The 72089-nt window shown below is 49.1% G+C and overlaps 1 protein-coding gene across 1 annotated transcript; it reads right to left on the bottom strand.

Moving 5' to 3' along the window:
* Positions 1 to 35986: 35986 nt before the first annotated feature.
* Positions 35987 to 37039, bottom strand: LOC149401441 (uncharacterized). Its single transcript, XM_089610718.1, has 2 exons — positions 36747 to 37039; positions 35987 to 36077 (listed from the first exon to the last, which is right to left on the bottom strand). Exons 1-2 carry the CDS (start codon positions 37037 to 37039, stop codon positions 35987 to 35989), a joined length of 384 nt encoding a protein of 127 aa, XP_089466844.1.
* Positions 37040 to 72089: the final 35050 nt, after the last annotated feature.

The following is a 72089-nucleotide window of genomic DNA, read 5'->3' as shown; positions in this document are numbered from 1 at the left end:
AGAAATCGAAATTTAATGATTCTTGAATCAAATTAAAGCTCTGTCTGTCCTCTGTCCAATGCCACCGGTTTCGGCTCAAAAGGACATCGGAGCCGCCAGTTATGGCGATTTTACTCCGAGGTGCGCGGCTGTCTGAAACTCCAGTTTTTTAAAAATCCGGATTTTCAAACCCCACTACCATGAGTTATAGAACTCTAATGAGAAAATTTTCTTGAGCAAAAATGTTTTTCATATGATTATAAACATGATGTGTAAAGATTAAAAGTTTTGATTTTTGAAAGATTAATTGAAATTGAATTTTTACAAAACTAGTTTGAATTTTGAAAAACCGTTTTCACTTTCAAACTTGAAAATATTTTGTCATCCAAATCAAATAAGTTTTCAAAATGTTTTCAAAACTATATCTATATCACATATGTTCAAAATCTATATGCTCTTGAAAATTTGAGTGGGAGGTCTCCTTGTAGACAAGCCGAAAAATAAAAGATGTGTAATCTCAAACTTTCAAGTGTTCGAGTGAGTTGAAGTTCACACTTCCCTCACGCACTTTCCCGAAATAGAAAATAGGAAAAGATCGAGTATGTCCCTTGTGCCTTTATGCACTAATACTGCTCTGAACATGTCGATCTAGGATTCTCTTCTAGTTGTCCGCTCTGTCGCTCTCTAACTAGGAAATTTGTTTCCGAACTTATAAGAGTCGATGAACCAACTCCAAAAACTAAGTGGGAGGGTTATATTCGTTGTTTGTAACCCGCGATCCCCAACACTAGTGAAAGATGCAATAACGTGGGACTAAGAGCCGCTCTTGCGACCCTCACTTAAATGTGAGTACTCCAAGGCGTTATTGCTTCGATCATTGCTCAATGAGCTACGTCCGAGAGTGATGCAATGATGGCAAGGCCTCCCCTTGGGGGATTGTTTTTCAAAGCTGATCTTTTGGACTAAGTGGTTGGTTGCACACTTAGGCTCAATCCCTAGTATCCTTCCTTAAGGCTCTGCGAAAGGATATGAGTGATCAAACCAATTTACAAGGTGGCTAGTCAAAATGATGTACTGACATCTTGGCTTAGCATTAATGATGTGTCATTTACTTATAAAAGGAGATTTTTTGCGGCCTTCTCTTGAGGGAGTAAATTATCGTTTGGTTTATAACACCTTTGGGTTTTACAAAAGTCTTAATAAAACTTAAATCCTAAACCAAAGACTAATCATAAACTTGTTTCAACTTAAATAGGCAATATGTCTCTCAACCCACTCTCAATCTTTCTTTCCTCGATCAAACTCGAAAACGAAAACTGCGTAGATTCGAAACGTAACCTCGACATAATACCTACCGTTAACAAGCACAAATGGGTACTCACCACCCCGTGTCCTCCTCTGACGAATGATGATTCAACTCTAGAGGACAATGACGCCTTAGCGGCCTGGCTTCGATCCGATGAGATTGTGAGGTGCTATATCTTAGCATCTATGAACAATATGCTGAAAAAGCAACATCGTGACATCGAGACTGCCGCCGACATGCTCTACAATCTCCTTGAGAGTTTTGGAGGGCAAAGGCGTCAAGCAAGGCAAAAAGCAGTCCGACAGTTTATGAACTGTCATATGAAGGCTAGGACTCCTGTTAGAGACTTCATGATACTGATCATTAGTTTTCTAAATAAAATGGAAATCCTAGGATCTGAGACTGATGGGAAGAATCTCATAGATATGATCTTAGAAACTCTCCCCGCATCTCTTGATACCTCCAACATGAACTACTCCATAAACAAGCTAGTGTACACTGTTACCAAGCTTATGGAGGAACTTCACACTGCTGTAGGTCTCACTAAGAGAAAGAGGAATCAAGGAGAGGCACATGCTACTGAGCAAAAGGCCTCCACCTCTGGAACTGTGAAGAGACCTTACAAGGCCGATAAAAAGAACTGTCCCGCCTATCTCAAAGCAAAGGAACACTGTATTGTACTAGTTACCGAAGCATGCTTAGTAGCTGATAATGTATCATCGTGGATTATTGACTCCGCTGCTACTAACCATATTTGTTGTTCCTTGAATGGTTTCAAGAAAACCAAAAGCTTAGAGGAAGGCGAGTTCTGTTTCAAATGGGGTGATGGGAGCCTGGTGTCTGCGAAGGCTGTGGGATCCGTGACGCTGTCTTTTGAAGACCGCACCTTAAACTTGAATAATGTTTATTTTGTTCCTACCTTTGGGAAGAACTTAATATCCGTTGCTCAACTTTTCGAGCAAGATTATTATTTAAAGTTTATAAAGAATGGAATTCGTATTTCTTTTTCTAATTCTTTCGTCACTGATGCATGTATGAAGAATGGTCTTTTTTACATCTATCCCACTCAACCTTCTCTCTTAGACACCGAAATAGATAACGATCTAATTAGGGAGCCAAAGAGGATCAAACTTTCTGAATCCTCCGATCTAACAAAATCAACATACCTCTGGCACTTAAGACTTGGTCATATCAGTCTAGATAGGATTAAGAGACTTGTGAGGGATGGTCCACTCCAAGCCTCTGCAATAGGTTCACTACCTACTTGTGAATCCTGCATAGAAGGAAAAATGACTAAGCGACCTTTCTCCGATAAGGGTCGAAGAGCCACTGAGTTGCTGGAACTAATACATTCTGATGTATGTGGTCCACTCAACCAACAGGCACGTGGAGGATACGAATACTTCGTTACCTTCACTGATGATTACTCAAGATATGGGTTTGTCTATTTGCTTAAACACAAATCCGAGACCTTTAACGTATTTAAGGTCTTTAGGGCTTTAGTGGAAAAGCAAACTGGCAAAGTGATCAAAACCCTTCGATCTGATCGAGGTGGTGAGTATATGTCTGGAGAGTTCGATGACTTTCTTAAAGAAGAAGGTATCGCTTCTCAGCTTACCGCGCCTGGCACACCTCAACAAAACGGAGTGTCAGAGAGAAGAAACCGAACTCTTATGGAGATGGTTAGATCAATGATGAGTTACTCATCACTCCCGCTTTCCTTTTGGGGATATGCCCTCGAAACAGCCGCTTATATTCTGAACCAAGTTCCGTCCAAAACGGTTCCTGGTACTCCTTATGAACGATGGACTGGCCGTAAAGTGAATCTTGGCCGCATCCGAATTTGGGGTTGCCCTGCACACGTGCTAAGGCAAAAGACTAGCAAGTTGGCTAGTAGGTCAGAATTGTGCCTGTTTGTAGGATATCCGAAGGAAACCAAAGGTTTTACTTTCTATAGTCCCGAGGACGATAAGACTTTCGTTAGCACGAATGCTCGTTTCCTCGAGGAGGACTTTATGAAGGATGCGAAACCTAGAAGCAAAATTGTGCTTGAAGAAAAGTTGGGTGAGGAAGCTTCTACCTCATCTGTAAGAACTGTTCTTACCCCAACTGAAACACAACCTAACTCATCAGAATCTCGTCAAGTAGTACTTCGACGTAGTGGGAGGGCTACTCAAAAGCCTGACAGGTACATGTCTTATGGAGACTCTCTTGTAGCCGTCTCTGACATGGATGATCCTGTTTCCTATAGCCAAGCAATGGCTTGTTCTGAATCAAACCTTTGGCTTGACGCCATGAAAGTTGAGATGCACTCGATGTATGTCAACAAAGTCTGGAAACTTGTAGACCTTCCTGAAGGGATTAAACCCGTAGGGTGTAAGTGGATATACAAGAAGAAAAGGGGTCCTGATGGGAACGTTGAGACGTTCAAAGCACGACTTGTGGCGAAGGGTTATACCCAACAAGAAGGGATTGACTATGAAGAAACCTTCTCGCCAGTCGCGATGCTTAAATCCATCCGCATACTCCTATCCATAGCTGCAGCTCTCGACTATGAGATCTGGCAAATGGATGTCAAGACAGCCTTTCTGAATGGCAATCTTGACGAGCGCATTTACATGGCTCAACCAGACGGTTTCGTGGATAAAGGTCAAGAGACCAAGGTTTGTGAGTTGCTTAAATCCATTTATGGACTAAAGCAAGCATCTAGGTCATGGAACATTAGATTCGATGAAACTGTAAAGAGCTTCGGCTTTGAACAGTCAATAGATGAGCCTTGTGTTTACAAGTTAATACACGAAGGCAAAGTTGTGTTTCTGGTACTATATGTCGATGATATACTACTCATTGGTAATGACGTGGGTAAGTTATCTGAGGTTAAGGTCTGGCTAGCAAAGCAATTCGATATGAAGGATCTAGGAGAAGCCGCATACATTCTGGGAATCCAAATCTTTCGAGATAGGAAAAACCGGACCCTGTCGCTCTCTCAAGCATCTTATATTGATAAGGTGATGGATCGCTTCTCGATGCAAGACTGCAAGAGGGGTCAAACACCCTTTAGGCATGGAGTTTCACTCTCTAAGGACCAGTCTCCCAAGACTGCACAAGAGATTGAAGACATGAGGAAAATTCCTTACGCCTCTGCCGTAGGAAGCCTCATGTATGCTATGCTTTGCACCCGACCTGATGTATGTTTCGCCGTTGGCGTAGTTAGTCGTTTCCAATCCAACCCTGGACCCGAGCACTGGATTGCTGTTAAGCATGTTCTTAAGTATCTTCGAAGAACTAGGAACTTGATGCTTACATACTCAGGTACTGACCTGACTATGACGGGATATACCGACTCCGATTTTCAAGCGGATAAGGATTCCAGGAAATCCACTTCGGGATCTGTGTTCATCCTTAATGGTGGAGCTGTTGTGTGGAGAAGTATTAAGCAATCTTGCATTGCTGACTCCACAATGGAAGCAGAATATGTGGCTGCTTGTGAAGCATCCAAAGAGGCTGTATGGCTTAGAAAGTTCCTTAAGTATTTGGAAGTTGTTCCAAACGTCGACGAGCCCATGACCCTTTATTGTGATAATAGTGGGGCTGTCGCTAACTCAAAGGAACCTAGAAGCCATAAGCGCTCTAAGCATATTGAGAGGAAATACCATTTGATTCGAGAGATCGTGCAGCGCGGAGACGTGGAAGTGAAGAAGATCTCAACGGTGGACAACCTCGCAGATCCATTCACCAAGGCCCTAGCGAACAAGGTCTTCGACCAACATCGTGAGGGATTAGGCATGAAGGACTACACACACCTTCTTTGAGTCAAGTGGGAGTTTGTTGTCAATAGTGCCCACAAGAAGAGTTGTAGTCTTTATTTTGAACATTTGATGTAATAAAGTCTCATGAAGACTCTTGCTTGTAATTGCCTATTCATTCATTAATAAAGTTGAAACGTTCATTCAATCTTCCTTGTCTGAAGCTTTATGATAAAACCATAGTCTTTTAGTCCATAAACAAACTTAACAACTTACGAAGAGACAAATGTAGATTTGCATGAACAAACTCTTCGTAGTTTGCTTAAAACGATATATTCGCAATCTTAGGGTCAAAGGACTATTGACCTCAGTATGATTGTTAGAAGAATCTATGATGTCTGGTTATGAGGCATTGAGAGTTAGGAACTCTATAGTTCTTCTAGGTATCTTCCGAAGGTACTGAATTGACCAGTGCACTTCTAGAGACAAGATAAGAACAAACCATTTAACCTCTTATGTCTCGAAGTCACTATGTATGAATTGCATCATGCTTACCTTAATCCTGAAATGAGACATGCCATTTCACACCTTAGTATTCTCATTTGAGAAAGTCAAAGTTCGGACTCACTATGTGATTCCGAACAAGGCCTATTGGTGAAGTACTAAGTTGTGAGTCTGTCATGAGTAACTTTGTGAAGTTCTCATAGATATGGAATTCATGTACAAGATTGCTGAAATGCAATGTATGTCACCTCATGCTTTGTTCCTTGGAGTGTGAATAAATGAACTGGCCAGTGTCCAAATTGAGTCTTGACTCTTTTGGATGAAACAATGTGACTTGTTAGCTCCTCGTCAATACATTGTTTCTAACTTATTCACAAGCGACAAAGGAGTTGAGGAAATAACAGCTAGAAGGGTAAAATGGTAATTTAGTAAATCCCGACTAGCTGATGACATTCATGAAGGGTAAACATAGATAATATTCAGTGGATCCGCTCATCATAATTAGGTCGAATTCTTGAGTAGAAAATAAATTCATTTGAACCGAGAGATTTTCAGTGTCAGCTCTTTAGTGGAGTCAGTTGGCATTAAGCTAAACTTGGAAAAGGTTTGTGAACTTTTGAGTCCAAGTGTTTAGCTAAAGCTTTGTTCATTTGGGTCCATGAGGTCACTGTCACGAATCACATCGATAGGAATAGTTAAACTGGAAGCTAAGCCAAAACAAGAACGAAAATAGTTAAAAGGGTATTTTTGTCTTTTGAGACATAAGGATGAAATGGATGTCAATAAATTTTGACAAGTTCATTTGATGACTTAATGTCACTCGGCCATAATATGATTAATTGGGCCTTGTGAATTAATTTCATTTCATAAGAATTTTATTGAAAACTCTTAATGGGCCTTTTTCATGTTCTCATGAATAAATGAAGAAGCTTCTAGAAGCTCCTTCTAGAAGTGAAATGGGCGCCCATAATACCCAAGGAAAGAGAGTTTATTTTGTGCATAAATGTATTTAGATACTTGCCAAAAGAAAAAGAGGAAACAAATTTCCCACACATGCAATGGGAAATTCGGCCAAGTGAGAAAAGGGAAAGCCAAGGAACAAAAAAAAGGAAACAAATCCTTGCCTCTAGGAGGCAGCCTTGGGCGCCCAACAAGGAATGGGAAATGAAGGATTTTTGCTCATGAATATGTGATATTCTATAGAAGAGGAAACTACCTTATTGAAGGTGAGACCTCTCCTATAAATAGGAGCCCCATTTCCTCACAATTCATTCATCCAAGTTTAAGAGATTTGAGAGACTCTCTCTCTAGAACTTGGCCGAAGTCCTCTTCTCTCTCTCTCTAGTTTATTTTCGGTTTTCTCCTGTCTTGGCACCTAGGTCCTCACTCGACCTAGTCTTTAGCTCTGCGACTTCGAGACTCGTTCTCAAGTCGTAGTGTTTAAAAGTGCCCACTCACTGATTCCTTCTTTTCGAGTGATTTAGTGATAGAAACTTTCGTGGTTGCTCGAGGAGCCGAGGAAAGAAAGAGAGACGTGCTGCGAGGGGAGACGAGCGTTGCAACTTTCCAAAAGCTTCTACAAGGTTCAAGCTTCAAGAAAGGTTAGTAACTTTAATAGCTCATATTGGTTTTTATTTACATGTACATGCTCTTGTCTAGGTTAGTAAAAACTAGTTTTACTTAAAAAGAAAATTTTTAAAATTCCGCCGCTTAACGAAGCGTTAAACTTTTTCTTAAACCCTAGATCGATTCCAACACATGAGTCGACTGATAAGTCCTCGTGCCGATCTACACATGACTCCTTGAGTTGAGTTGATTCCTCGAATAGAGTTCCGAGTCCACGATTCGACTGATAAGTCCTCGTGCCGACTCTACACATAACTCCTCGAGTTGAGTTCCGAGTCCATGAGTCAACTGGTAATTCCTCGTGCCGACTCTACACATGACTTCTCCAGTTGCGTTCACTCCTCGAGTCGAGTTCACTCCTCGAGTTGAGTTTCGAGTCGACTGATAAGTCCTCGTGCCGACTCTACACATAAATCCTCGAGTTGAGTTCACTCCTCGAATTGAGTTTCGAGTCCACGAGTCGACTGATAAGTCCTCGTGCTAACTCTATACACGACTCTTAGAGTTGAGTTCACTCCTCGAGTAGAGTTCACTCCTCGAGTTGAGTTCCGAGTCCACGAGTCGACTGATAAGTCCTTGTGCCGACTTTACACACAAATCCTCGAGTGAGGTCACTCCTCGAGTTGAGTTCCGAGTCCATGAGTCGACTAATAAGTCCTTGTGCCGACTCTACACATAAATCTTCGAGTTGAGGTCACTCCTCGAGTTGAGTTTCGAGTCCACAAGTTGACTGGTAATTCGTCGTGCCGACTCTACACATGACTCCTCGAGTTGAGTTCACTCCTCGAGTCGAGTTCACTCCTCGAGTTGAGTTTAGAGTCCACTAGTCGACTGATAAATCATCGTGCCGACTCTTCACATGACTCCTCGAGCTGAGTTGACTCCTCGAGTGGCGTTCCGAGTCCACGAGTCGACTGATAAGTCCTCGTGATGACTCTACACATAACTCCTCGAGTTGAGGTCACTCCTCGAGTTGTGTTACGTTTCCACGAGTCGACTGGTAATTCCTCGTGCCGACTCTACACATGACTCCTCGAGTAGAGTTCACTCCTCGAGTTGAGTTTCGAGTCCACAAGTCGACTGATAAGTCCTTGTGCCGAATCTACACATAAATCCTCGAGTTGAGATCACTCCTCGAGTTGTGTTTCGAGTCCACTAGTCGACTGATAAGTCCTCGTGGTGACTCTACACCTAAATCCTCGAGTTGAGGTTACTCCTAGAGTTGAGTTCTAGGTCCACGGGTCGACTGGTAATTCCTCGTGCCGACTCTACACGTAAATCCTCGAGTTGAGGTTACTCCTCGAGTTGAGTTCTGAGTCCACGAGTCGACCGGTAATTCCTTGTGCTGACTCTACACATGACTCCTCTAGTTGAGTTCACTCCTCGAGTCGAGTTCACTCCTCGAGTTGAGTTTAGAGTCCACGAGTCGACTAATAAGTCCTCGTGCCGACTCAACACATGACTCCTCGAGTTGAGTTGATTCCTCGAGTAGAGTTTCGAGTCCACGATTCGACTGATAAGTCCTTGTGCCGATTCTAGACATAACTCCTAGAGTTGAGTTTCGTGTCCACGAGTCGACTGGTAATTCCTCGTGCCGACTCTACACATAACTCCTCGAGTAGAGTTCACTCCTCGAGTTGAGTTTCGAGTCCACGAGTCGACTGATAAGTCCTCGTGCCGACTCTACACATAAATCCTCGAGTTGAGTTTCGAGTCCACTAGTCGACTCTTAAGTCCTCGTGCCGACTCTACACACAAATCCTCGAGTTGAGGTTACTCCTCGAGTTGAGTTCCGAGTCCACGACTCGACTGGTAATTCCTCGTGCCGACTCTACACATGACTCCTCGAGTTGAGTTCACTCCTCGAGTCGAGTTCACTCCTTGAGGTGAGTTTAGAGTCCACGAGTCGACTAATAAGTCCTCGTGCCGACTCTACACATGACTCCTCGAGTTGAGTTCCGAGTCCACGAGTCGACTGATAAGTCCTCGTGCCGACTCTACACATAACTCCTCGAGTTGAGTTCCGAGTCCACGAGTCGACTGGTAATTACTTCTGCCGATTCTACACATGACTCCTCGAGTTGAGTTCACTCCTTTAGTCGAGTTTACTCCTCGAGTTGAGTTTCGAGTCCACGAGTCGACTAATAAGTCGTCATGCCGACTCTACACATAAATCCTCGAGTTGAGTTCACTCCTCGAGTTGAGTTTCGAGTGCACGAGTCGACTGATAAGTCCTCGTGCCGACTCTATACATGACTCCTCGGGTTGAGTTCATTCCTCGAGTCGAGTTCACTCATCGAGTTGAGTTCCGAGTCCACGAGTCGACTGATAAGTCCTCGTGCTGATTCTACACATACCACCTCGAGTTGAGTTCACTCCTCGAGTTGAGTTCCAAGTCCACGAGTCGACTGATAAGTCCACATGCCGACTCAACACATAAATGCTCGAGTTGAGGTCACTCCTTGAGTTGAGTTCCGAGTCCACGAGTCGACTGGTAATTCCTCGTGCCGATTCTACACATGACTCCTCGAGTTGAGTTCACTCCTCGAGTCGAGTTCACTCTTCGAGTTGAGTTTAGAGTCCACGAGTCGACTGATAAGTCCTCGTGCCTACTCTACACATGAGTCCTCGAGTTGAGTTGACTCTTCGAGTAAAGTTCCGAGTCCACGAGTCGACTGATAAGTCCTCGTGCCGACTCTACACATAACTCCTCGAGTTGAGGTTATTCCTCGAGTTGAGTTTCAAGTCCACGAGTCGACTGGTAATTCCTCGTGCCGACTCTACACATGACTCCTTGAGTAGAGTTTACTCCTCGAGTTGAGTTTTGAATCCATGAGTCGACTGATAACTCCTCATGCTGACTCCACACATAAATCCTTGAGTTGAGGTCACTCCTCGAGTTGAGTTTCGATTCCACGAGTCAACTGATAAGTCCTCGTGCCGACTCTACCCATAAATCCTCGAGTTGAGGTTACTCCTCGAGTTAAGCTCCGAGTCCACGAGTCGACTGGTAATTCCTCTTGCCGACTCTACACATGACTCCTCGAGTTGAGTTCACTCCTCGAGTCCAGTTAACTCCTCGAGTTGAGTATAGAGTCCACGAGTCGACTGATAAGTCCTCGTGCCGACTCTACACATGACTCCTCGAGTTGAGTTGAATCCTCGAGTTGAGTTACGAGTCCACGATTCGACTTATAAGTCCTCGTGCCGACTCTAGACATAACTCCTCGAGTTGAGGTCACTCCTCGAGTTGAGTTGCGAGTCCACGAGTCGACTGGTAATTCCTCGTGCCTACTCTACACATGACTCCTCGAGTAGAGTTCACTCTGTTGGAATTGATCTAGGGTTTAAGAAAAAGTTTAACGCTTCGTTAAGCGGCGGAATTTTAAAAATTTTCTTTTTCAAGTAAAACAGTTTTTACTAACCTAGACAAAGAGCAAGCACATGTAAATAAAAACTAATATGAGAATAGAAGTTTACTAACCTTTTTAGACGCTTGAATGTTGAGAAGCTTTTGTAAAAGGTTGCAACATTCGTCTCCCCTCGCAGCACGTCTCTCTTCCTTTCCTCGGCAACTCGAGCAACCACGATTGTTTCTATCACTAAATCACTCAAGCTAAAAAGGAATAGTGTGTGGGCACTTTTAAACACTACGACTTAAGAACGAGTCTTGAAGTCGCAGAGCTAAACACTAGGTTAAATGAGGACCTAGGTGCCAAAACAAAAACCGAAAATTAACTAGAGAGAGAGAGAGAGGATCGGCCAAGTTCTAGAGAGAGAGTCTCTCAAATCTCTTAAACTTGGATGAATGAAATGTGTGGAATGAGGCTCCTATTTATAGGAGAGGTCTCACCTTCAATAAGGTAGTTTCCTCTTCTATAGAATATCACATATTCATGAGCCAATTTCCTCTTTTCATTTATGAGGCACACGGCCATCAAGGCTTCTAGAAGCCTTGGATTTGTTTCCTCTTTTGCTTCTCTTATGCCTTGGCCGAATTTCATTATGGCATGCATAGGAAATTTGTTTCCTCTTTTTCTTTTGGCAAGTATCTTGATACATTTATGCACAAAATATTCTCTCTTTCTCTTGGGTATTTGGGCGCCTATCATGCTCTCGAGAAGGAGCTTCTAGAAGCTTCTTCATTTGTTCATGACAACATGAGAAAGGCCCATTAAGAATTTTCAATAAAATTCTTATGAAATGAAATCAATTCACAAGGCCCAATTAATCTAATTTGGCCGAGTGACATTAAGTCATCAAATGACCTTGTCAAAAAATTTATTGACATTCATTTCATCCTATGTCTCAAAAGACAAAAATACCCTTTTGACAATTTTCGTTCTTGTTTTGACTTAGCTTCCAGTTTAACTATTCCTACTCGATGTGATTCGTGACAGTGACCTCATGGATCCAAATGAACAAAGCTTGAGCTAAATACTTGGACTCAAAAGTTCACAAACCTTTTCGAAGTTTAGCTTAATGTCAACTGACTGCGCTAAAGAGTTGACACTGAAAATCTCTCGGTTCAAATGAATTTATTTTCTACTCAAGAATTCAACCTAATTGTAATTAGTGGATCCACATAATATTATCAGTGTTTACCCTTCATGAATATCATCAGCTAGTCGGGATTTACGAAATTACCATTTTACCCTTATAGCTGTTATTTCCTCAACTCCTTTGTCGCTTGTGAATAAGTTAAAAACAATGTATTGACGAGGAGCTAACAAGTCACATTGTTTCATCCAAAGGAGTCAAGACTCAATTTGGACACTTGTCAGTTCATTTATTCACACTCCAAGGAACAAAGCATGAGGTGATATACATTGCATTTCAGCAATCTTGTACATGAATTCCATATCTATGAGAACTTCACAAAGTTACTCATGACATTCTCACAACTTAGTACTTCACCAATAGGCCTTGTTCGGAATCACATAGTGAGTCCGAAATCTGACTTTCTCAAATGAGAATACGTAAGGTTTGAAATGGCATGTCTCATTTCAGGATTAAGGTAAGCACGATGCAATTCATACGTAGTGACTTCGAGACATAAGAGGTTAAATGGTTTGTTCTTATCTTGTCTCTAGAAGTGCACTGGTCAATTCAGTACCTTCGGAAGATACCTAGAAGAACTATAGAGTCTCCAACTCTCAATGCCCCATAACCAGACATCATATATTCTCCTAACAATCGTACTGAGGTCAAGAGTCCTTTGACCCTTAGATTGCGAATATATAGTTTTAAGCAAACTACAAAGAGTTTGTTCATGCAAATCTATATTTGTCTCTTCGTAAATCGTTTAGTTTGTTTATGGACTAAAGACTAATGTTTTATCATAAAGCTTCAAACAGATAAGGAATAATGAATGAAATTTCAACTTTTTAGTAATGAATAAGCAATTACAAGCAAGAGTCTTCATGAGACTTTATTACATCAAATGTACAATATAAAGACTACAACTCTTCTTGTGGGCACCATTGACAATACACTCCTCGAGTCGAGTTCACTCCTCGAGTCGAGTTTCGAGTCCACGAGTCGACTGATAAGTCCTCGTGCTGACTCTACACATAAATCCTCGAGTTGAGGTCACTCCTCGAGTTGAGTTTCGAGTCCACGAGTCTACTGATAAGTCCTCGTGCCGACTCTACACATGACTCCTCGAGTTGAGTTTCGAGTCCACGAGTGGACTGATAAGTCCTCGTGCCGACTCTACACACAAATCCTCGAGTTGAGTCCACTCCTCGAGTTAAGTTTTGAGTCCACGAGTCAACTGATAAGTCCTCGTGCCGACTCTACACATAAATCCTCGAGTTGAGGTCACTCCTCGACTTGAGTTTCGAGTCCACGAGTCGACTGATAAGTCCTCGTGCCGACTCTACACATGATTCCTCGAGTTGAGTTCTGAGTCCATGAGTCGACTGATAAGTCCTCGTGCCGACTCTACACACAAATCCTTGAGTTGAGGACACTCCTCGAGTTGCGTTTCGAGTCCACGAGTCGACTGATAAGTCCTTGTGCTGAGTCTACACATGACTTCTCGAGTTGAGTTCAGTCCTCGAGTTGAGTTTCGAGTCCACGAGTCGACTGATAAGTCCTCGTGCCGACTCTACACATGATTCCTCGAGTTGAGTTCCGAGTCCACGAGTTGGCTGATATTTCCTCGTGCCGACTCTACACACAAATCCTCGAGTTGAGGTCACTCTTCGAGTTGAGTTTCGAATCTACGAGTCGACTGATAAGTCCTTGTGCCGACTCTACACATGACTCCTCAAGTTGAGTTCAGTCCTCGGGTTGTGTTTCGAGTCCACGAGTCGACTGATAAGTTGTCATGCCGACTCTACACATGACTCCTCTAGTTGAGTTCAGTCCTCGAGTTGAGTTTCGAGTTTACGAGTCGACTGATAAGTCCTCGTACCGACTGTACACATGACTCGTCGAGTTGAGTTCACTCCTCGAGTTGAGCTCCAAGTCCATGAGTCGACTAATAAGTCCTCGTGCCAACCGTACACATTACTCCTTGAGTTGAGTTCACTCCTCGAGTTTTGTTCTGAGTCCACGAGTCGACTGATAATCCTTGTGCCGACTCTATACATGACTCATCCAGTTGACGTCGTTCCTCGGGTCGAGTCCCAATCGATGAGTCGACTGACTAGTCCTCGTGCCGACTCAACACATAAGTCCTCGAGTTGAGTTCTCTCCGCGAGGCTAGTCCTGATCCATGAGTCGACTGACTAATCCTCGTGTCGACTTCGCGCATAACTCCTCGAGCTGAGTTCACTCCTCGAGTCAAGTCCTAAGTCCGCGAGTCGACTAACTAGTCCTCGTGTCAACTCTATAGACAAATCCTCGAGATGAGTTCACTCCTCGAGTCGAGCTTCGATTCGTGAGTCGACTAATGAGTCCTCGTGTCGTCTCTGTGCACAACTCCTTAAGTTGAGTCACAAGCCCATGAGTTGACTTACAAGTCCTCGTTTTAAAGATGCACGACTTCTCGAGTCGCCGATCAACGATAGACTCACAAGCCTCAATGATAAATCTACATGCTCTACTACAAGCAACAAGAAAGCTGTCCCTAACGACGTGCTTAAGCCGCCCCTAACGGTGCACCAAAATTCACTCTGCAACGCTCTCGTGAGCGCCAGAATGGGCCAATTAAGTCCCCAAATGTGACACGCGTGCCGTGGCGCCACGCTCACAAGGGCACAAGACTCGACCCCAGAGACTCAACCCGAAAATGCGACCAGCGCACTAAGGTGCCACACTCGCCAGGGGATCAAGTCTACACCTAACCCCGCCTGTCACATGACACGCGCACCCAAGGGTGCCATGCTCATAAGGTGGTATGGTCGCGCTCGCCGCCTAGCTCGTGCGCCAATAGGCAGCGAGTCACATATGGGTTTCAAAGGCCAGCACCCGCCGGACGAAACTGGTCTAGCCAGCGTCCACAGAAAACTTGGTAACACAATGTGGCACCGAGGCCCCCCAAGGCCCAAGCCGTGCAAATCGATTAGGCCTTCAATGGTAAGTCGAGAAAATAAGCCACGCACCGCAAAGACGTGCAAATCGATTACGCCTTCATTGGTAAGTTGAGAAAATAAGCCACGCACCTCAAAGACGTGCAAATCGATTACGCCTTCATTGGTAAGTCGAGAAAATAGGCCGCGCACCGATATGACGTGCAAATCGATTACGCCTTCGTCGGCAAATCGAGAAAATAAGACGCGCCTCAACAAAACCGTGCGAATCGATTACGATAGTATATCGAGAACATAAGACACGTAGAACGAAAGACAACCAAGGACGTCCCTCACGACGCACAAAAGTCGTCCCTTGTGACGCACAAAAGCCGTCCCTCGCGACGCACCAAAGCTGTCCCTCGTGATGTGCTAAAGCCTCTCTACGACACACTCACAAACTCGAGAGTGTTCGTCCCAAGCCCGCGCGTTGATGCAACTATTGAGTTTTCACTCGACCCACGCTCGACCAAAAACTCGGGGGGTTAATGTTACCGGCTCATCCCGACCCGGAGAGACGACAACGATCGCGATAGCGGCCATCCTTGGACCTCCCCTCGGCGTACAGCCAGACCTGGGGCGTCACTCGGCCATTGGCAGGCCAAGGGCCGTTACTCGGCGAATGGCCGGCCCTAGGGCGTCACTCGGCCATTGTCCGGCCCAGGGCCGTCACTCGGCCATTGGCCGGCCCTGGGCCGTCACTCGGCCAATGGCCGGCCCTGGGGCGTCACTCGGCCGTTGGCCGGCCCAAGGCCGTCACTCGGCCATTGGCCGGCCCTAGGGTGTCACTCGGCCAATGGCCGGCCCTTGGCCGTCGCTCAGCCAATGGCCGGCCCTGGGCCGTCGCTCGGCCAATGGCCGGTCCAGGACCGGCACTCGGCCATTGGCCAGGCCTGGGACGTCACTCGGCCGACTCTGGGCCGTCGTTCGGCCATTTGCCGGGCCTCGGAAGTCGCTCGGCCGGCCCTAGGCCGTCACTCGGCCAATGGCCGGTCCAGGGCCGGCAGTCGGCCAAGGGACCTCCAAAAAAGTCCCGAGGTCGCCTATAAATACAGAGGCATGTCTTCTCCAAAAGGTAATCCAAATTTAACTACTGAAACGCTGCTGAACTCATAACTCACTCGTTTCTCTCAAGTCTCGGCTCTCTAAACACCTAACCTCTTTTACCCACCTCAATCCTACTAATGTTGAGCGTCGGAGAGGTAAACAGAGATACCCCCTTTGTTTCCCCTTGGTAGTTCACACATTCTTTACTGCTTTTCAGTTGTTGAGACGAGGCAAACATCATCTACAGCTAAGGGACGGCTTGAGATACCAAGTCCGACACGCTTTAGCCCGAACGCGACCACTTGTTCCGGCCTTGGGTCGAACCGTTTGGGGCTCCTAAATCGTTGTCCGAAAATGAGCAACAACAACAAACATAAAACGAAATTAGTAAATAAAGAAACTAACAAGACAATATAACTAGTCACAAAATTACTCGAAATTTTCTCAAACTTAAAAACACGTTTTTCATTATGAAAAATTAAATACTTTTAGAACTGATTCTAATGTGTTTTAAAAACATCCCAAGGTCAAAGAAAATCAACATGATTTTTAATTTAAAGGCATGAGCAATAAATTAAAAAAAATCTAAGAAAACAATTCTAACTTGTCACAAAATTAGTAAAATTTCGAAAACGATTTTCAAGCTCATAATTTTAATTACATGTACATACATGACTTTGACCATAGCTCTGATACCATGTGTTGAAAATGATCTAGGGTTAAAAAAAGATTTAACGCTTCGAGCAAGCGGCGGAATTTTAAAAATTTTCTTTAAAACAAGTAAAATGTTTTTACTAACCTAGACAAAGAGCAATTACATATAAATTAAAACTATTAATGAGCATTATTTGTTTACTAACCTTTGAGAAGCTTGAACGTTGAGAAGCCTTAGGAAGGTTGAAAAGTACGTCTCCCCACGCAGCTCGTATCTCTTCTTTACTCGAGAACTCTAGCAACCACGAAATTTTCAATCACAAGAATCACTCGAGAAAGAAAGGAATTAGTGTGTGGGCACTTTTAAATACGACGACTCAGGAACAAGACTAAGAGTCGAAGAGCTGAAATACTAGGTCAAATGTGGACCTAGGTGCCAAAACAAAAACGAAAGAAAACTAGAGAGAGAGGAGAGAGGGGGCGGCCAATGGTTCTAGAGAGAGAAGCTCTCAATCTTTAAAACTTTAGAATGAATAAAATGAGAGGAATGAGGCCTCTATTTATAGGGGAGGGATTACCTTCAATAAGGTAGTTTCCTCTTCTATAGAATATCACATCTTCTTGAGCAAAATTTGCTCTTCTCCCTATTGAGTCACACGGCCAAATACAATCCAAGCAAGTCCTTGGATTTTTTTCCTCTTTTATTTTGCTTCTCCTTGACTTATGTATGCCGCCCATATTCATTTCCTCTTAGAGGGAATTTGTTTCCTCTTTTTCTTTTGGCAAGTATGTCGATACATTAATGCACAAAATAATCTCTCTTTTTTTTTCTTTGGGTTGACACTGAGAATCTCTCGGTTCCAATGAATTTATTTTCTACTCAAGAATTCAATTAAATTGTGATGAGTGGATCCACTGAATATTATCTATGTTTACCCTTTATGAATATCATCAGCTAGTCGGGATTTAAAAAATTATCATTTACCATTCTAGCAGTAATTTCCTCAACTCCTTTGTCGCTTGTGAATAAGTCAGAAACAATGTATTGACGTGGAGCTAACAAGTCACGTTGTTTCATCCAAAAGAGTCATGACTAAATTTGGACACTGGCCAGTTCATTTATTCACATTCCAAGGCACAAAGCATGAGGTGATAGACATTGCATTTCTGCAATCTTGTACATGAATTCCATATCTATGAGATCTTCACAAAGTTACTCATGACATCTTCATAACTTAGTACTTCACCAATAGGTCCTGTTAAGAATCACATAGTGAATCCGAACTCTGACTTTCTCAAATGAGAATGTTGTCGCTCGAAAAAGAACAACGATTAGATACCTCGGGCGGTTTGATCCAAGGCCGGACCAAGTGACCGCACCCGGGCTAAAAGTGGGAGCTCGTAGACAGAGATGCACCCTCCAGACCCTGAGGTGTGTTTTGGGGGGTGTGACCGTGCTAAAGGTTGGCTGCCTACGTACCCTTTAGTCGGGATCAGGTCAGAACGTAGTTCAATTTGTGTACTGAGGGCTATCTTGGGCTCGAAGGCTTGAGAATCCAAGGCTTTAGAGTAGGACCCGGCTCGTAGCTTCTAGTGAAGACTTTAGAGGGTTCGCTTACCTCGTAGCTCGGAGTTCTAGCTCAATGGCAAAGAAGCTAGAGAGCAGTGTGTACTGCGGAGGCTCGGGTCGCAGAAAAGGAGTGAGCTCGCTCTCGTGGAGGGGGGTCCTTGTATTTCTGAGCCGAGGGAGGAGGAGCGCGCGCTCTTGGAATGTCACAAGAGCACGAAGGAGAGAGTTCTCAAGAGAGGAGAAGTGTTGTTGGAATGAAAGTTGTGGGGGTGAATCAGCGTGTGTTTTCCCTCCCCAAGGGGCGGGGGGTATATAGTATTTGGAGGAGGCCTTGGGCTGGCCCCTTGAGGCCCATCGGGTGGCCGGGAACAGGGTGCGCGAGGCATCACGTCCAGGAGGGCGCAGGGCGCGCGGGACGTGTCGCCTGGACGGGCGCGGGACTTGGCCTGGCGCGGCGTGCCCGGCAGCAGGCGTGCCCGGCCGAGGCGTTGGGATTGCTCGGCCGGGGCAGCAAGGATGCTCGGCCGGGGCAGCAGGGCCACCCGGCCGAGGCGGCACGGACACCCGGCCAAGGCAGTAGGGGCACTCGGCCGGGGCTGCAGGGATGCTCGGCCGGGGCAGCAGGGGCATCCGTCGAGGAGGCAGGGACACCCGGCCGAGGCAGCAGGGGCGCTCTGCCGGGGCAGCAGGAGCGCTCGGCCGAGGCAGCAGGGGCGCTTGGCCGGGGTAGCAGGAGCGCCCGGCCGAGGCGTGCGCGGGCCGGGAGCCCGGGTCGCGGGAGTGCACGTGGGCCGGGACGGCCGGGGCGCAGGGATGCGCGCAGGCCGGGAGGCCGGGGCGCGGGAGCGCGCACGGGTCGGGACGGCCGGGGCGCAGAGACGCGCGCGGGCCGGGACAGCCGGGGCATAGGGTGCGCGCGAGCCAGGCGCGCCAGGGCGCGCTGAGGCCCATTGGGCCGGGGGCCCCAGGGCCGGGGGCGCAGGAGCGCGCGCAGGCCGGGAGGCGGGGGCGCGGGAGCGCGCGCGGGCCGGGACGGCCGGGGCGCAGGGTCTGCGCGAGCCAGGCGCTCTAGGGCGCGCTGAGGCCCATTGGGCAGGGGGGCTCAGGGCCGGGCCGTGGGTGCGTTAGGGCGCTCGGGCCTGGTGGGCCGGGGGCCGTTGGGCTTTTAGCCGGCCTTGAATCGTTTTTGAATTTCTGGTGTCCCGAAAACGACCGATAACATTAGCCCCCCAAGTTTACGGCTTACGGGACGTAAGCCGTGAACTTTTAGAAAAGAAAAGGGTGTTGAGGTAATTTAACCTTCGATCACGTATGACCGTACGCACGCATATCTTTTTTTCTCTCTCTTTTTTTTTTGGTGACCGGGCCGGCCGGGCAGCAAGACCCGCTCGCGGCCTGGCGCTGGGGGACTGGCGCGCGCGCGAGGCCGGCCCGCGGGCCGGGCCTTGTGGCGCGCACGCAGGGGGGGAAGGAGCAGGATTTGCTCCTTCCTCTCCTATAAATAGGAGAGCTCCCCTCCCTTTCTGTTCACACTGGCAGTCTGTGGGTAATTGGAAAATTCCTTTGAGTTTGAAATTCCCCCTGGGCAGCCGACTTTTTTTTTCTTTTTTAATGGTGAGTGAGCTTGTTTCCCACGTTGATGATCCCGAGGTCGACCCTTCCTGCCCTCTCCCAAATTTTGGGGGGCGGCCAAGGGTCACTTTGAGGAATTCGATGGGTTCCCCGTCTTTGTCGAGGAAGACTCTAGCGCGGCCGACAAATGGCTCGCGGAGTTGGATACTGACGCCGCAGCGATAGCCGAGCTGGTGGGGCCCGGGACCGGCCTACCTACTAGGTCTGGCCCCGAAGGGGAGGACGAAGGGTCTAAGGACCTGTGTTCATCATGGTTGGTGATCAACCTGGTCTCCCGCGAGGCGTCCTTTGACGCCCCCTTGCTCAAGCAGCGAGGTGAAGCGGTAGTGGGTGCTGAGCTCCCCCGGGCGTCTAACTTGGACGCCTCGGGTGCTGAGCTTGCGATAGTGCCGTCCGAATCTTTCTTGGACGAGATTTATTCCAACGATCCCCTAGGGTTGGGCTCAGAAGGCCCTGAAGAGGACTTGGAGGCTCCTCACGCGAGGGGGAAGGAGAAACGCAACGGGAAAGTGTTGGCGACGGCCTGGTCGGCATTCGAGTTCGCTGAGGCCTCGGGCTACACTTATGCCAGGTCACTGGAGAGGACTCGTATGTACGGAGTAGGTGACTCTGTCGCCCCCATCAGCTTGGACTGCAGGGGGATCCATGCTGCGAGCACGCTCACTTCCCGAATCTTCAGCACGCTTTGGGAGACGTATAACATCCCTCCCTCGGTGGGATTGCTTAGACATGCCCCCGAGGACAGGCCCTCTCGTCCCAGGGACGGGTACGCGGCCGTGACGATCAGGAGTCTTGTCTGCGGGTTGCGTCTCCCGTTCCCCACGATCGTCCAACAGATCCTGACCCGACTAAAGGTCTACGCATGTCAAATGAGCCCGGCATTTTACCACCCGTTGGCTACATGATTCATGGAGTGGCACTGCCAGACGCAGCGCGCCATGACCATGGACGATTTCTGTATGGCCCGTGCTCTGGGCAACGTGAGGCTGGTCGAGGATTGTGACCCGCCTAGCCACTGGGCGTCGGTGTGGGTCACCTCGAATGCCTTTGGCGAGGCGCCCCTTCGCTTTGGTCGTTTGGCCGACTTTCCAGCGGATGAGGGGGCAGCGGAGCTCCCCTTTGTGAGAGAAATATCGGGGATGTCGGAAGCCCGCAAGGCTGGCGAGCGGTTCCGTTCCCCCGAGCTGATGGCGCTCACCGGGTGGTTCCCGCCCTTTGCCCCGGGCACCGAGGAGGCGCGATGGAAGAGTAGGCCCCCGAGTCCCATGGCTCAACTAGTCGCTCCTGCTTCTCGAGGTAACTTTACAGTTTTTGTGCAAATTTTTCGTTTGACAGGAACCTGACCTTTGTTGCTAAGCCTTGTATAGCTCCTAAGAGGCGGGCTAGGAGGCTGGCCCTCGCTTCTCGGGATCCCGAGTCGATGGCGGAGATTTGCTCTAGGGTCGCTGACCGCAACGCGAAGGGAGAGCGTGTCGAGGCTACCGCTGTAGCCGAACCAGAGCCCCGCGCTTCCTTTAAGAGGGTTTCGACATCGGCGCCTCCTGAAGAGCGTTCCGAGCCCAGAGGGCGAACTCGGCGGTGGAGCTGGAGGCGATAGAGGCTCGAGGGGATTGCTTCCGCCACCTCGAGGGATCCCCACTGTCCTGGTGGAAGGGCGTGGTATCAAAGAACGATATTGCCTTCTTCCAGGCGGGGGTTACCGACGCTCAGAGGGTCAGTATTTCTATTTATTCTGTTGTAAGCGTAGGTTTTAGTTTTAACCCTTGCTTCTCTGTCGTCGCAGGCGGACGCAAGGGCCGTGCGAAGCGACAGGATTTTGCACGACTTCATTCGACGCTTGGGGGCATCCCAGAAAGAGCTTGCTCGGACGAAGGCCAGGCTGGCTCAGGTCGAGCGAGGTTCGCACCCAGGGGCGGAGACCGAGACGCTTCGAGACCAGCTTCGAGAGGCTAAGGTGGAGCTTCGAATCGCACGGGATCAGCGTGACAGAGCCCAAATGTCAATGGCCAAGATGGCGGTGGAGCTTACCGAAGAACGGCGAGCTTATGAGGTGGCGACCCGATCAGCGGAGATTTTTCGCACTCAGGTTACCGACCTTCGGAGGCAGATGGATGCTCGATCCGATGCTTTGGAGACGTCGCACCGCCAGCTTACTTCGAGCGAGGCGGCGCATGTTCGGTGAGGGTAAGACTAAAAGCATGGCATAAAGACCCAGGTGAAACGCCGTGCATCGTCATCCAAGTTTCGTAATGTTGGATGTGATACGTGGGGTCTGTTTTCCTATTGTACGGAGGGAGATTTAGGAGTTTGAAGTTTCCCGTGCATACCTCAGCAAGGATTTGGGCAGTGAAGGGCGAGGAATGTTCTTATACGACCCCGTATGTATCACCGGCCAAGCCCCCTTCACGCAGGTCACGCACCTCATTACGAAGATTGTGAATCATGGTGACGACGTCGAGGCCAGTGTTGGGGGTCACTCCTTGTTCATGAGGAGTCACCTGTCGCCTTTCATTCGACCCTTGAGCCGTGCGAGGGTCCCCATTGATCGGGGCCGCATGGTTGTGACCCTTGCGAGCACTTAGCCTCTCCCGTAGGTCTTCGCCACGGTCGTTCCGTTGGGCGGTAAGGCGATCTCTAAGGTCTGGCCCGGCGGTATGGGGGCGTGAGCTTCGAGCCACACGCCTCACCCGTCGAGTCGTTAGACCTTCCCTGACATTGCCTCTTTGACCGAGTCGGTCATGGGCTGAACGTCGGGAGGTCTCTTCCTGGGAGGAGATCGGTATTGCCTTTGTTTTTACGGACCGGCTTCGATCTCAACAGGGAGTTCCCCGTCTTTGGTGAGAGAAGTTTCGACGTCCGCCGAAATTTCCAAGCCTTCATAGTCGGGGTCATAGTCATTTCCCTCGTCCATGAGGTCCTCGGACTCCCCGTGGGGGGTGCCTTGCGCAGGCGCCTTGCCCGACAGTTGGCGGTGGTACCTTGTGTTAGCTATTTTTAGTTGACGGATTTTTTTCTCCATCTCAAGGATGCGGTCGTCCCGGCTGTCCTGAAGTGGAGGGGACGAGGGAGTGTGACTCTCGTCGTTGAGATACTCCTCCTCGCCTTGCGCTCGGGAGCGCAGGAAGTATTTCTTCACCGCGGTTGCGTTTTCGGGGTTATTCACGCCCTCAGAACGAACGGGTGGTTGACCACTCATGTCTTTCTCGAGTCGAGAAGAAAGGGGTCGAGCTGTAGAAGGGATTTCAGGCTGTGTAAATCGGGAACCGCCCTTCTTCCAGCGCCAAAATATTGTCGCACGAAAAAGAACAACGATTAGATACCTCGGGCGGTTCGATCCAAGGCCGGACCAAGTGACCGCGCCCGGGCCAAAAGTGGGAGCTCGTAGACCGAGCTGCACCCTCCATCCCTGAGGTGTGTTTTGGGGGGTGTGACCGTGCCAAAGGTTGGCTGCCTATGTACCCTTTAGTCGGGATCAGGTCAGAACGTAGTTCAATTTGTTTACTGAGGGCTATCTTGGGCTCGGAGGCTTGAGAATCCAAGGCTTTAGAGTAGGACCCGGCTCGTAACTTCTAGTAAAGACTTTAGAGGGGTCGCTTGCCTCGTAGCTCAGAGTTCTAGCTCAATGGCCAAGAAGCTAGAGAGCAGTGTGTACTGCGGAGGCTCGGGTCGCAGAAAAGGAGCGCGCTCCCTCTCGTGGAGGGGAGTCCTTGTATTTCTGAGCCGAGGGAGGACGAGCGCGCGCTCATGGAATGTCACAAGAGCACGAGAGAGAGAGTTCTCAAGAGAGGAGAAGTGTTGTTGGAATGAAAGTTGTGCGTCTGAATCAGCGTGTGTTTTCCCTCCCCTAGGGGGGGGGGGTATTTATAGTATTTGGATGAGGCCTTGGGCCGGCCCCTTGAGGCCCATCGCGTGGCCGGGAGCGGGGCGCACGAGGCATCACGTCCAGGAGGGCGTAGGGCGCGCGGGACGTGTCGCCTGGACGGGCGCGGGGCGCACCGGGCGCGGGACTTGGCCGGGCGCGGCGTGCCCGGCAGCAGGCATGCCCGACCGAGGCGTTGGGATTGCTCGACCGGGGCGGCAAGGACGCTCAGCCAGGGCAGCAGGGCCACCCGGCCGAGGCGGCAGGGACACCTGGCCGAGGCAGCAGGGGCACTCGACCGGGGCAGCAGGGATGCTCGGCCGGGGCGGCAGGGGCATCCGGCCGAGGCGGGAGGGACACCCGGCCGAGGCAGCAGGGGCGCTCGACCAGGGCAGCAGGAGCGCCCGGCCGAGGCACCAAGGGCGCTCGGCCGGTGCAACAGGAGCGCCCGAACGAGGCAGCAGGGGCGCTCGGCCGGGGTGCCGGGGCGTGCGCGGGCCGGGAGGCCGGGGCGCGCGGGAGCGTGCGTGGGCCGGGAGGCCGGGGCGCGCGGGAGCATGCGTGGGCCGGGAGGCCGGGGCGCAGGGGCGCGCGCGGGCCGGGACGGCCGGGGCGCGGGAGCAGGCGCTGGCCGGGACGGCCGGGTCGCGGGAGCGCGCGCGGGCCAGGAGGCCGGGGCGCGGGAGCGCGCGCGGGCCGGGACGGCCGGGGCGCGGGGACGCGCGCGGGCCGGGACGGCAGGGGCGCAGGGTGCGCGCGAGCCAGGGCGGGGGTGCAGGAGCGCGCGCGGGCCGGGTCGCGGGAGCACGCGCGGGTCGGGAGGCCGGGGCGCGGGAGCGGGTGCGGGCCGGGACGGCCGGGGCGCGGGGGCGCAGTGTGCGCGCGAGCCAAGCGCGCTAGGGCACGCTGAGGCCCATTGGGCCGGGGCCTCAGGGCCGGGGGCGCAAGTGCACGTGTGCCGGCCGTGCCGGGCCGTGGGTGCGTCAGGGCGCTCGGGCCTGGTGGGCCGGGGCCCGTTGGGCTTCCGGCCGACCTTGAATCGTTTTTGAATTTCTAGTGTCCCGAAAACGACCGGTAACAGAGAATACGTAAGCTATGAAATGGCATGTCTAATTTCAGGATTGAGATAAGCGTGATGCAATTCATACGTAGTGACTTTGAGACATAAGAGGTTAAATGGTTTGCGCTCATCTTGTCTCTAGAAGTGCACTGATCAATTCAGTACCTTCAGAAGACCCCTAGAAGGAATATAGAGTCTCAAACTCTCAATGTCCCATAACCAGACATCATAGATTTTCCTAACAATCGTATTGAGATCAATAGTCCTTTGATCCTTAGGTTGCGAATATATTGTTTTAAGCAAACCATGAAGAGTTTGTTCATGCAAATCTACATTTGTCTCTTCATATGCTGTTAGGTTTGTTACTGGACTAAAGACTAAGGTTTTATCATAAAGCTTCATACAAGGAAGAATGAATGAACGTTTCAACTTTTATTAATAAATACGCAATTACAAGCAAGAGTCTTCGTCATAATTTATTACATCAAATGTACATAAGTAAAAACTACAACTCTTCTTGTGGGCACCATTGATAACACATACACCAGACCTTATATCTTTTAAAGATCATAAGTCTACCTATTCTCGGTGTATGACCCTTTTGGTGCTAAAACAAGTTCCACCTAAGCATGTATTACTCTTTCACCACTAAACCACTAACCATAGTGTGAATTATTGAATCATGTTTGTTAAGAACTTCTATTGACTTATTTCAATTACTTGGTTATTTATAGTTTGCCTTAACATTCGCGTTCATATCCAATATACACGGGACTTTAAGGAATTACTATATTTAATAACTAAGTGTCTCTTTATTTCTTGAAACCTTAGTGCTTAACACTTTGACGTTTCTCAAAAATTTACTTTTGTCAAAGAATCTGATTAATTAGATCTTTTAATAGCCTCGACTATCGAGCTCACTCCTTATATTGAATAAGTATGTGTTGTCGCACGAAAATGAACAACTATTAAAAACCTCGGGCGGTTCGATCCAACGCTGGACCAAGTGATCGCACCCGGGCCAAGAGTGTGAACTCGATAGTCTCGAGCTAGGGTTTCTCCGATCAACCCGCCTCTCGGGAGAGGAAACGGGTGAGGAGGAGGAGTGACCGTGCCTTGGGTGTCGGCTGCCTACGTACCCGTATGTGGGATCAGGTCATAACGTAGTTCAAGCGTGTGTGACGCAGTATGAGGCACGGAGCCTTGGTGGAGAAGCGCACTCGACGAAGGAGATGGGGCGCGAGGAGTCCTCGGCAGCGTCTCAGAACCTCGGAGATCGCGTACGCGTCTAGCGTGTTAGACGCGCGAGGGGAACTCTAGTCGAGAACCTTAGAGGCGTGCTTGAGCACCGGAGAACGTTCGGTCAGAGGGAGCAACGTCCGGGAAGTCCCCGTGAGTGCTTCGGAACCTCTGAGAACGGGGGAGAGAGAAGAGAGACTGCTTCAGGCCAAAAATGGCATCAAGAGAAGCAGAGAAGAGTAAGAAATCGAGCGTGTCGATAGGAGATGAAGAGATCGATTTCCCCTCAGTGGGAGGGGGTTTATATAGGTGTTTGAGGACCCCAAAGAGGTCCTTTGGCATCCATGTGGGACTAGGAACGCGCGCGACATCAATTGGAGGCGCACGGAGCTCGCGGCGCACAAAGTGCGGCGCACAACGCGCGGCGCACGGCGCAGGGGGCGCGATGCGCGGCGCTGGATGTGCGGCGCGGGGTGCACGGCGCGCGGTCTGCCTGGCGTGGCGCGCGTTCTTCTCGGCGCGGCGCGCAGCTTGCTGTGCCTAACTGGCCGGCGCGACGTGCTACGCGGCGGTTTCGCCGAGGGGCGCGTGGTGCATGGTCCGTCTTGTCGGCATCTTGAGTGGGCCTTAGGGGTCTTCGGATACAACGCTTGCCATGCGAAATATGAAGGTCTCTTCTTGATGAGAGTGACTCAACTCGAGGCTAGACTCGAGGAGACTGACTCAAGGCTTGACTCGAGGAGCGAAGCTCGACTCGAGGAGACTGACTCAAGGCTCGACTCGAGGAGCGAAGCTCGACTCGAGGAGACTGACCCAAGGCTCGACTCAAGGAGCGAAGCTCGACTCGAGGAGACTGAATCAAGTCTCAACTCGAGGAGCGAAGCTCAACTCGGGGAGCCGACTCAAGTCTCAACTCGAGGGGCTAGGCTCGACTCAAGGAGTCAAGAGTTTGGGCGAGGTCTTGAAGACTTGCCGCTCTTCAGGACCTCCGGACTGACCATCGGCCCTTTGAGCGACGTGCCTTCTTGGCGTCTCGGATTTTCCGAAAACGACCGACAACATTAGCCCCCCAAGTTCATTGCTCGGGAGGCCCCGTGCGGTGAACTTTTAGTTGTTTTCGCCGGGTGTTTGAGGAAAATAGACTTCCCAGAGCTTCATTGTTGCGAAGCCTTTGTGATTATAAAGAATATTCTCACAATTGCTAGTGCTCTCTCTCTCGACACGAGTGTGTGATCGACACGTGGAGGAGGATCCAAGCGGATATGAGACGTAGCTCGACGTGGGCGAGGCAGACGTATTTGCGTCCGTCGCTCTAGCCCCGGAGCATAGGGGACATGCATGGGCAAGCGGGGCACGCATTTGTGTAGAGGCGGCCCGGCGTGTCACGGCTTGTTGATCTTTTGGTGAAGTCACGCCCAAGTCTTTCTTCGATGGAGCTTTGTTTTGACGATATCATCATCCCGGAGTCCATGGGACTTGACGGTGACTAGCAGGGCGAAGATTGTGTAATCGTGACCTATTGGGGGAAGATCATGGCGTCCATCTCGGCAAGCTTGGAAGGTGACTGCACTTTTGCGTTCCGCAATGGCGTGCTCATTCCGAGGTCCCGGAGACGGAGGCTGATGATGTGGGCCGATGCTCTGAGAAGACGGAGTGGTACCTGGCGGAAGGCTCTGCCGCACCGGAGGGCTTCGACTGCTCGGGGGTCAACACTCAAAGTTTGACCGCGCACCAAGCATAAGTCGGTCTCACGGGGCATCCGCCATCCCAGCCCTGGCGATGCTTCTCCGTATGCGCTCGGGAGATCGGCTCTTATTCCCCAGACGTGAGTGCGGGTCTCTGCTTTGGCAAACCTGTTCTTCGCGTCGCTCCAGGTGCTTGCTCGAGGAGCGGGACTTGACTCGAGGAGACTGACTCAAGGCTCGATTCGAGGAGCGAAGCTCGACTCGAGGAGACTAACTCAAGGCTCGACTCGAGGAGCGAAGCTCAACTCGGGGAGCCGACGCAAGTCTCAACTCAAGGGGCTAGGCTCGACTCGGGGAGCCGACTCAAGTCTCAATTCGAGGGGCTAGGCTCGACTCAAGGAGATTGGTTGGACTTTAAGGAATATGACTCTACTCGAGGAGCGATGCTCGACTCGAGGAGTATGACTCGATTCGAGGAGCAAGACTCAACTCGGGGAGAATGACTTGATGAGTGATGCTCGACTTGAGGGGGATGACTCGAGGAGAGTGACTCGACTCGAGGAGCATGGCTTGATTTGAGGAGGGTGACTCGACTCGAGGCGCGAGGCTCGACTCGAGGAGGCCGTGACTCGACTTGAGGAGCAAGGCTCAACTCAAGGAGAGCGACTCGACTTAAGGAGCGATGCTCAACTCGGGGAGAATGATTTGACTCAAGGAGCAAGACTCGACTCAAGGAGAGCGACTCGACTTTGAGGAGCGATGCTCGACTTGAGGAGAATGACTCGACTCGAGGGGCAAGGCTCGACCCAAGGAGGGCGACTCGACTTAAGGGGCGATGCTCGACTTGAGGAGACTGACTCGGTGAGAGTGACTCAACTCGAGGAGCAAGGCTCAGCTCGAGGATAATGACTTGATTCAAACAGCAAGGCTTGACTTAAGGAGAGCGTGCCTCGACTCGAGGAGCGAAGCTTAACTCGAGGAGAATGACTCGACTCGAGGAGCGCGTCTCGACTCAAGGAGACTGACTCGTTTCAAGGAGCGAGATTCGACTCGAGGAGAATGACTCGACTCGAGGAGGTTCTACATGACCTCATTTGTCGCCTGGGACTCTTCCAGGAGGAGCTTGCTCGAGTGAAGTCTCAGCTAGCTCAGGCCGAGCGAGGTTCTCGCTCAGAGGCGGAGTTTGCGAGTTTTTACGAGAAGCTTTGATTAGCTCGCACGGAATGGAGAGTCTCCCAAGGTGGGTGTGATCGTGCTCAGTCGGCGGTGGCGGAGATAGCTTGAACTGTGCCTAGTGTGGCGGTTCAGGTGCGCCTTATGGCGGCTTCTAGTGCGTTGCGATTAGTCATCGTACGCAGCGCCTTGTGGTGACTCAGAGCGCGTTGTTAGGGACGGCTTTGTGCGTTGTTTTAGGCATCGTAGGCACGTCGTAAGGGATGGCCTAGATGCGGCATGTAGGCTACTTAGGTGCGTCGCGAGGGATGACTTGGTTGCGCCATGTGGGCGTCTTAAGTGCGCCATGTAGGCGTCTTAGGTGCGTCGCGAGGGACGACTTGGTTGCGCCATGTGGGCGTCTTAAGTGCGCCATGTAGGCGTCTTAGGTGCGTCATGTAGGCGTCTTAGGTGCGTCGCGAGGGACGACTTGGTTGCGCCATGTAGGCGTCTTAGGTGCGCCATGTAGGCGTCTTAGGTGCGTCGCGAGGGACGACTTGGTTGCGCCATGTAGGCGTCTTACGTGCGCCATGTAGGCGTCTTAGGTGCGTCACGAGTGACGGCTTGGTTGCGCCATGTAGGCGTCTTAGGTGCGTCACGAGTGACGGCTTGGTTGCGCCATGTAGGCGTCTTACGTGCGCCATGTAGGCGTCTTAAGTGCGCCATGTAGGCGTCTTAGCCTGCATCTCTGGGATGGCTTATGGCGCGCCACGGAAGCGTCTTAGCCTGCATCTCTGGGATGGCTTGTGGCGCGCCGCGGAGGCGTCTTAGCCTGCATCTCTAGGATGGCTTGTGGCGCGCTGCGGAGGCGTCTTAGCCGGCATCTCTGGGATGGCTTATGGCGCGCCGCGGAGGCGTCTTTAGCCTGCATCTATGGGATGGCTTATGGCGCGCCGCGGAGGCGTCTTAGCCGGCATCTCTGGGATGGCTTATGGCGCGCCGCGGAGACGTCTTTAGCCTGCATCTCTGGGATGGCTTATGGCGCGCCGCAGAGGCGTCTTAGCCTGCATCTCTGGGATGGCTTGTGGCGCGCCGCGGAGGCGTCTTAGCTGACATCTCTGGGATGGCTTATGGCGCGCCGCGGAGGCGTCTTACGTGGACGCTTGTTCCCATTTTATGTTTGGGTGTCTTGTTTTGGTGGAGCGTGCTTTCTTTTTGTGGAGCGTACTTTCTTGAGGATTTTGAGCGTACTTACCATTGCCTATGTCACTAGCCCCCCGAGTTTTGGGTTTATAAGTGTAATCTTTGATGATTGAAAATCTTTGATAAAGTGGATTTTGAAAGAAAAACCTCGAACTTTATTAATATCGCAAAAATTTGAAATCCTAAAACGTTGGCTCGTAGGCCTTATTGAATGTTTAGAAAGCAAAGAAATAAAATGGGGGGGAGCGCTGGCTAGTGGTAGTACTCTCTCAAGTGTTCCGCATTCCGCAGGCGATAGATCGGTATCTCATCCATGCATAACTTGGTAGACTTTGTGGGGTCCCTCCCTGTTTCGGGTGAGGACGCCGGCGCCTTGCACTTGGGTGTCATGCAGGTGTCTTCATGGACTTCGCGGAGGACCTTGGTCGACTCGACGCTATCTCTGAGTTGGGAGATCGTGTTAACCGTCTTTCTAGCGATCTTTCCATCGATTCCCTGGATGTATCATACTTTGGCTTGGGATTGGTCTCCACCCATGATGCCGATTCCATCCTCAGTTGGGAACTTCACCAGTAGGTGGTATGTTGAAGTAATAGCCCTTAGTCGGTTCAGCGTGGGTCGCCCAATGATTACATTGTAGGGCGACTCTTGATCGACCACTAGGAATGGGACCATGTGAACAACTTCAATGCCTCCGGGAGTTCCGAAGGTGACCGGCAAATCGATGATGCCTTCGGTCATGATTCTCTCCCCAGTGAACCCGAATAGAGGCGTTTGGGTCGGAGTTGGGCGTAGCCCCCCGAGCTTCATGCGCTCTAGGGTGGACTTGAAAATTATGTCGGCAGCGCTGCCGTTGTCGATGAGAACTCTTTTCACCAAGTTATTAGCCACTTGGTCTTTGAGCACAATCGCGTCATTGTGTGGATGCACAACTCGCTTGGCCTCTTTGTTGGTGAAATGCATCGTCTCGTGAGGCACGGACGGAGGTTCTTCATACGTAAGGTTGACGTGCATAGCAGCGTCTTCTTGAGCCACGGCCCTTAGGAATTTTTTGCGTTGCCGGGCTGAATCTCCATCTTGTGGGCCACCCAGTATGGTGGTTACAACGTGGAGTTGCGGATTAGCGTCAGCAGTAGCTGTGGTTCGGTCAGCAGAAGCGGCTGTTCCTCCTCCCTTGCCGGACTGTGGTCTGTTTGAGGTGGGGCCCGCAGCGCTAATCATGCGTAACACGAACTCTTTTAGCTCACCCCGTTGGATCAATACCTCGATCTGCCTTTTAAGACTGTAGCATTCGGAGGTCAAGTTACCGTATTCCTGATGGAACTCACAATATTTAGATCTACCGCGAGTCGCGGGATTTTTTCTTATTGGAGCCGGGGGAGTGAACTTGTCACGTGCCAAAGCCAGGATCCGCTCTGGCGGCGTATTCAGCGGCGTGAACGACGAGTAGCCCTTAAAGTCTTCCGCAAGTCGCGGCTTTCGGGGCATCAGAGGTCGGCTATTAGAAGTCTGACCCCTTCTGTTTCGTCTTTTACGGGAGTTGCCTTGCTCATTGCTAGGCTCGTCTCGGCGGTGAGGGCTTTGATTATTGCCCTTGCGACCATCGAGGTAATCTTCGACTCCCATGAAGGTCTTGGCTCGAGTCATCAACTCGGCCATGGTAGAAGGGACACGGCCGACGATGGAGTTAAGGAAGTCACTTGTGCGCAAGCCTTCAATGATGGCAGTGATTGCGTCTTTGTCGTCGAAGCGGTCGACCTTATTCGATTCTTCAGTGAATCGGGCGAGGTATCGTCTAAGAGACTCGCCATCCTCTTGCCTGATTGACCACAGGTACATCTTGGTCTTCTTTTGGACCATAGATGTAGCGAATCGTGCTAGGAACATGTCCTTCAGGTCTTTGAACGAGTGGATGCTTCCCGGCCTTAAGTTCTCGAACCACTCGAAGCCGGGTCCGGCGAGGGTAAGACTAAAAGCTTGGCACATGGCGCCGGGAGAGACACCCTGCATTGTCATCCAGGTTTCATAGTGCTGGATATGGTAAGCAGGATCTGCCTTTCCATCATATGGAGCAAGGTTCGGGAGTTTGAAATTTCCCGTGCATACCTCGGCCAATATCTGAGCCGTGAAAGGCGAGGACTTCTCCTCAACGACCCCATAGGCACTTCCGCCTATTCCGTGTTCTCGGAGATCTCGTACTTCATTTCGAAGATTGTGGATCATTGTGATCACATCGAGACCGGTAGTCGGAGTAACTCCCTGTTCGGGAGGAGTCACCTGTCGTCTTTCATTTGACCCTTGACCCGTGCGGCGGTTCCCGTTAGTTGGGACTGCTACGGGGATGTTTGGCCGAGAGCTTAGTCGCTCTCTTAAGTCATCGCCACGCTCAATGTGTTGGGCGGTGAGGTGATCCCTAAGATCAGGGCTGGTCGTACGGAGGCGCAGGCTTCGTCTGCGGCGGCGCGCTCTCCGCGTGCCCTGACTCTCCGTAACATTCTCCCTTTGACCTAGTCGGTCGAGGGCCGAACGTCGGGAACTTCCCTCTTGAGAAGCAGTCGGCGCGTCGCCTGTCCGGGGTAGGGGATTTGAAGGACCGGCTTCAAACACGGCGGGGTGTTCCCCGTCCTTCGTGAGAGAAGTCTTGGTATTCTCCGAATCGCCAGTACCCTTGTAATCAGGGTCGCGGCCACGGCTTTCCTCGTTGAGGTTCTCAGGATCCCCATTGGGGGTCATTGTGTTATGCGCGGGTTGCTTCGCAGCCAGTCGGCTGTGGTACCTCGCGTTCTTCGCCTTTAGTTGGCGGATATTCTCCTCCAACTCCATGATGCGGTCGTCCCTGCTATCAGGAGATGGAGATGGTGAGCGGGTCGAGCTCTCTTCATGGAGCGACTCTTCGTCACCATGCGCTCGGGAGCGCAAGAAATATTTTTTGGTCCCAGTGACGTTATCGGGGTTGTTAACGCCCTCAGAACGTACGGGTGGCTGACTACTCATCTTTTCTCAAGTTCGAGAAGGTTGAGTTTGTAGAAGAAAAGAAGAAGATGAACAAAAGGGATTTCGGGCTGAACAGGTCGGGAAGTCCCCTCCTTCTAGCGCCAAAATGTTGTCGCACGAAAATGAACAACTATTAAAAACCTCTAGCGGTTCGATCCAAGGCCGGACCAAGTGATCGCACCCGGGCCAAGAGTGTGAACTCGATAGTCTCGAGCTAGGGTTTCTCCGATCAACCCGCCTCTCGGGAGAGGAAAGGGGTGAGGAGGAGGAGTGACCGTGCCTTGGGTGTCGGCTGCCTATGTACCCATGTATGGGATCAGGTCATAACGTAGTTCAAGCGTGTGTGACGCAGTATGAGGCGCGGAGCCTTGGTGGAGAAGCGCACTCGACGAAGGAGACGGGGCGCGAGGAGTCCTCGGCAGCGTCTCAGAACCTCGGAGATCGCGTACGCGTCTAGCGTGTTAGACGCGCGAGGGGAACTCTAGTCGAGAACCTTAGGGGCGTGCTTGAGCACCGGAGAACGTTCGGTCAGAGGGAGCGACATCCGGGAAGTCCCCGTGAGTGCTTCGGAACCTCTGAGAACGGGGGAGAGAGAAGAGAGACTGCTTCAGGCCAAAAATGGCATCAAGAGAAGCAGAGAAGAGTAAGAAATCGAGCGTGTCGATAGGAGATGAAGAGATCGATTTCCCCTCAGTGGGAGGGGGTTTATATACGTGTTTGAGGACCCCAAAGAGGTCCTTTGGCGTCCATGTGGGACTAGGAACGCGCGCGGCATCAATTGGAGGCGCACGGAGCGCGCGGCGCACAAAGTGCGGCGAACAACGCGTGGCGCGCGGTGCAGGGGGCACGGCGCGTGGGTCACCAGGCGCGGCGCGGGACGCGCGGCGCGGGGTGCGCGGCGAATGGGGCGCGCGGCGCGGGCGCGTCTTGGCACGGCGCGCGGTCTGCCTGGCGCGGCGCGCGTTCTTCCCGGCGCGGCGCGCGGCTTGCTGTACCTGGCTGGCCGGCGCGACGTGCTACGCGGCTGTTTCGCCGAGGGGTGCGTGGTGCATGGTCCGTCTTGTCGGCATCTTGAGTGGGCCTTAGGGGTCTTTGGATACCACGCTTGCCATGCGAAATATGAAGGTCTCTTCTTGATGAGAGTGACTCAACTCGAGGCTAGACTCGAGGAGACTGACTCAAGGCTTGACTCGAGGAGCGAAGCTCGACTCGAGGAGACTGACTCAAGGCTCGACTCGAGGAGCGAAGCTCTACTCCAGGAGACTGACTCAAGGCTCGACTCGAGGAGCAAAGCTCGACTCGAGGAGAATGAATCAAGTCTCAACTCGAGGAGCGAAGCTCAACTCGGGGAGCCGACTCACGTCTCAACTCGAGGGGCTAGGCTCGACTCAAGGAGTCAAGAGTTTGGGCGAGGTCTTGAAGACTTGCCGCTCTTCAGGACCTCCGGCCTGACCATCGGCCCTTTGAGCGACGTGCCTTCTTGGCGTCTCGGATTTTCTGAAAACGACCGACAACAGTATGTGTGAGACAAAATGGAATGAGCTTGTCGTTTCCAAACTTTATGCTGAAGAAACTGTTAGCTTAGTCAATTTTCAGTGTGTCACAATTTAGTCAAATAGCAACAGGTAATGACTTTATTTATGACAATTATTTTGGCGATTCATTAATCGATCATTTTCAAAATATCGATTATTTCACTAACTATCATATTCGTTCAGCAATTGGATCAACTTTTCATATTTCAAAAGGTTTTAGTAGTTCAACTACTATGATCCATGTCATAAGTTTTCAGAACCTAATCCAATCAATTTGTACTGTTCATCTTCCAGTTGGAAGACCCCAATGATCTTGTTTGTAGTATTATATAGAAGATTGAAATTGTTGCCAATGACTCTTCTAAAGGGTTCACTCTCTTTTATACCATTCAGCTACTTAAAGCATGAACATATTCATTAATATATTTATAGATCCATATCTATCCATTAAGCTAATAGCTTAACTGGCAGATCTACTAAATTGGGTATATGACAATTGCTTAGTTAGTTTTGATCTTATGTGATGATTCACGATCAATTACTTTCTTCTTAAAGAAAGATGTAGTTGATGGTTATGACAAGGATCCACGCAAGGATGCTTCCACCAGTGTATTGATTTTTAATGGTCAGTTTATCATTTATCATTCCATTCGAATTATCGAATCATGTGTAAGGTAATTAATTACCCTCCCACTCAAATTATTGAATAATAGCAGTTTACTCCAATTAAGGATGGCATTGTTAATATTGGCTCGAATCCTGTTAAGGATGTTGCTATTATGTTATTGATCATTCGAAGCCGCATTCTTGTTAAGGATTCCTCTTTTGATCAACAGTGGCTAGGTTTCATTCAAGGATGCTCCCACTCAATAATTCCATTTCTCATAGTGGCTAAGTTCCATATAAGGATGTTCCCACTTTTGATAATTCGATACTAGTGGGTAGAATCCATTACTGGATGCTCCCACTTAATCATTGAATAAGAGCAGCTAGGTTCCATCTTAGGATGCTCCCACTCTTTCAATTCAAATGGCAAGGTTCCAATAAAGGACGCTTCCATTTATTAATCAATAGTGGGAAGGTTCTATTAAGGATGCTCTCACTCAATTATATCATCAACACTAACTTTTATTTTTTGTCTCCATATTACCCCTTATTCGCACAATCCATTGTCGATATAAGGTAACATTTATTTATACGCAGCCATTGCTCTAAATTGTTCTTCACATTCAAACATATTTAATAACAAGAAATAAAGATAACAATAAAGCTAACTAAATTTCTAACAGAGATTTACAACATAGAAAATTATGAAACCATTGTGTTTATGAACGGAAACTCATATCCTTCATATTTCTAGTACATGAACGGTAACTTATAACCCTCACATTTTATATCATTAAGACCAGACATTCATGGATATCATAATATCATAAAGGCATTCAAGGCAAGGCATTCAATAAATAAGGAGAGAAATATTTAATGAAGCACCCATGTGCTTATAAATCATGTAATTGAACAAAAAGAAAAAAAAAAGATTCATCGTATCCGAAATAACCTCAAATAAAAGGTTACAATCTAGAAAAGTGGATAATTATTATGACACATCCTCATGTTAAAAAATAAATATAAATCCAACAATGAAAATAATTAAATAAGCAAAATATTAAATCTTCTAACGGAGCATGAGCTTCTCTAGAATTCGGGCTTGAATTCGACATTGTTCACCAAGCTCATCGACACTTTCGTGCTCCATCAGATCTACTCTACAACATGAAAATAAGTATGCTCATGATTAATGATCCTCAAAACATTTTTAGGATATCTTTAATCATGAATTTTAAGGTTACATACCAGCATTCTTCTTGTTGTTTTCAAGCTCGGCCAAGTATAAAGGACAATGCCGTTTTCAATGGCCTTCAGTGTTGCAGTGGTGGCATTTACTAACGCTATCTTGCTTCTTTTCTTTCCCCTTTCCGTTCCTCTTGAACTTCTTCCCTCCTCTCTTAGCAAGAGTCTTCCCCTTAGAAGAGCTAGGGCATGCCTTAGATGACTCAACACCAGAAGAGGATTTCTTCTTGGTTTTGGGCGAGGAACTCTTGTCAGCATAGTTTGCCGACCATTTGTTCCGCCCAGGTCGAGTGATAGACTCGAAAGTCTATAGCTCATTCAACAGCTGAGACAGTCCATAGTCCAACTTATTCAAAATATAGTTGGACGTGAACTGTATGAAGTCACTCGAAAGGGAGTTCAGTATGATTCCCACCTGAGTGATCTCATCTATGTGTGCCCCATGGAGCTCAGCTTCGGTAAAGTAGTTAGTAATTTTCATGACGTGGTCTCTTACCGGAGTTCCCTGAATCATCCTAGTGCTAGTGCACTTACGGGTGAGTTCAATACGGGCTTGCTCGCTCTTCATCCCAAACATTTGTTGCAGTGCGTCAAGGATCTCCACAGCCGTCTCTTTCCCTTCCATCTTCGTTCGAAACACATCCGATATGCTTGCGAGCATGTAGGCCACAGCTTTGTTATTGGCCGTGATCCACTTGTCATAATCCTCTTTTAGGTTTCTAGAGGCATTAGGACCAGGAAGCAGACGTCTCTCTTCAGTGAGGATAAAGCAAATGCTTTCACTCACCAGCACAATGTTCAGGTTCGACTTCCACTTAGGGAAGTTTTCACCAGTAAGTACGTCTTTCGATAACAAGGCCATAATAGGGTTTGACATGATTACTAAATATATAAAAGAACTTCTATTAGCAATATGAAAAGAAACAACTATCTAACAAGTTTAGGAAATAAAAACATAATGCAAACAAGCACGGGATAAAAAACCAAGATAAAAGAACCCAGTTTTTATATTCCATGGTAAACCACCAATAGCCACAGTCTGTCCCACTATGGTGGCGTAACGAAGTGCACCTAGTGAAAATGAGTACCATCTCAGAATAGTGAGCAATCATGGTTCATCACTAGTACAAAATAGACCTTTGGGTGCGACTTTTTTCGCACCCAAAAGTCAATTTTCGCACCCAAAGATATCTTTAGGTGCGACTTTGGGTGCGACATTTCCGCACCCGAAAGTTCGCACCTAAAAGTCTTGGGTGCGAAAAGTCGCACCCAAAAGTCTTGACTTTCGGGTGCGACATTTAGGTGCGACTTTCCGCACCTAAAGTCGCACCTAAAATGTCACCAAAATCCGTGGAAAAGACGGGTAAAAGAGCATTGGGTGCGACAAAGTCGCACCCGATAGTCAAAAGTCGCACCTGATAGTCAGTTTTGGGGGAAAAAAATAGTGCTTTAGACGTCGCTCTATTATAAAGTGACTTTAAATCTTTGAAAAATATAATTGTTAACTGTGATTTAGTTGTCATCTGATTTGAAAGTGACTTTGATTCTTAATTTATTTATAAAATAAAATGCAATTAAATTACATTACTTGATTTAATTTAATGAAACCTGTTATAAGCAATTAAGCAATTAAAAATAAAAGGCTGAATGAAACTTGTTACATTGAATTGCTTGATTAAAAAATAAAAATTATATCTAAATGGTCCATAATACACATAATACACAGAATGAAAAATAAAAATTATACCTAAATATTATAGTTAGTGCAACCAACACCCTATATCTAACAAAACCGCTCCATTGAACAAGAACATCATTGTCCTTCATCGTCTCCCGAACAATATTTCCATTTTCGTCTTCAACTATGAGAACCTCTTCAGGTTTAGCCATGCGACAAATCATGAGCATTCTTAGCTTTGACATTGGTTCAGCATACAGTAGCCGTCTCTTCTGCTGAAGTTGGTTCCCAAGACCATCGGTCATTCCAGGAAGCGGCATATGCTTTCTCAACACAAACAGAAGATTGAGTTAAGTAACTCTGCCTACGCTATAAAAAACTAATGAAAAGTAATCTAGCACCAAAATCCATCTTAACCACAGCAAACGGAAACCACAATATCCTAATTCATCAATTTATAAAATTCACATCATACTTTCACCAAACACCATTTAATACTATCTGAAATTATTGTTCGATGCAAGCGATATTATTACCGAAATTGCGTTAATTGCCCGAATGCAGAAACTGTGAGTGAGTTTGGCAAATAAAAGCAGCAGGAAGAAATGTCCACATTAAACAAAAGAAATAGAACATCAAACCATGTAAGTTTTTTTTACACAAAACTAAGCTAGTTAATATATAGTGAAAAAAAAGTAAGGAAACAAGTTTGAGAAATTAGTTAAGTTTTTCGAGGCAAAACAATCCTGATGAGCATAGTAACGAGCTGAATGAAACAATCCTGTGAATCAGCATGTGAACATATTGGGTTAAAATACATCACCTACCACGTATTCGCAAAAAAACAGACAGCCCATCAGAAGCATCATGTTAGATTTTGCATTCTACAGACTTGCTTTCGTCTTAAGCAAATGGTGAATACCAAACCTGAGAGTTTTTCTATAAATTTTTTTTTGAAAAAAAAAACAAAGAGAGGAAAACCAAATAGGACAGAACCTTGAAAGACAAAGAAGTTGAAAACCTAATCCGTTTTGTCCATTATTTGTTCTGCTGTGTCACCTAATTATTTTTTTTTTAAAACAAGAATCTTATATTAACAGGCTGAACGCCAATTTACAAACTGTGTCACCTAATTATAACTAGATGAAGTAATGCACCAGTGATTCAAAAGTTATGAAGCTCGGAGCTGGTGCTGGTAATGATGTTGTGTTGAGGTAAGCACGGATGAAAGCTGGCAAGAAACTTTATTTTATCAACATTTTTTGTCGCCGCTGGTCGGAGAACAGTTGCTCCGATCCCATATCGAGAAAAATCGTTCGTTGAACAATTAAGATTATTATTATTGATGAATGTGGTACTCTAATATATTCTAATTTTCTAGCCTATACAAAAAAAATATATATATATATTATATATATACGAAGAAAGAAAAAAAAATATACCAAGGTAAGGTTGTAGCCCATATTTGAGAGCGAGTTCTGAAATTTAAATAACTTTGTGCCAATCCAAAAAAAAAAAAAAAAAAATCCCCAGACCAGTCATGCCTATAAGAACATTTCAAAAGAGTGCAAACTATACACTGAAACTATCCTAAATATACGAACTCCATTACATTATAGCTTAAGGGATAGTGCTCGTTGCTGCCACAGAGTACTTCCATAGCTTCATTAAAACTTGGTTCGATCCTAAACCTACCACGATCACTAACTACCAAACTCATCCGAATTGTCAAATTCAGCAGTTTTGGTCTAGCATCATATAAACAATGAAAAAATAACGAGCTCATAACATCAACATAAATTGATCACTTAATCACAAGAGGCAACGTGTTTTACCTGCATTCTTCGTCAGAAGTGTCACTCAGAGCCAAAAACCCTTTCTTCGGCGAAGAAGGGACGTCCGTGGACAAACTCACAGCTGAATCTAAATCGGGCACAACAATGGCGATGTGTCCTCTGTTGGCTTCGTCCAAAGCCGTCGAACTGCTCTGCGTCTCGAGATCGTCTTTTCGTTCTTCTCCGCCATTAGCCAATAGACTCGATGCCCATTCGTTCAATCCCTATTCCATAGTTTGTTACAACAGGCCTAGTTTGAAGATTAACTCACAAATGAACAAGACAACAGCATTTCTAGCTTAAAGACATCATAAAGCTTTAGCCATTACTTACCGCTCGAGACGAAATTGCCTGAGCAATCTTTATATATGCCTGCAGTTACAAGCATTGAAACTTCAAGATTAGAATAACTAATACATATAATTCAACACCACATACACATACTTCAGCGATGAGCAGCGGTCGGCTCCTGAAAACGGCGGCGATTTTTGCGGCGTCGTAGCCGGCGAGAGAGTCGGTCTCCGACGCGCCGAGGGAGAAGAGGTAGCCGGACTTCTCCGTGAATGAGTCCCCATCGGCACGGAAGGTTCGCGTCCGAAGAGCCGCGCGCAGCGGAAGACGGCGGCGATGGACTAGGGTTCGGGGCCTGGACGGCGGCTCTCTCTCTCTCAATTCTCTCGGTCTCTCTCTCTTTCCCTTTCTCTCTTCTTTTCTTTTCTTCTTTCTTTTTTCCTTTCCCGATTCTTTGGTGAAAACAAATAAGAGGGAATCCCTAAAAAAACAAACAAATAAGAGGGAACAAAATCCCGCTGAATTTTTAGACCAAATGTTTTGGACTTTTGGGTGCGACTTTGTCGCACCCAAAGGTATGTTTTGGACTTTTGGGTGCGACTTTGTCACACCCAAAGACATGATAAACTTTTGGACAAATTAAAAAAATCAGCGAAATTTTTTGTGCGACTTTAGTGACATTTGGGTGCGAAAAGTCGCACCCAAAAGTCATCCGCACCGAAAAACTGTATTTGTTGTAGTGCATGTACATTCATAGCTATGCTCACTAACTACCCAGTTTTATAGGAATCGTTGGCCACATGAGCAACTAAAGGATGGTTCATGCTTGAGTCGACCCAACATTTCGATGAAAGAAGCCTAGCCCAAACGCACTGACTTAGCCAGTATATGCCGTATTCGACCCTCCCACCTATCGCCAGAGACACAACCTTGGTATTGGAATCAAGAAAAGCATGTCCTTAGGAGCAGATTATCATGTCTTAAATAAGATCGCCGATCAAGCAAGGATCCATCATCCTCACGGTGTTGTGCCAATGTTGGAGGCCTAAGACTCAATATACTCTTAGTATTTTAATTTTCCTAGCATTAACATTAATCTAGGTGATCCACTCGAGTTTATTAAATCATATTAAAAACTCAAGAGTGTTTCTAAACTACCCTTAAAAACAATTAAGTTTCGATATAGCTTAGTGATTAGGTTTTCTTGACAACTAGTCTTGTTTAACCTAATAGCATCCCTTCTCGGATGAGCTTCCACTAGGGAGAAAAGACATCGTCTTTTAATAACCTCCCCGCGTAGCCTCTTATCTGCTTGGTGACAAACTGTCACGACCCACGACCTCTCGTCGGCGGCTCACGGGCCGAGACGGTGGGGTTACGTCTCAGATTTCAACATCAATTTATAACAATATATCTCATATCAGCGGAAACAGAATCAAATCAACATAATAACCATAATACTTATATTAAACATAACACGAACATATATAAGTACTATAAGTGGTTATACGAAAACCTGGGTAAATTTTTCGTTGTTTAACTTTAGGAATTAGAGCCTTATAGCGACTTTTATTTATACACAAGCTCCCTAATTTTAAGTATATATACAAGGGATAGTTTGGGGATCATAGTTTACGAAAGGGGTTCAACAAAATATAGATATTATTATAGAAGGATTTGAACCCGGGTGAGTTCCCATTAGCCCAAAGGTCAAGAGATACACGTCTGGTCTTCATGTACGACTTCCTTCTTCACATCGGCGCCTTGCCCTTCTCTACATTACCAAGGGTCATAAAACTATGAGTCGATTGACTCAGTAAGTGGGAGTCTAACCTAGAAAAATAAAAGCGACTAATGCCATGTGATAACATGTGACGTGCAAACAGGCACATAAGAATGCAAGGATGCAAATCTAACAAGTTCTAGAGCATGACTGATGCGCGCATACTCTAACTAATACTTGTCGTCTTTAGGGTTACACACATCCCCCGCTATAACCTTCAGAACGACAAGAAACCAGCCTTAGACTTCGAGCAGCAGTCGTCTGGTGGCCTAAGAGTTTTAACATCTGTCTGGGATCCACTAATGGTACCACTTCATTCGTAGTCGGCGCCACCCCCAGGCCCTCATAGCCCGTCAAGGTCTTCAGGCCTTCATAGCCTGGCAACAAAGTCGGGTACGACTCTTGGTCGACTCCCCGCTCTTCAGGCCTTCATAGCCTGGCAACAAAGTCGGGTACGACTCTTGGTCGACTCCCCGAGATATGAGTACTCAGCGCCATCCCCCAGGCCCTCAAAGCCCGTCAGGGTTCATTTCCTTTTGGTACCATCGACACATCAATTCTTTAGGGTTCGGGAACTCTGTAGCACTCAGAGTACACACCTATGCTACTTACAGGAGAGCGACTCGGGTTAAATCCCGAAAGAATTATCATTTCACTTTTATGCTCGTTAGTGTTTTAAGTTGAAGACTCGGAATAGGACTCCCGGTACTTCTACCCTCGGCTCGAATCCGAGAGTCCAACATGCTCTCTTGTCACCTCAGATCTAGCTAAACTCTATGGTTAGCAGAGGGATCTAACTACATCAAAGTAGCAACGTGGCTGGTTCAAGTTAGCATTTGAACCTATGGGTATAAACCCAACTAAATTTTCCAAAAAGAGTGGCCGAAGCCTTAATCTTTGGTGTTTGTGTCTTTTAAGGCTTTTCCTACTCTTTTATTATTAACACGTAAATGCACGTAAACAGGATTATTCCCTTGGTAAGTAGTTGACTTATGTCTCCACACTGACCTGGGATACTGTGATAGAAGCTCGACGACCTCTGGCGATGTCTTGCTTTTCACGTTCTCTGAGATACTTGACGCTTGTCGAAACGTCTAAAGAACTCGTTTCTGGAGGAATTGAACCCTCCGACGTTCAACCTCTCACTCTCCGGCGTCTCCTCGTGGCCGGCGTGCTTGGTGGCTCGCGGCGGCGCTCGGTCTTAGCTGGATGGCGCGCGCGAGATGGCTGTGAGCTCGTGAGAGGTGGAGCGACGATGGAGATGAGGAAGAAGAAGGAAGGAAGGTGGTGACGAGGGTTGAGCGGCTGAGAAAAAGGCTCGGATGTTGTGTTGCCGAATTTTTTTTTTCTCTGTTTCTTCTTGCAGGAAATTCGCGTGAAGGAGAAGAAGAAGATTCCTTTTATATTTTTTTTTCTTGCGTAGGTTGGTGTGGTTTGGACGACCAAGTGATATACATCACTTAAGATAAGATTTCACTTCTTTGATTGATGACGTGGCCAACCAATCCTTATCCTATTATTCACAAACCAACCTCTTTTCCTTGTTTTCTTTCAAATGGGTCCCTTAAAAACATTACAACCAAGTCCTCTTCATATAATTATTTAATTAAACCCATAACCAAAGGGATTATAATTATATGATTCGAACCCAGAATTTTCTTGTTCGCTCTAAATTAATTAAAATATATTTAAGGTTTCTCGGAATTAATTCTCGTTCTTGAGAATTTATTTCTTAAATTAATTTCCGAAATATTTCCTCGGAAATAATTTATTAGTCGAGATAAACTCGATAATTCCTTTATTCATTCCGAGATTTCTCCTTACCTTAATATATTTTAAATTAACTCGAGAAACTTATACGTCCATCATTCACTCAACAACATAATTGTAACAAACAGAAGCTCGTTTATTTTATTCAAAACCAAGAGTCGAGCGTTACAAAAGATTGTATATTACAATCCCTACCCCTTTAGAAGAGTTTCGTCCTCGAAACTTAGAACAAGGTGGGGTATTTCTTTTGCATTTCGCTCTCAAGCTCCCAAGTAGCTTCTTCTGCGGAGTGTTTCTTTCAGAGTACTTTGACTAGAGTTATAGTCTTATTCCTCAAGACTTTCTCCTTGCGATTTAGGATTGCAACAGCTGGTTCTTAATATCTGATGTCAGTAGAAATTTCAACCTCTTGATCTTGAAGTACATGTGAAGGATCAGACATGTATTTTCGCAACATCGATACGTAAAACACATCATGAAGGTTGGACATAGACGGCGGTAGAGCTAGGCGATACGCTGCCTTGCCTACTCGTTCCAGAATTTCAAAAGGTCCAACATATCTCGGGTTGAGCTTTCCTTTCTTCCCGAATCTCATGACACCACGCATCGGGGAAACTTTCAAAAAGACTTTCTCTCCTGCCTCAAACTCTAAAGGTCTTCTACGCTTATCTGCGTAGCTCTTCTGACGAATTTGTGTTGTCTTCATCCGGGCTTAAATTTTCTTGATCGCTTCGGTGGTCTGCTTGAGCAACTCAGGCCCGATGAACTCGCTCTCACCAACTTCATCCCAATGAACTGGAGAGCGACACTTTCGCCCATAAAGAGCTTCGTAGGGTGCCATCCCAATCGTCGCTTGGTAACTATTATTGTACGAGAACTCTACCAAGGGAAGATAACGACTCCATGAGCCGTGGAATTCCAAAACACACGCTCGGAGCATATCTTGTAACACTTGGATCGTGCGTTCACTTTGGCCGTCGGTTTGGGGATGAAAAGCAGTGCTGAATTTCAGTCGCGTCCCCAAATGTTGTTGTACACTCTTCCAAAATTTGGACGTAAAACGACCATCACGGTCAGAGACGATTGAGCTAGGAACTCCATGTAGACGGACAATCTCTTTGATGTAGAGTTCAACGAGTTTATCCACGGTGTGAGTGGTCTTGATGGGCAGGAAATGAGCAGATTTGGTCAACCTGTCGACAATGACCCAGACTGAGTCATGACCAGCTGTGGTTTTTGGCAAACCTGACACAAAATCCATCGTTATCTGCTCCCACTTCCACTGTGGAATCTCAAGTGGTTGCAGTAGTCCAGCTGGTTTTTGATGCTCTGCCTTAACTTGTTGACAAGTTAGGCACTTCTGAACAAACTCAGCTACATCTCTCTTCATTCCTGGCCACCAATATACCTTTTTCAAGTCTTGATACATCTTTGTCACACCTGGATGTACCGAATAGGGTGTCCCGTGAGCTTCTACCATCAATTGCTTTCTGACTTCCTCGTTGGATGGTACACAAACTCTTCCATTGCACCTTAGAACCTCGTTCTCATCCAACTTGAAGTCACCTTCTTTACCATTTTGAGCCTCAAACATCTTCCCAAGAAGATATTCGTCTGCGTACTGACCATCTTTGATTTGTTCCAGCAACATCGGACGTACGCTGAGAGCAGCTAATCTCCCAGTGATCAACTGAAGTTCTAGCTGCTGAACATCGTCCTTTAGTTGAAGAGATGTTTCAACCAAACTTGCTAAGGACGCTACAGATTTCCGGCTAAGCGCATCTGCGACTTTATTTGCCTTACCAGGATGATAATGTAAATCAAAGTCATAATCATTCAGGAGTTCCATCCAACGTCCTTGGCGCATATTCAACTCCTTCTGAGTGAAGAGATACTTTAACGTTTTGTGGTCAGTATAGATGTCACAATGGACTCCGTACAGGTAGTGTCGCCATATCTTGAGTGCAAACACTACAGCAGCAAGCTCTAGATCATGGGTAGGATACCTGGTCTCGTAATCCTTCAGCTGTCGCGAGGCATAAGCGATGACCTTTCCATGTTGCATCAAAACAGCGCCCATACCTTGCTTAGACGCGTCGCAGTAAATAGCGAATCCATCGACTCCTTGTGGAATGGTGAGCACTGGAACGGTTGTCAGCCTGTTCTTGAGCTCTTGGAAGCTCTTCTCACAGGTCTCGGTCCAAAGGAACTTCTGTCCTTTACGGGTTAGTTGGGTTAGGGGCATGGCCAACTTAGAGAATCCTTCCACAAACTTCCTATAGTAGCCAGCAAGACCCAAGAAACTCCTTATTTCAGTGACTGTCTTTGGCTGACTCCACTGCCTCACAGCTTCCACTTTAGCAGGATCTACCATGATACCAGCGCTACTGACAACATGACCAAGGAATACTACACGCTCCAGCCAAAATTCACACTTCGAGAACTTGGCGTATAGTTGCTTTTCCCTCAGCCTTCTTAGCGCTAGCTCCAGATGCTGCTCATGCTCTTCGTTAGTTTTCGAGTAGATTAGAATGTCGTCGATGAACACGATCATGAACTTATCCAGAAAGTCCTCAAATACTCGGTTCATCAGGTTCATGAACGCTGCCGGCACGTTAGTCAATCCAAACGACATAACTAAGAACTCGAAATGACCATATCGAGTACGAAAAGCAGTTTTCGGGATGTCTTCATCTCGAACCTTCAGCTGATGGTATCCCCAAGCAAGTCAATCTTCGAGAACACTGTTGCCCCTGACAGTTGATCAAAAAGATCGTCGATCCGCGGCAACGGATACTTGTTCTTGATCGTTACTTGGTTCAATCCACGGTAGTCAATACAGAGCCGTAGAGAACCATCTGCTTTCTTAACGAACAAGACTGGTGCTCCCCAAGGCGAATGGCTTGGTCATATGAACCCTTTGTCAAGCAACTCTTGTAGTTGCGTCTTCAGTTCTTTCAATTCCGCTGGAGCCATACGATATGGAGCTTTCGATATCGGAGCTGTGCCTGGAATGAGTTCTATGTTGAACTCAATTTCTCGATCAGGAGGTGGCCCTGGAAGATCTTCTGGAAAAATATCAGGGAAATCTCTAGCAACTGGAATCTCCTGTAGCTGCGGCTTGACCGTCTTCGTGACGTCTACCATGCTTGCAAGGTAACCAGCGCATCCCTGATGCATCATCTTCATGGCCTTTAGCGCCGATACGATCAGAAAACTCGGTTTCCGAGAGGAACCTTGGAACTGCAGCGGTCCAAGTCCTAGGTTCTGGAATAGAACCGACTTCTTTTCGCAATCTATGATTGCATGGTGGGTACTTAACCAATCCATTACAAGGATTACGTCATAGTCCACCATTTCCAATTCTATCAAGTCTGCTTTCATTATCCGATCATGAACTCGGATTGACACATCTCTATACCAGTATAATGACTGGTACTTTTCCCCAGAAGGCGTAGCCGTGACGAACGGGTACGAGAATTCCTTCTGATACTCAGCTAACTGACCAGACTTCCTAGATGCGATGAATGAATGCGTGGCTCCTGAATCTATCAATGTATATGCAGAGAAGGAATCCACGAAAATCTGACCTGTGAAAGCGGTGGACAACCCTGCTCGCACATCATCTTCACGGATGGAGAAGACCCTGGCATTGGCTCTCGGCTGCTATTTGGGTGCAAGGGTCTTTACTTCTGGATTCTCACATACCCGAGACAGATGACCCTCTTTCCCGCATTTGAAACATACCAGCGCACGAGCATAACACTCTCCCTCGTGCGATCTGCCACACCTTCGGCACACGGGCGACTGATTGCTTCCAGAGGTCCTAGGCTTTTTACTAGGCGGCCCTGACCTTCCGCTATCTTCATGGCCTCTGTACCGGTTCACCGACTGTGATCGGTTTCCAGAACTTCCCTAAGGTCGATAACTCGAGCCTTGCTGGGACGTCATTCCGTCTCCTCGCTGCGGCCGACTCTCCCATCCTGACTGGGATCTGAATCTTTTACTTGATTCACTCTGCTTTGGGCCAGCAGCTTCAGAAGGTGTTGCAACAATTGGTTTCGGTGCAGCAGTTCGATCACGCTAGCGCCAACCAGCAATCCGCAAAGCTCTTTGCACGGCGTTTGCATAAGAGCGAGGTCCATCATCGCCGCTATCCACTTGGCTCACGATATCCACGTTGAGCCCATGCATGTACTTCATCTTCCTAGCCTGATCAGTAGCTACTAGGGAAGGAGCGAACCTTGCTAACGTGTCGAACTTTGTCGTATATTCTGATACTGACATTGAACCTTGTTGTAGGCTCATAAACTCGCGCACCTTGTTCGACAGGTTAGCTTCACTCAGGTACTTCCCATGGAACAGATTGAGGAAATGGACCTACGTCATTGAGTGGACATCCTCAGATGACGCCACCACTTCCCACCAGCCCCTAGCCTCATCCTCCAGTTGATTCACAGCGCAAGCTACTCTCTCGCTATCAGACAGCTGCATGTAATTGAAGATCTGCTGCATCTTCTTTACCCAGTTCTCATCTGCAGCTGGATCAACATGGCCATCAAACGTCGGAGGCTTCTGCTTACGAAACCTCTCGTATACCGGCTCGCTCACAGGAGGAACGACGTCAGGAATATGGAAGTTGAGCTCCTCAAGAGGATCCACAGGCACTGGCGGTGGATTATCTAGTCGTTCTCCTGGAACTGGAGGCACTGGGGTACTGTTGAGGCGGCGCATTCAGCCTCGTTAAGAGTTCTGCGATCGTGCGGTTCTGTTCCTCTAGCTGCTGCGCGAACCTCTGATTCATCTCATCTCTCTGGGTCGCGTCGGCAGCTTGTCTCTCCAGCGCGCGTCTAATCTCCGTGAGATCCGCCGCTGTAACATTCTCGGCATTAGATGGGTTTCGTCTAGGGCCCATGCCTGCTCAATTCTATATATGGAAGAGGGCACGATTTAAATCCAAGTCACAACATCGAGAATGCGAGAAAAGAAACCATATCAACACACGATCCTAACTCAAAACGACATTTCACAAACATTTCTCATATCTACATCAAGTCAAAAGATATATGCAACATGCATTCATGCATTTACTCTTTACACGTCACATGGCAACTAACGCTATCTATACAAATCTAGACTTTCAAAAAGAGACTAGCCTTCTTCAAGGCTTAGTCAAGACGGGTTTCAAAAAAAGGTAATCTTGACGCTGCTTCTAACTACATGCGTCCTATCAACAAACAAGGCAACATTAAGCTCACCATGATCCCACAATCCGTACCGGAACGTGTATCTCAAGTCTACAGAAAAGGCTAAACCTGGGCTCTGATACCACAAAACCTGTCACGACCCGCGACCTCTCGTCGGCAGCTCACGGGCCAAGACGGTGGGGTTACGTCTCAAATTTCAACATCAATATATAACAATATATCTCATATCAGCGGAAATAGAATCAAATCAACATAATAACCATAATACTTATATTAAACATAACACGATCATATATAAGTACTATAAGTGGTTATACGAAAACCTGGTTAAATTTTTCGCTGTTTAACTTTAGGAATTAGAGCCTCATAGCGACTATTATTTATACACAAGCTCCCTAATTTTAAGTATATATAGAAGGGATAGTTTGGGGATCATAGTTTATGAAAGGGGTTCAACAAAATATAGATATTATTATAGAAGGATTTGAACCCGGGTGAGTTCCCATTAGCCCAAAGGTCAAGAGATACACGTCTAGTCTTCATCTACGACTTAATTATTCAAATCGGCGCCTTGCCCTTCTCCACATTACCAAGGGTCATAAAACTATGAGTCGATTGACTCAGTAAGTGGGAGTCTAACCTAGAAAAATAAAAGCGACTAATGCCATGTGATAACATGTGACGTGCAAACAGGCACATAAGAATGCAAGGATGCAAATCTAACAAGTTCTAGAGCATGACTGATGCGCGCATACTCTAACTAATACTTGTCGTCTTTAGGGTTACACACATCCCCCGCTATAACCTTCAGAACGACAAGAGACCAGCCTTAGACTTCGAGCAGCAGTCATCCGGCGGCCTAAGAGTTTTAACATCTGTCTAGGATCCACTAATGGTACCACTTCATTCGACGTCGGCGCCACCCCCAGGCCCTCATAGCCCGTCTAGTCTTCAGGCCTTCATAGCCTGGCAACAAAGTCGGGTACGACTCTTGGTCGACTCCCCGCTCTTCAGGCCTTCATAGCCTGGCAACAAAGTCGGGTACGACTCTTGGTCGACTCCCCGAGATATGAGTACTCAGTGCCATCCCCCAGGCCCTCATAGCCCGTCAGGGTTCATTTCCTTTTGGTACCATCGACACATCAATTCTTTAGGGTTCGGGTACTCTGTAGCACTCAGAGTACACACCTATGCTACTTACAGGAGAGCGACTCGGGTTAAATCCCGAAAGAATTATCATTTCACTTTTATGCTCGTTAGTGTTTTAAGTTGAAGACTCGGAGTAGGACTCCCGGTACTTCTACCCTCGGCTCGAATCCGAGAGTCCAACATGCTCTCCTGTCACCTCAGATCTAGCTAAACTCTATGGTTAGCAGAGGGATCTAACAACATCAAAGTAGCAACGTGGCTGGTTCAAGTTAGCATTTGAACCTATGGGTATAAACCCAACTAAATTTTCCAAAAAGAGTGGCCGAAACCTTAATCTTTGGTGTTTGTGTCTTTTAAGGCTTTTCCTACTCTTTTATTATTAACACGTAAATGCACGTAAACAGGATTATTCCCTTGGTAAGTAGTTGACTTATGTCTCCACACTGACCTGGGATACTGTGATAGAAGCTCGACGACCTCTGGCGATGTCTTGCTTTTCACGTTCTCTGAGATACTTGACGCTTGTCGAAACGTCTAAAGAACTCGTTTCTGGAGGAATTGAACCCTCCGACGTTCAACCTCTCACTCTCCGGCGTCTCCTCGTGGCCGGCGTGCTTGGTGGCTCGCGGCGGCGCTCGGTCTTAGCTGGATGGCGCGCGCGAGATGGCTGTGAGCTCGTGAGAGGTGGAGCGACGATGGAGATGAGGAAGAAGAAGGAAGGAAGGTGGTGACGAGGGTTGAGCGGCTGAGAAAAAGGCTCGGATGTTGTGTTGCCGAATTTTTTTTTTCTCTGTTTCTTCTTGCAGGAAATTCGCGTGAAGGAGAAGAAGAAGATTCCTTTTATATTTTTTTTTTCTTGCGTAGGTTGGTGTGGTTTGGACGACCAAGTGATATACATCACTTAAGATAAGATTTCACTTCTTTGATTGATGACGTGGCCAACCAATCCTTATCCTATTATTCACAAACCAACCTCTTTTCCTTGTTTTCTTTCAAATGGGTCCCTTAAAAACATTACAACCAAGTCCTCTTCATATAATTATTTAATTAAACCCATAACCAAAGGGATTATAATTATATGATTCGAACCCAGAATTTTCTTGTTCGCTCTAAATTAATTAAAATATATTTAAGGTTTCTCGGAATTAATTCTCGTTCTTGAGAATTTATTTCTTAAATTAATTTCCGAAATATTTCCTCGGAAATAATTTATTAGTCGAGATAAACTCGATAATTCCTTTATTCATTCCGAGATTTCTCCTTACCTTAATATATTTTAAATTAACTCGAGAAACTTATACGTCCATCATTCACTCAACAACATAATTGTAACAAACAGAAGCTCGTTTATTTTATTCAAATCCACAAGTCGAGCGTTACAAAAGATTGTATATTACAAAAACTCTCTGATCCGTTCAACTCATTCATTAAAACTATCCTAATTCGATTAGATATTTTAATATGAATAAAAACCCATAAGCAAGCAACCCATGATACAGTATCCAAGCATAGCAAGCATTCTGGCAAAGCAATTAAATAAACAAGCATAACAAACAAGCATGGTTTATTTCGGTTTTGATCGTTCCCTATTTGATCCTATAAAGAAATTGAGATGAGCCCAATCATATTGGCCCATCGATTCTTATTGGGCCCATGAACAATGTCCCATGAAAGATAAATCAATTATCCAAATTATTTATTTTCATTTAAAATAAATTTCATTAGGGCCCATAACTATGTCCCTTAGAAAAATAAATCAATATCCAAATTATTTATTTTTCATGTTTAAAATAAGATCATTAAGTCCCACTACATATGAATTAATTGAATGAAACAGAAAATTAATTTTAAATTTTTTTATAAATTTCAGTGGGCCTGTGGGCCCACTGGGCTGACTGGGCCGAGGCCCAGTCGAATCAAGCAGCCCTAGCTTGCCACGGCTAGGGCTGTCTTCATGGTAGCAAGGCTAGCCGCGGGACACAGGTGCATGCGGAGCAGAAGGCCGTGGCCTCGGCAGATTGGGCGCGGCTCGGTTGGGCTGACACAGCGGTGGGTCGGCTGGAGCGGGGCAGCGGGTGCAGCTCCCCCGCCGTTCTGCTCGGCCGTGTGGAAGATGCAATGCACGGCGGTGCAGCGGCTTCTTCGGTTGTTTGTGGTCACGGCGTCTCGTCGATCGTCTTGATCACGTCGGGATTAAAAAAGAGAGGATTTACATAAAATAAATTACATAAAGCGTATACCCATCTTAATCGGGTTTACAAATTTTTCTAATAAAACGAGAATCAAATATTCTACGATCAAATCTGAAAACAATTCGCATAAACAATTATCGAAACGAATGAAAAACATAATCATATATAATTTCGATCAAACCACTAAATATTTAAAGGCATGAACGGATCAAACAAACAAGTAAAACAACTAGCTCTGATACCACTTGTTTGGAATTAAACCCCTATATATAATCTTGCGGAAGAATTAATTACGCTACCTTAAGCTAATTAATTTTGATTATATTTAAAATAAGATCTAGTTTTACGAGTTTGTACTTAAAGTTGGAGAAGCAATCAAGCAACCGATAAGAATAAAGGTTCGAGGTGACTTACGGGTTGGGCTCGCGAACCGAATTCTTCAAGCCTTGTCAGATCTGTCTTCGTTCTTGAACGTTCGTCGATGAAGAGGACTTCTAGATAAGCTTCGAGTCGTCGATGATGACACCGCAGTCTTTCGAAACATAATCTCCGAGACAAACAGGACAACTGAGTGGGCAGCTTTCTGTATCTCACTTCGATCTTGAAACAATGGTGTTTCGGATCTCACCCTGTTTATGGGATTGGAATCATGGAATTTTGAGGAGACGGAAAGAGAAAATATTTCGGCCACTACAGAGAGGAGGTGGACAAAATTTCTAGAGTGATTAGGTTAAACTTTCCCTTCCCTTGAACCCATATTTATAGTAGTGGAGTGGAGAGGCTTTAGGAAACCCTAGTCTCCAATTAAAGATCAATCGTTAGATCTTTATTTAAATTCCTACTTTCTCTCTCAACTCTTAGATCATAATCTAGGATATATTACTCCATAATATCTACCTTTAAATAGGGAATCTATTTAAAAAGGCAATATCGTCCCTTTTAAATACTGAAATAATATCAAATCTAATATTATCTCCTAGATATTAGGAATTTAAATATAGAGAGAATAAAGGCAAATATCTTATTTCCTTTTAAATATTATTCTCTCTTTATTTAAATCATGAAAGAGAAAAATTTGGGGGTTTTCCAATATACCCACTATGGGTATTTCGAATTTCATGTGCCCATGAGCAAAGGATTTCGTTTTTGGGCGTTTTCCCAATATACCCACTGTGGGTATGGACAAATTAATTGCTTCTCCATGGGCCAAGGAATTTCAAATTTTGCAATGCCCATAAGGCCCAATTCAAAATTCAATTAATTATTTACTTGATCCAACAACAAATAAGGAATTCCACTATAAATAGTTAATTCTACAAATAAACAAATTTCCGAATGTATGCTGCTAATCATATTACAACATGTGAGATTATAATAAAACATTATTATTAGAATGTTCCTATTCGTCTTTATCGAAGCCGAATCGCGAACTATGGACCTAGTATTTGAAGCTTAACAAATCCGATAAAAAAAGACGAAAAAAGTCCTTTCTCTTTTTCGATCGATTCGTCTAATCTTACCCAATACTCCACCGCGTAAGCTAAGACTGAACTCTCCTTTAATAGTAGAATTATATTTACTCATCGTGATGAGTGTCCACTGATATAGTCAGTACGTGATAAAGATCCTCCAGGTTCAACCCGCATCGAAAAAAGGTCAATTATTCCCTTATACATTTCTCATACATATAAGCCTTAAGCATTGTTGCTTGCCCAGCGAAAGATTTTCTCAAAAGTTACTTACTTCGAGAGTGCCGGTAATCTATCGGTTCTCGAAACAACCCTTAGGTGAGAGAACATTTACCTTCTTTCAGGAAGGCCGGATTCCGTATCTGTGAAACACTTCCCTTCTCGGTTGATCTCTTCTCGGCTGTTGAAGTAGCTTCATTAACCTCGGTCGTCGAGAAGTCTCTCAGATCGATCATCGAGCCCTCAGGAGCTTTGCTTGCCAAGCTCCCTTTCAGCTCGTCCTTATGCATCATCTGCTCGTTGAAGACGACATTCTTGCTCCGAATAATCTTCCTTGCATCGGAATCCCAGAAATGATAGCCAAGCTCAGTGTCACCATAGCCAATGAAATACCACTTCTTAGATTGCAGATCAAGTTTATTTCTAGCAGAATCATCAATATGAACATAGGAGAAGCAAATTCCAACATTTTCAAATAAGAAAGGTTTACCTTATTCTCATTCCACGCCTCTTTGGGAATTTTGAAACCCAAAGGAACGCTCGGTCCTCGGTTGATCAAGAAGGCTGTCGTATTGACAGCATCGGCCCAAAGCGTCTTGGGCAACTCGGAGTGAATCTGCATACTCCGAGCTCGCTCATTTAGCGTTTGGTTCATCATCTTTGCTTCGCCGTTTTGTTGAGGAGTTCCTGGGATAGTTCTCATCATCTTGATCCCATTCTTAGCACATTATTGCTTAAAGTCGGAGTCGACGTACTCCCAACCGTTGTAGGACCTGAAGCACTTCACCTACAAGCTTGTCTCCAGCTCGAACATCGCCTTCCATGTCTTGAAGGTAGCAAACACATCAGATTTATTCTTCATTGAATAAATCCACACCTTCCTCGTGGAGTCGTCAATGAACGTCACGTAGTAGCGAGATCCCCCGAGTGAAGGGACATGAGATGGTCCCTATACGTCGGTATATACCAACTCGAGCTTCTCTGTCTTCAGTTCTCTGCTCGCATTCGTGAAGCCGACTCTCTTGTGCTTCCCAAGAACGTAGCTTTCCCACATGTGATGTTCTACCATCTTCAGCTCTAGGATCATGCCGTCTTTCACCAGCATCTTCATCCCCTTCTCGCTCATGTGCCCGAGTCTGTTGTGTCATAGCTTGGTTTTCTCGGTGTTTTCGACCACAGCCACCATGTCTCGGTAGCTCGACATCATGTAGAGTGTGCCCGTGCCCGGCTTCTGTCTGCGAGCTACCACCATAGCTCCCTTTGACACCTTCCACGAGTTGTTCCCGGACGTCGTTTTATAGCCTTCATCATTGAGCGACCGATCGAGATTAGTTTCCTCATCACCTTCGACACGTGTCTGACTTTGTTGATCATCTAGACTTGCCCGTTTCCCATCTTCAGCTTGACGTCGCCGACTCCAGCAATGTCTAGAGGCTCGCCATCAACCATGTACACCTTCATGTTGTTTCCTACGACGTAGTTCTCCATGATGCGTTGTTGGGAGTAATGTGGATGGACGTTCCTGAGTCGAGCAACCAAGTGTCGATCGAGCTATCCATCGTTAGTAGTAACGAATCTACTAAATCTTCAGTGACGGTGTGGGCACCGCCTTTCTCCTCTTTCACCGGCGCCTTACAGTACTTCCTGTTGTGGCCTGTTGCCACATTTCCAGCGCTTGAAAAGTAGTCTGGACTTGGATTGGCTTCTCCCATTCCGCGACTTCAATCTACCTCTAGAGTTTCGATAATGATTCTTGTCGTGGTTTCTACCCATGTTCTCCCTCTCCATAATCTATCCTTCTCACCTCTTCAGAAAGGATGCGATCTCGCATGTCGTTGAACTTTCACGCTCCTGACCGTATTACTCACCACCGCCCTCATGGGCTCCCAACTGTTCGGTAGAGATGCGAGCAGAATTAGGGCTCACTCTTCATCGCCAAATTGGATTTCAACTGAAGAAAATTGGTTGACAATCGTGTTGAATTCATTCACGTGAGTCGCTACTCCGGCTCCTACATCCATCTTCAAGTGGAATAGCTTCTTAATCATAAACTGCTGGGAATTAAACCACTATATATAATCATGCGAAAGAATTAATTACGCTATCTTAAGCTAATTAACATTGAATATATTTAAAAGAAGATCTAGTTTTACGAGTTTGTACTATAAAGTTGGAGAAGCAATCAAGCAATCGATAAAAATAAAGGTTCGAGGAGACTTACGGGTTGGACTCACGAACCGAATTCTTCAAGGCTTGTTTGATCCGTCATCGTTCTTGAATGTTCGTCGATGAAGAAGACTTCCAGATTGGCTTCAAGTCATCGATGATGACACTGCAGTCTTCCGAAACGTCCGAGACAAATAGGACAACTGAGTGGGCAGCTTTCTATATCTCACTCGATCTCGAAACAATGGTGTTTCGGATCTCACCGTGTTTATGGGATTGGAATCACAGAATTCTGAGGGGAAGGGAGGAGGCAAAAATTTCGACCATCCCTAGGATAGGTTGGACGAATTTTTCCTCTATTTTTAGATTATTTTTGTTCAACCCTAGACCCCCTATTTATAGTGGTAGAGTAGAGAAGTTTTAGGAAACCCTAGTATCCAATTAAAGATCAATCGTTAGATCTTTATTTAAATTCCTACTTTCTCTCTCAACCATTAGATCGTAATCTATGATATATTATTCCATACTATCTTCCTTTAAATAAGGAATCTATTTAAAAAACAATATCTTATTCCCTTTTAAATAGTGAAATAATATCAAATCTAATATTATGTCCTAGATATTAGGAATTTAAATATAGAGAGAATAAAGGAAAATATCTTATTTCTTTTTAAATATTATTCTCTCTTTATTTAAATCATGAAAGAGAAAAATTGGACATTTTTCCAATATACCCACTATGGGTATTTCGAATTTCATGTGCCCATGAGTAAAGGATTTGGTTTTTGGGCGTTTTCCCAATATACCCACTGTGGGTATGGACAAATTAATTACCTCTCCATGGGCCAAGAAATTTCGAATTTTGCAATGCCATAAGGCCCAATTCAAAATTAAATTAATTATTTACTTGATCCAACATCAAATAATTAATTCCACTATAAATAGTTAATTCTACAAATGAACAAATTTCCGAATGTATGGTGCTAATCATATTAAAAGATGTGAGATTATAATAAAAACATTATTATTAGAAAGTTCATATTCGTCTTTATCGAAGCCGAATCGGGGACTATGGACCTAGTATTTGAAGCTTAACAAATCTGATCAAAAAGATGAAAAAAGTCATTTCTCCTTTTCGATCAATTAGTCTAATCTTACTCAATACTCCACCGTGTAACCTAGGATTGAACTCTCCTTTACTCATCGTGACGAGTGTCCACAAATATGGTCAGTACGTAATCAAGATCCTCCAGGTTCAACCCGTATCGAAAAAAGGTCAATTATTCCCTTATACCTTTCTCATACATATAAGCCCTAAGCATTGTTGCTTCCCCAGCGAAAGATTCTCTCGAACGTTATTTACTTCGAGAGTGCCGGCAATCTATCTGTTCTAAAAACAACCCTTAGGTAAGAGAATATTCACCTTCGTACACGAAGGCTGGATTCCGTATCTGTGAAATATTTCCCTTCTACAATCAAGTCCTGAGTTCCCAAAACATCAGTTTATGCAACCTCAATTGGCCTTTAACGTGATGAATTAAAGAACTAAGTAACAAGACCTAGAAGTCCTTGAACTCTTCAGGATTTAGATCAACTCTCACTGTGATTATCATAGTGACTTCGGCTAGTGTGTCGTAACGGTGCTTAAACGTCACATCTCAGGCAAGGTCTGTCCAGGTCGTACACTTACCAAAAATGCAGAATGCTCCCACTATGTGATCAGCCTTCACTTAGTGTTTCATATATATGATTTTAGATACAGCTTCCCAGGCGTGTATCAATCATCGACCATGTTTTAGCATACCATCCGTACTTAGATGCCCAGCATGTAATCCAGTTTAATAAGGAGGCTATGGGGATAGTTGTTATTGATTCTATATATTAATATCAGAATTCAACCCACTAATTGTTGTCGCAGTTTTTCGGACAACGATTTAGGAGTCGTAGACGGTTAGACCCAAGGCCGGACCAAGTGGCCTCGCCTCGACTCGAGCGTGTCGGGCTTGGTATTCCAAGCCGTCCCTTAGCTGTAGATGATCTCTATCTCGTCCAAGCACCTGAAACGTGAACAGAAAGGTGTGAACTACAAAGGGGAAACAGAGGGGTTGCCTCTGTTTACCTCTCCGACGCTCAACATTAGTAGGATTGAGGTGGTTTGTAGAGGGTTTAGTGTTTAGGGGTCGAGACTTGAGAGAAACGAGCGAGGTACGAGTTCTACAGCGTTTCAGTACTCAAATTCGGATTACCTGGGTCGAGGAAGAGACCCTCATATTTATAGGCGGCCGAGAGGTGTTTGAGGAACCCCTTGGCAGAGGGCCGGCCTTGGAAGGCCGGCCTTGGAGCGCCGGCCGTGGAGGGCCGGCCTTGGAACGCCGGCCGGGGAGGGCCGGTCCTGGAGCGCCGGCCGAGGAGGGCCGGCCTTGGAGCGCCGGCTGAGGAGGGCCGGCCTTGGAGCGCCGGCCTAGGAGGGCCGGTCCTGGAGCGCCGGCCGAGGAGGGCCGGCCTTGGAGCGCCGGCCGAGGAGGGCCGGCCTTGGAGCGCCGGCCGAGGAGGGCCGGCCTTGGAGCGCCGGCCGGGGGGGCCGGCCTTGGAGCGCCGGCCGAGGGGGGCCGGCCTTGGAGCGCCGGCCGAGGAGGGCCGGTCTTGGAGCGCCGGCCGAGGAGGGCCGGCCTTGGAGCGCCGGCCGAGGAGGGCCGGCCTTGGAGCGCCGGCCACGGCGAGTGCCGGCCCCGGACGAGTGCCGGGCTCAGGACGGCCGCCAGCGTGGCCGTCGTCGATCTACCGGACCGAGACGGACCGGTAACATTAGCCCCCCGAGTTTATCATCGATTGTAAATCGTGTGGTAAACTCAGAGTCCGACGTTGGCCCATCGGAGAAGCCCGCCGTCGAGAGGTATGCTCCGACGTCCTTTCATGTTGTTTTTATTATTATTTTTTGTCGACCGTGCTCGCTTCGTTATTTGCGCCATGGACCCCATTGACCCGGGATGTGGGACCGTTGACGATGGCTTACACGATTTGTTTGAGGAAAACCACGTGGATTTGGATGCTTTTTGGGCTCAATTCTCGCCACCATCAACACCACCCAACACCCGACACTCGTCGCGTTCGTTCAACGCTATTGAGATGACCGGAGAGGATCTTTCACTGGTTGAAGCGTGGCTGGCCGACGAGGGTGAGGGCGCGCGTGCCGGAGACGGCCAGCGCCGGCAGGAGAGCGCCGGCCTGAAGGCACCAGCCGCCGGGGACAGCCGGGCCGACCAGCACGAGGCCGGCTTGGCCGAGGGGCGCGCCATGGAGGCCGCGCGCGCGGGGGCGACCACCCAGGAGACCGGCGGCGCTGTGCAGGCCGCCGCCAACGCCGGGGGAGTCGCGCCTGGCTGGGTCGGCGCCGTCTGCGTTGGACCCAGCCCCGGGATCGCGCCAGAAGAGCCGCGCGCGACGATCCCGACCGGGGAGCACGCCGACCAGGCCGAGGAGGCCGACGCCGGCGTGGAGGAGGCCGGGCCCGACCGAGCCGGCGCCGTCTGGGGCGAACCCAGACTTGGGGGAGACGTCCCTCGTCCCGGGGGGGCCGAGCCGGTCGTGGAGGACGCGGGCGACGCGTCTGGCGAGGCCGGCGCCGGCGAGGACGCGCTGGCGCAGAGGAGCGCCGCCCGGGGCGGCGTTGGCATCAGGGGGGACCCCACCCCCTCGGGTGGGGCTGCGCTGCAGGTGGTCGGCGGCCATGGGAGCCCAGGCGGGTCGGCCCCAGCCGGGCTGGAGCGCATCTACGTCGGGGGAGCGCCGCCGGCGGCGGTCGACGCTGCAGGTGGGGTCGGCGGCGCCGGTCAGGAGGAGTGCCGGCCGCCCAATGCCGGAGAGGGGGAGGCGGCCATCCTGGTGGCCCTGCAAACCCTAGGGCCCAATGGGCCGGGCCTAGGTGAGGAGACTGCAGCCGGCCGGGAGTCGGGCCGGGCCGACGCGCGCGAGGAGGGCCCAACCGGCCGAAGGCCGGACAGGGCCGCCGGGCGACAGGCGCGCGAGGAGGACCCATCAGCCCGCGAGCTGGGCCGGGCCGGCGGGCAGGACGCGCCTGGGCTGAACGCCGGGACCCCCGGGCAAGCCACCAACGCCGGAGACTCGACTGGCCGAGAGCTGGGCCAGGCCGACGGGCCTGGCGCGTGCGCCGAAGGCCGGACGTCGCCGGGGCCGCGCGTGGAGGAGCCACCCAGCCAGGAGGCGGGCTTGGTCCTCGGGCTTGACGCGCACGCAGGTGAGGGCATCGCCGGCCACAGGACGAGCCGGCCCGATGACAGTGACCCGGCCGGCCGGCAGCCGGTCGAGCGCCCGGGCACCGCCCCGGACTCCGGACACTCCGGCGACTCGTCGAGCCGCCGTGCAGCACCCGCGGCGAGGGGACTTTCCTCTACTGCGCAGGAGGAAACGCGGACCTCGTCCTTCCCGGTAGGGGAGTCAGCCGTGCGGGGTAACTTTGACTGCTCGGGCGTCGATGTCCCGAGCCTGATCTCCATCGTCAGCTTCAAGAGCCTCAGGAAGCGCTACAGCATCCCGGACTCTGTGTCAATCCTCAGACCGTTGCCCGACGATCTTCCGTCCCGCCCTCGAAGGGGGTACGCCGCGGTCCACGAGGCGAGCCTCCGCGGCGGGCTAAGGTTGCCTTTCCAGCCGGTTATCCAGGAGCTGCTAGTTCGACTGGGGGTGCACGCCTTACAGATGTCTCCGGCCTTCTACCGGGTGGTCGCAGCGTGCCACATGATGCTTTACCGGGCGAAGAAGAGGGCTGTCACCGCCGACGACATCCAGGACCTCATGACGATACGAGGGGTGCCGGGGAAGCCGGGCTTCTATCAAGCGCTACATCGCAAGCGCTTCGTCATTGTCAGCAACGTCAATTCGAAGCACCGATATCCTTGGATATGGGTATCCGAATCAGCCTTCGGGGTCGCGCCTCTCTTCTTTGGTCTTGCGGCTGATTTTCCACCTATGGGCGATATCGAAAGCTCTGAGCTTCACGCGGTGATCAGGGCGCTCCCGGAATCGAGGCGACAAGGACCGCACTTCGAGTCCCCAGACCTAATGGCAAGGACTGGGTGGTTCCCACCCGGAGACGACGCCCTTCCGAGCTCGGGCCTCGCCGCGGAGGCTACGGAGGACCCCGAATCAGAGGCGGGGGGCTCGTCTGCTCCTCCCCCTGACGTGGGGGGTACCAACCGCACACAAGCTTCTAGTTAATGTATATTCCATTGTATTGCATTCTAACCTGTCACCTCTTCATCTTTTTCAGATACGATGACCCGACGACACCGACCACGCACGCAGGCACCGAGGGTGGCGCCCGACGTCGAGGCCGTGATCGCGGCTCAACCACAAGCTGAGGCCCGCCATAAGGGGCTTCCAACGCGGGCGAGGACCGAGGCGAACTCCTCGAACAAGCGACCGTCGTCGACGATCCTCCCCGGCTCGTCCTCCGGCCACAAGCGCGCTCACACGTCGGCGACGCCAGATGGCATGGAGTCGATGCTCCTGGCGGAGGCGGCGGAGCTGAGGGACCGATGCTCTCAAGGGATCCTTGAAACCTCACTACGGGATTTCAAGAGTCTCCTGACGGTGAGCGACCTTGAGCATTTCCAGAGCGGGATCGGTGACGCCCGAAAGGTATGACTCTCTTATTTTCCTCATTTGCGATTTGTTGTGCTTATTTCGATTACATGTACGTTGTTTGTTTCCACAGATGCTCGCACGCCAAGAACGGAGCGACCGCATTCTCCGGGACCTGTTGCGTCGCATGCAGATCATGGAAAAAGACAAGGAGGATACAGCGGCCGCCCATGCCGCTGCCTTGGCGGGGGCCCGCCCCATCCAAGAGTTCCAAGCGCTTGAGGAGGAACTAAAGCGAGCTCGTGAGAAGGCGGCGGCCGAGAAGGTGTCTCGGGAGAAGGCTGAGCAGGCGGCCGAGACTTTCTTAGGGGAGACCAAGAAACTCCAGGCGGCCCTCTCGAGCCGAGATGAAGAGCTGAACATCGTCCACGCCCGATTGTCGGCAAGCGAGATCTCTCGGGTCAGGGCCGAGAGGGAGAGGGAAACCCTGCGGGCGGAGGTGCAGACCCTCACCGAGGAGAAGGACGACGCCGTGCGATCGAAGACAGAGCTGGAGGAGGACTGGGATCTCTCGCTAGAGGTGGCCCGCTACGAGGTGGCCATGCGGGTCAAAGATGCGACTGCGGAGGAGAACGCGTCTCGAGGGATCACATTTTCCTTCTTCGACGCCATGTTTCCTCCCTTGGAGGACGAGCTGCCGGAAGACGACCTGCCTCCCGAAGTCCCTGCGGAGGCCGCCCAGTCGTCAAACTGTCAATCCAGCGGAGGAGCCGTCGGCGGGTCGGGCGCCCCTCACCTTGAGGACGACGAAGAGCAGGTCGATTATGGCTCGGAGTGATCGAGTTCTCTTTGGTTTTTTCGCGCACTTGTTTAGCGCTTGCTTTATGCTTTCTTTCGGATTCTTGCTATGTTTGCGTCGTACTTTCGTATTTTTCTTATCGGGTTGTTTATGCAATATTGTTTTGCCTTGATTGAAGCTTTCTTTTCATCGTGCGTCTTATTTTCTCGACTTGCTACGCTTAGTGTAATCGATTTGCGCAATTTGAATAGTGCGTGTCTTACGAGCCCGGCCTACTATGCTTAACGTAACCGGTTGGCACGGCTTACTGCCGCATTTGGCGGCGAAGTTTCCCACGGACGCAGGCTAGACCAGTTTCATCCGGTGGGTGCGATTTCCGGCCATCCATTTGTGACTCGCTGCCTATCGGCGCGCGCGAGCTGGGTGGCCGTCGCGTTCATCCTTTGGCGAGTACGCTACCTATCGGCGTGCGTCTCGGGATAGGTTTGCAGCTCCCAGTGAGCGTGGTACTCGTTGGTACGCGTGTCACGTTTTGGGTTTTGACTGCCGAGATCGACAATCCGGTGCGCGGACGTGATCCATCGATGACTCGCCGCCTATTGGTGCGCAAGGTGCATCGGTGCACAAGAGGGTCGCAGCAAAAGACGTGCGAGGCCGGAGGTCCGGTGCGCGGATCCAACTCATCGACGTTTCGCTATCTCTCGGCATACGGCCTCAACCCGTGCGAGAGCGTCGCACGGGGAGGGTACGAAGTCGGAGGTCCGGAGCGCGGATCCGATTTATGGGTGTTTTGTTGCCGTTTGGCGCATGGAAATATCCTCCCCTTAGCCCCCCGAGTTTCTTGGGTGCTCGTAGAGGAGGCTAGAAATTATAGTACAAAACTTTGAGGCGAAATGTAATTCATTATAACATCGAAATGGTAAAAAATTACATCCCAGGCCGTTGGCCGAATTTGAAATTGTAAAATTGTCTTGCTAGAATAATAAAAAATTACATGAAAATAGCAAAGCGAAAAGCGGACGAATTAACGTCTATTGGTAATATTGCCGGAGATGCTCCGCATTCCACGGGTGTGTGAACACGAGTCCCTCCATGTTCTCGAGCTCGTATGTGCCATTGTGGATGGCTCGACGCACACGGTACGGGCCTTCCCAGGTGGGGCCTAGAACTCCCGCACCTTGCACTTTGGTGTTTTGGAACACCCTTCGAAGAACGAGGCTTCCATCGGCGAACTTCCGCAGCTTGATCTTCGAGTTGTAGTACTTCTCGACCTTCCTCTTCTGCGCGGCAAGCCGGGTAAGTGCGTCCGCCCTCCTTTCGTCTATGAGGTCTAGCTCGAGCCTGACCGCGTCATCGTTGGCGGCTTCGTCGTATTCCTCGATGCGTAAGGTTGGCAACTTGATCTCGACGGGTACCACAGCCTCGACGCCGAACGCGAGAGCGAAAGGGGTTTCGCCGGTCGCGTTTCGGGCGGTGGTGCGGTATGCCCATAAGACCATGGGGAGCTCGTCAGCCCAAGCCCCCTTTCTTGCCTCCAGCTTCTTCTTCAGGTTCTCCTTGATCGTCTTATTCACCGCCTCGACCTGACCGTTGGCTTGGGGATGGCGGGGAGAGGAGAAAGTCTTGCTAATGCCAAGCTGTTCGCACATTTCTCGGAGGCGCGCGTTGTCGAATTGTTTTCCGTTGTCGGTTACAATTGACGCAGGGATCCCGAAGCGGCAGATGATGTTTCTCCAAATGAAGCTTGTCGTGTTCGCCTCGGTGATCTTCGCTAGCGGTTCAGCCTCTACCCACTTCGTGAAGTAATCGATAGCCACGATCGCGTGCTTGTATTGTCTCGGGGCCGTAGGTAGCTCGCCGATGAGGTCGATTCCCCACTTCGCGAAAGGTCGCGGCACAATAATCGGACACAAAGGGGCCGGTGCTTGGCGCGGAATGTGGGCGAACCTTTGGCACTTGTCACACTTCTTGGCCCACTCGTGGGAGTCCTTTTTCAAGGTTGGCCAGAAATATCCAAGTCTTAGCAACTTCAATGCCAAAGATTGCCCGGCGGCGTGGTTACCGCACACCCCCTCGTGCACCTCGTGGAGTGCTTTCCTCGCCTCCACCTCGGTCAGGCAACGGAGAAGGGGCATGGAGTAGCCTCTCTTGAACAAACTGTCCTCCCTCATCGTGTACTTCGGGGCTAGGCTTCTCAGCTTTCTAGCTTCTTCTTTGTCTTCGGGGACGACTCCTCGTTTAAGGAATTCCACGAGCGGGGTCATCCATGAGGGAGGCGGAGTCTCGTCAATGACCCCTACGTCGCCTCTCGAGACGTAGGGTCGGGTCAACACTTCGATTGGGACGCTGCCCTCGCCTTCCTCGTCTATCCCAGACGCGAGGCGAGCTAGGGCGTCGGCGTCAACGTTCGCCTCTCGAGGGACCTGGACGATCTCGAACCACGACAGGGCCTCCAAGTTCTTTTGGGCCTTGGACAAGTAGGCGATCATGTGTGGCTCCTTTGCGGCGTAGTCGCCCTTAACCTGATTCACGATCAATTGCGAGTCGCAATGGATGCGCAGGTTTTGGGCGCCCAACTTGTTCGCTAGCTCCAAGCCAACAATCAGAGCCTCGTACTCTGCCTCGTTGTTGGAAGCCTTGAACTCGAACCGCAGGGCGTACCTCAGCTTTTCCCTATCGGGATTTGTGAGCACAACGCCGGCGCCAGCCCCCCGGGCGTTTGACGCGCCATCCACGTGTAAGTCCCAAACCGGCCCTATCGGGTCGTTGGTTCTCTTCCTTGACGACTCGCTATGGTCGTCCTCCTTGTCTTCCGTGGTCTTACTTCCTTCGTCGCCCTCATTGGTTGGGGGCGCGCTTGTGAACTCGGCGATGAAGTCGGCGAGGGCCTGACCCTTAATGGCGGTTCTCGGTTGGAACTCGACCCCGTATTCGCCCAGCTCTTGGGACCATATCGCCATTCGAGAGGAGGTCCCTTTTTGAAGGGCCTTCTCGATGGGATGCCCCGAGCGGACCACGATGGGGTGCGCCTGGAAGTAGGGCCGGAGCTTTCTCGCGCTCATGACGAGGGCGAGGGACAGTCTCTCGATCTCGGGGTATCGGGTTTCGGCGTCGAGGAGCGCCTTGCTAACGTAGTAGACTGGCCATTGCACCTTGTCTTCTTCGCGTATGAGGACCGCGCTCACGGCCCTATCGGAAACCGCGAGGTAGAGGTACAGGGTTTCGCCGTTCTTTGGCTTCGCGAGGAACGGGGGGGAGGTGAAATAGGCTTTCATATCGCGGAATGCTTCCTCGCACTCCTCCGTCCACACGAACCCGTCGGTCTTCTTCAGTGCCTTGAAGAACGGATGGCACCTGTCAGTGGCTTTGGAAACAAATCGCGTCAGGGCGGCGATCCTTCCCGTCAAGCTTTGAACTTCTTTGACCTTTTGTGGCGACCTCATCTCTAAGATCGCCTTAATCTTCTCAGGATTGGCCTCGATCCCGCGGCGGCTCACCATGTAGCCCAGAAACTTTCCAGACTCGACCCCGAAAGCGCACTTGTTGGGGTTAAGCTTCATCTTGTAGCGCCGCAGAATCGTGAACATTTCCCTAAGGTCTCGGACGTGGTCGCGGGCTTTGAGGCTTTTGACAAGCATGTCATCCACGTAGACCTCCATAGTCTTGCCAATTTGATTGGCGAACATGCGGTTCACCAACCTTTGATACGTTGCTCCCGCGTTTTTGAGGCCAAAGGGCATGACCTTGTAACAGTAGAGTCCGCGGTTCGTAACAAAGGTGGTCTTGATTTGATCCGGCTCGTGCATGCGGATCTGGTTGTAGCCTGAATAGGCATCCATGAAGCTCAGCAACTCGTGGCCCGCCGTGGCATCCACGAGCTGCTCGATCCTCGGAAGAGGGAAGCTGTCTTTTGGGCAGGCTTTGTTGAGATCTTTGTAATCGATACAGATCCGCCACTTCCCGTTTGGCTTCTTGACCATTACCACATTGGACACCCACTTGGGGTGCTCCGCCTCCCTGATGAAGTCGGCGGCGAGAAGTTTGTCAACTTCTTCACCAATGGCTTGGTACCTCTCCCCACTGAATGCCCGTCGCGGTTGAACGCGCTCGGCCACTCTCTTGTCGTCGTTGAGACGATGAACCATGATCTCGGGGTCGATCCCCGGCATGTCAGCGTGTGTCCACGCAAAGACATCTTTGTGCTCTCGGAGGAAGGCGGCGAGCTCGACTTGGGTCTCAGACGGGAGTTGGGCGCCTACCCTGACTACTTGGTCAGGTTTGGCGTCGTCCAACACGACGGGAACAAGGTCGTCCGGTGTCTCCACCTTTCGACGCTCGACTTCGTCCCTTTGGTCTAGCTCTCCGAAGGTGCCTCCTTCCTCTAGCTTGCACGGGAATTTGTCTCCGAGTTGGAAGACGGTGCTCACCACCTTCGCTTTCCCTTTTCCGTCCACGCCCTGGATGTAGCACATCCTCGCCATGGATTGGTCTCCCAACATCACGGCGATCCCTTTATCGGTCGGGAACTTCATCATCAGGTGGTACGTGGACGTTATGGCCTTCAACCGATTGAGAGTCGGGCGGCCGACGATGATGTTGTAAGCCGAGGGCTGATCCACCACCAGGAACGACACGATGTGGGTAACCTCGAGCCCCCCCGGCGTACCGAAGGTAACCGGGAGGTCGATAGTTCCCTCCGTCATAACCCTCTCCCCAGAGAAGCCGAAGAGCGGGGTTGAGATCGGGGTCGGTCTTACTCCGGATAGCTTCATCCTGTCCAACGCAGATTTGAAGATTATGTCGGCGGAGCTCCCATTGTCGATCAGGATTCTCCGGACGAGGTTGTTGGCGACCGGGGCAGAGACGACTATCGCGTCATTGTGTGGATGGAGAACTCGCGTTGCTTCTTGTCCGGTGAAGAACATGGATTCGAAGGGGGCCGGAGGAGGGACCTCGTACGTGTGGTTGATGTAGTGCGCTATTTTCCCTTGGGAAACTTCGCGCACGTACTTCTTCCTTTGCGTAGCCGAGTCTCCGAACTCCGGGCCACCCAAGATTGCACCCACGACGTGAAGTTGCGAGCTCTCCGGCTCTTCGTTTGTCGCGCGGTCCGTGACAGTCACCGTCGCCGGACCTTTCTTCCCTTGCCGCGGGCGACCTCCGTGCGCCGCGGCCGTCCCGATAGTTCTCAGGACGTATTCTTTCAGCTTCCCATCTTGAATTAGGGCCTCAATCTGACGCTTGAGTTGATAGCATTCGGATGTCAGGTGCCCGTGATCTTGATGGTAGTCACAGTACTTGCTTTGATCCCTCTTGGCGGGATCCTTCGTGAGCGGGGTCGGACTCCCCAACTTGTCACGGTGCAGAGCTAGGATTTGCTCCGGCGGAGTGTTCAGAGGAGTGAATGGCGAGAACCTCCGGAAGCTGTCGACATGCGACGGCTTCGGCCCGGGGAGGGGACGGCCGTTAGGGGCCTGGCTTCCCTTATTCCTTCTCTTTAGAGGGTCGGGACGATCTTCGTCTCGATCGTCGCGGCGGCGACTCCCCTGTCCTCCTGCCTTTCGGCCATCTCGGCCATCGAGATAGTCCTCGACTCCCATGTACGTGCGGGCTCTTGTCATCAGCTCCGCCATGTCACGCGGGACTTGGCCAACAATAGACTTGAGGAAGTCGCTCGTGCGCACTCCCTCGGTGATCGCCGTGATGGCGTCCCTGTCGTCGAACCCTTCGACCTTGTGAGACTCCTCGGTGAAGCGAGCGAGGTATTGTCTCAACGTCTCATCTCTTCCTTGTCGGATAAAGAGGAGGTGGGTCTTCGGCTTCTTTTGCGCCACGAGGGTGGCGAATCGGGCGAGGAAAGCCTCTCGCAAGGCCCGGAAAGACGGGATGCTTCCCGGCCTCAAGCTTCGGAACCATTCAAACCCCGAGCCTGTGAGGGTCAGGCTGAAGGCTTGGCAGAGGGTGGCGTCCGCCTGCCCCTGCATAGTCATCCACGTCTCATAGTGTTGGACGTGGAAGTGGGGGTCCGTACATCCATCGTAGGGGGGAATGGACGGTAACTTGAAGTTCCCCACGCATGGTTGCGCGAGGATTTGCGCGGCGAAGGGAGAGTATGATTCCTCGATCCCTCCGTACGGCCTTTGCCTCCCCGACTCCCTCATTTCGATGATTTGATTCTAGAGGCTCTGAATCATCGTGACCATGTCGAGCCCGTTAGCGAGGCCGACCGTCGGGGCCACGGGAGTCACCGGTTGGCGTTCGTTGGACGCTTGGTCCACGACATTGGCCTGCGGCCGGCCGAGAGTTGCGGCGGGGAGCGCGTCCCTTCGAGAGTTTAGCCTTTGGCGGAGATCCTCCCCTCGGGAGTTTCTCTGCGCCGTCAAGCGCTCTCTAAGGTCCGCACTACTCGGTGCGGGGCGAGGTGAGGTCGCCCTTGGTCGGGCCGTCCGGCGGGCGCTTCGGCTGTCGGCCCCATCATCTACCAGAGTCGCTCTCTCCTCGGCGAGGGGCCGTGTCCGGCCACCTCTTGAAACCGAGGGGGCGAGTCCCCGGGAATGTGACCGTGCCTGCTGCCGCGCTAGGTGCGACGGTCCGGCCAAAGCGTCGTTGGGCCTCTCGGGCCGCGAAGGGGCGAGGCTAGGCGTCGCCTCGTTGGTCCTCGACTCCCCCACATATTCGGAGTCGGAGTAGTCTCTGGCGGACCTATCTTCAACGTCATAGCCGAGGAGGTCGGCTATGAGCGAACCATCGATGCCGGGGCGGTCAAGGAGCTCCGCAAGCCGCCGGGCCGTGTCCTCTCGGAGCACGGCCTCGGGGTCAATCATCGGGTCTTGGGGCTGGCTCTCGCTATCGCGAGGTTGCCCTTCAAAACGATGTGCGAGGCGTCGAAGACCATACCTCGAGCTTGTCACTCGGGTACCCGCGGAGGTAGTGGGAATGTGACTCATCTCTCGAGAGTCGTGAGAACAAAGGGAGAAAACTGGTAGAGGGAATGCGTCGTCAAGGTCGAGAGATCCCCTCCTTCTAGCGCCAAAATGTTGTCGCAGTTTTTCGGACAACGATTTAGGAGTCGTAGACGGTTAGACCCAAGGCCGGACCAAGTGGCCTCGCCTCGACTCGAGCGTGTCGGGCTTGGTATTCCAAGCCGTCCCTTAGCTGTAGATGATCTCTATCTCGTCCAAGCACCTGAAACGTGAACAGAAAGGTGTGAACTACAAAGGGGAAACAGAGGGGTTGCCTCTGTTTACCTCTCCGACGCTCAACATTAGTAGGATTGAGGTGGTTTGTAGAGGGTTTAGTGTTTAGGGGTCGAGACTTGAGAGAAACGAGCGAGGTACGAGTTCGACAGCGTTTCAGTACTCAAATTCGGATTACCTGGGTCGAGGAAGAGACCCTCATATTTATAGGCGGCCGAGAGGTGTTTGAGGAACCCCTTGGCCGAGGGCCGGCCTTGGAAGGCCGGCCTTGGAGCGCCGGCCGTGGAGGGCCGGCCTTGGAACGCCGGCCGGGGAGGGCCGGTCCTGGAGCGCCGGCCGAGGAGGGCCGGCCTTGGAGCGCCGGCTGAGGAGGGCCGGCCTTGGAGCGCCGGCCGAGGAGGGCCGGTCCTGGAGCGCCGGCCGAGGAGGGCCGGCCTTGGAGCGCCGGCCGAGGAGGGCCGGCCTTGGAGCGCCGGCCGAGGGGGCCGGCCTTGGAGCGCCGGCCGAGGGGGGCCGGCCTTGGAGCGCCGGCCGAGGAGGGCCGGTCTTGGAGCGCCGGCCTTGGAGCGCCGGCCGAGGAGGGCCGGCCTTGGAGCGCCGGCCACGGCGAGTGCCGGCCCCGGACGAGTGCCGGGCTCAGGACGGCCGCCAGCGTGGCCGTCGTCGATCTACCGGACCGAGACGGACCGGTAACACTAATCATAAATGTTACGGTGTTCTTCTTATCGAATTCAATAATCATTTATCTTCACTGGGCAATATTCCTAACATATTTCTCGAGGCAGTTTCGTGCAATAAACCTTATTTTGGAATCTTCTCAGCTCCGGATTTCCCAGTTTCTCGCATTCTCTCTCTTAGTGCTTTTTATGGTTGGAAATCGAAGTGAATTAGAACCTCTGTTCATGTTAAGAAGAATTTGAAATGAAGGTTGTCGCGCAAGAAGATATAAAGATCAAGACGAATCTTCATGGCATTAGGGTTAAGGGATTGATCTCCGCGATGAGTGGCGATGGTAAGTCCGGAGGAGCTCAGCCTGACAGGTCTCTCTCTGCGAAAGAGACATTTTTTGCTAAGAAATAAAACAAGAAGCTTTCCCTACGAATGTTGGTCTATCAATCATCGATGTTACTGGGTCGGTTTCTTCAAGTGACTCCTTTGAAGAAGAAGCCACTGCCTTTAACTCCAAAACTTGTGCTCCTAATTCTTTTCCAAAGATTCATAGCTCTTCTTAGCCGATTAAAGCTCTGCATGTTTTGACCCAAGGTATCTCAGATTCTGATCCTCTCAATATTGTCCCTAAAGAGGAAATAGAAAATAAGGATGATGTCATTGTTGAAGAATTCGCTGATACTAGGGTTAATGATGAGGAAAATGTTATGGATGTTCCTGATGTATTGAGATCGTTGTTGGATACCACTGAGCCCCTTGCTGCTGATGCTATTGGAGGGATTCTTAGTTCTTCCCAAGGTTTGAAGGATCAAACTAATAGTGCTCCCACTATGCCTAATATCTCTATTGTCAAGAAAGATGTTCCTACATCTTGCAGACCTCCCATTGATTCTTCGAAAGACTTTGCTGAGAAAGATGTTGCTGAAAGTGAGAAGTCCTCTATAAAGAGGAAGAATGATAGTGATGATGATGTTCTGGCTTCCTTTCTACCTAAGGGGAAGAAGAAGAAAGTTGCTACTGGGGATGATGAAAAATCTACTCACAACAAGAAGAAGAAAGTTAAAGTTTTGTTAAACAAGAAGAAATTCATGAAAAGAGTCTCTTCCATAAAGAAGATTATCGAGGAAGGATTTGCTGACATCCCTAAGAGACATCTGGGAAGAAGAAGAAGAAAATAATGTTTGTGCTGGTCCTCTGGGAAGATTTATCCAAAAAAGAACTTGTCTCAGGAAGCACTCAAGATTGAAGTAGTTATGGAATTATTGAGCAATTCTCAATTACTCAAGACTGTCACTGGGATTGGTGTCTACTATCCCAAGTTGGTGAAGGAATGCGTTGTCAACCTATCCTCTGGCATCAATCAACCTGACAGTCCCGAGTTCAGGAAAGTCTTTGTGCGTGGTCACTATTTTGATATCTCTTCCTCTGTGATCAACAAATTTCTTGATCATGGTAGGATCATCACTCCTGATCGCATGTCATATGTGGAGACCATTTTCCGAAAAGTGTCTAGAGATGAGAAGGATTCGTGGCCGAAAAAGGGTCTTCTTCCCTTTGCCTTTCTATCTGCCAAATATTTTGTTCTCTATAGAATTGGTATTGCCAACTAGGCTCCTTCTTCTCATGGCCTCTGGTGTTACCCCTGATTTGGCTAATCTCATGTTTCAGATAGGTACTCGCTCTTCTTTTGACTTTAGGGAGTTTGATTTTGAGTACTTGGTTAGGCACGCAAAATCTTTTGATGTGAACTTGCCGACTGGCTTTCCTTCTTTGATTACAAGAATTCTCTTATCCCAAAAGAAGGATATTCTACGAGCTGATGATGTCATATGGAAGGTTCCATGCGAGCTTACCATCAGTTACAAGTTTTTTGAAGGAAAACATGCTCGCGACATTGTCAGGC

This window comes from Urtica dioica, chromosome 4 (genome assembly GCF_054948205.1).
Source record: "Urtica dioica subsp. dioica isolate 48M chromosome 4, U.dioica_male_clone48M_v1_H2, whole genome shotgun sequence".
Taxonomy (NCBI): Eukaryota; Viridiplantae; Streptophyta; class Magnoliopsida; order Rosales; family Urticaceae; genus Urtica; species Urtica dioica.
The sequence above is the reverse complement of the archived record's forward strand: the minus strand, read 5'-3'. Positions and strand labels throughout refer to the sequence as shown.

Bases quoted from the DNA above. Each gene is read 5' to 3' on its own strand.
- LOC149401441 (XM_089610718.1), bottom strand. From the start codon at position 37,039: ATGTCAAACCCTATTATGGCCTTGTTATCGAAAGACGTACTTACTGGT. The intron at 36,078-36,746 runs GCAACAAATGTT...TTCATGTTGTAG, and splicing joins GTGGAGATCCTTGACGCACT to AGTAGATCTGATGGAGCACG.